The 72061-nt window shown below is 38.1% G+C and overlaps 3 protein-coding genes across 3 annotated transcripts; all 3 read right to left on the bottom strand.

Annotated features, from left to right (window-relative positions):
• Window positions 1–3529: 3529 nt before the first annotated feature.
• LOC149401764 (uncharacterized) lies at window positions 3530–5607 on the bottom strand. Its single transcript, XM_089613754.1, has 5 exons — window positions 5373–5607; window positions 4340–4399; window positions 4202–4246; window positions 3957–4054; window positions 3530–3838 (listed from the first exon to the last, which is right to left on the bottom strand). The coding sequence occupies exons 2-5, from the start codon at window positions 4391–4393 to the stop codon at window positions 3760–3762; spliced, it is 276 nt and encodes a 91-aa protein (XP_089469880.1). The 5' UTR covers window positions 4394–4399; window positions 5373–5607; the 3' UTR covers window positions 3530–3759.
• Window positions 5608–24235: 18628 nt separating this feature from the next.
• Window positions 24236–28281, bottom strand: LOC149401765 (S-adenosyl-L-methionine-dependent methyltransferases superfamily protein). The gene is made up of 6 exons (XM_089612160.1): window positions 27295–28281; window positions 25747–25957; window positions 25367–25664; window positions 24892–25284; window positions 24737–24817; window positions 24236–24673 (listed from the first exon to the last, which is right to left on the bottom strand). The coding sequence occupies exons 1-6, from the start codon at window positions 28012–28014 to the stop codon at window positions 24421–24423; spliced, it is 1956 nt and encodes a 651-aa protein (XP_089468286.1). The 5' UTR covers window positions 28015–28281; the 3' UTR covers window positions 24236–24420.
• A 30406-nt stretch (window positions 28282–58687) lies between these two features.
• Window positions 58688–59514, bottom strand: LOC149401766 (uncharacterized). Its single transcript, XM_089610882.1, has 2 exons — window positions 59160–59514; window positions 58688–58977 (listed from the first exon to the last, which is right to left on the bottom strand). Exons 1-2 carry the CDS (start codon window positions 59512–59514, stop codon window positions 58688–58690), a joined length of 645 nt encoding a protein of 214 aa, XP_089467008.1.
• Window positions 59515–72061: the final 12547 nt, after the last annotated feature.

Raw genomic sequence — 72061 nt, forward strand, 5'->3', positions numbered from 1 at the left:
TGTGATGTCTGGTCTTGTAATTGTCAAGTACAATAATCGTCCAATAAGCCTTCGATAACCTGTTGCATCATCTAGCAAAACACCATCAGATAAAGTGAGATGTATTTTAGGATCCATGGGAGTCTTATTGGGTTTAGAATCCAAGAAGCCTTCATCTTCTAAGATTTGTAAAGCATAACGTCTTTGACACAACATAATTCCTTTTGAGGATCTAGCGATTTCTAAACCAAGGAAATACTCGAGATCACCCAAGTTTTTCAACCTGAAAGCAGCACTCAGATAACTAATGACATCAGATATAACACCCTTGTTAGGACCCGAGATGATAATATCATCCACATATAACAAAAGGACAATAAAAGAAGAACCACTCCCACGAGTGAATATAGAATAATCTGCTTTAGACTGTACAAAACCAATCTTCAAAACAGCGTCTGTAAATTTGATATTCCATTGTCTAGAGGCTTGTTTAAGGCCATATATAGACTTGTGTAACTTACAGACCAATTTTCCCTGACCCCTTGATTGCTGATGTGGAGGTATGTATCCCATGGGCATATCCATGTAAACTTCCTCAAGGAGGTCGCCATTCAGAAATGCATTGCTTATGTTTAGCTGAGACAAAAACCAATGCTGTGAAGAGGCAATAGATAACAGAAATTTTACTGATATTTATTTAGCTACAGGGGAAAAGGTATCTATGAAATCAACTCCCCGTCGTTGAGTATAACCCATGGCGACTAAGCGCGCTTTATGTTGTGCCAAAGTCCCATCAGAATTCATCTTGTTGGTGTAGACCCACCTACACCCAATAGAAGTTTTATCTGCAGGCAGAGAAACAACAGACCATGTATTGCTGGCATGCATGGCTTCTATTTCGTCTGCCATAGCCTGTCTCCATGCTGCTGATTTGACAGCAATATGATAGTACAAAGGGGCTGAATGCACTGAAACTGAAAGCATAAGATTCTTAAAAGGCAAATACAAATTCTCATAATTAAGTACTTTGTCAATTGTGTGCATAGAGTTATAACGTAGACATGTAGTTAATAAGCTGCAGTGATAGTCCTGAAGATAAGCTGGTGGGACATGTTTCCTTGAAGATTTCATGGGAACAATATTAGTAGGTTGAGCAGATTCATGCTCAAAGGCTGAGAATGGTTATTATGAGTCCCAACATCTGTGTGCATCTGTTCTTGATCATGAATGAGGGATCAAATAGGAACACTTGGAGAGATATCATTATGTAAAAGAACAGGCAAACACATATCTTCAAAAGGATCATGTGAGCATAAGTATCACTTATATTATGAAAAGGAAAAACATTTTCATAAAAAAATGACATCTCGAGAAATCAGAATTTTCATGGAATCGATATCAAGCAGTTTATAACCTTTCATGCCTGGTGGATATCCAAGCATGACACATTTTCGTGCTCTCGGTTCAAACTTGGTTCGGTGTCCCTATAGAGTGGAAGCAAAACACAAAGAACCAAACACACGCAAATGATTGTACTCAACTGCTTTGCCATATAAAAGCTCATAAGGAGTCCGATTGGACAAATTCGGAGTCGGAGTCCGATTGATGAGATAAGAAGCAGTGAGAATACAATCAGTCCAATACCGTATGGGAATCTTGGATTGAAATAATAAAGATCTAGCAACATTAAGCAAATGTTGATGTTTGCGCTCAGCCACAGAATTCTGTTGTGGAGTCTCTACACAAGAGTATTGGTGTAAAATGCCATTTTTTGAAAAATATTCATTGAAAGACAACTCCCTAGCATTATCTGAGCGAAAGAGCTTGATAGTAGAAGCAAACTGATTATGAACATAAGCACAAAATCTTGGAATAATATAATGAACATCAGACTTGCATTTCATTAAGAAAATCCAACAAAACCTACTTTTGTCATCAACAAGAGTTAAAAAGAATCTATGACCTTGATAGGAGGGAGTCTTAAATGGACCCCACACGTCACAGTGAATAAGGTCAAAAGTAGATTCTGAGAACTTATTTGCAGAAACAAAAGGCAAGCGATGTTGTTTAGCCAAAGGACAAATGCAACATGGCTGAGAGTTATTATTATCAGAAACAGGAAGATTCAAACGAAGTTTTAACAAATCTAAACGCTTGTGAGATAAATGGCCTAGCCTTTGGTGCCAAGTTTCAACAGACACCTTATTCACATAGGCGGTGGGTTTGGTGATGCCCTTCTCATTGAGAATGTAAAGATCATTGCACACCCTACCCTTGCCAATCATCTTCAGGTGATTGATATCCTGTATGATAAAGGAATGAGGATAAAAAGAAATAATCATATTTGATTCCTTAGTGAGAGCATAAACAGATATGAGATTGAATTTGAAACTAGGCACATATAAAACGTTGTAAAGAACAAGATCAGAACTTAGTTTAACATCACCAATAAAAAGCACAGGAATAACAATGCTATTTGACAAAGTAACTGCAGAATTCTGTAAAGATCTGAATCTAAGGAACAAAGATTTCTTAGCACAAATATGCCTAGTGGCTCCGGAATCAAGAATTCAAGAACCTAAAATGGAATTATCTTGAGTTTGTATAGAGTTAGCCAAACCATTCAAACCTGCTTGGAATGATGTCATGTTGACGTCATTGTTGGTCTGAGCTGCTGTGGTCAGTTGATTTGAGAGGTGGCTGATGAGTTGGTGGATTTGATCGGCTGAAAGAGTTGAAGAAGCTTGATTTGAGACAGATCCTTCAATCACTCCTCCAGATCCTGAAGCTTCCACGACATTAGCTTGAGTCTTGGCTTTGAACTTATATCCTGGGGGATATCCGTGAATTTTGTAGCATTTATCCACGGTATGCCCCAACATCTTGCAGTGAGTGCAAAGAAGACGATCTTTGGGCTTGAATTTCTTCGGATTGTCACGAGCTGCCATTAAGTGTCCAAAAAAATAAAATTAACATGCAATTATCGCATAAGCAATAAAGCAACTTGATTTGTTTGCATTGAAGTTAAGAGTGCCTGAGACACGCCCCAATATTCGTCTATCAAGTTCACAGACGCCGGGTTTGTTTGAGAGGTCTGGCTGGAAAGGCTCATCAAAGAGAGCATATCGAAGAGAAATTGAGAGTGGTAGGAAAGTGTCTGCAGCTAAGTACCCAAATTTAATCTCAAATATGTTTGTTTATGAAGCAGAGCAGTCAGAACTTTGCACGACTTCTTTCAATCAAACCACGCCTTTGTTGCTACAGTGAAAAGAAATGATAACATTGATTTGAATTGAATATAAAGCCAGCGTACTATCTTGATGCAAAACAGTAACCGGCATTTGGTCTATATTTTGCAAGCAAAGTGTTGGGAGATAATAAGTTATTAAGCTCATAACTGTAATTCCTTCACATATTGATAAATAACTAAACAAGAAGTCATCACTAAACAATATCAATAACAGGCCTACAGTGTTTGTGGGAAATCTGGAACTGTCTTGGTAGGTTTGCATTTGCTGTCTTATTATTATATTGGTGGCTCTCATCCATATCGCTGTTATTTTTAATCATTGCCATACTTTCAGTTCGAACAGTTACAGGGGTAAAGAGGTCAAACTTGCAAGCCATTCCAATGCATGAATTGTTATCTCTGAAGGGTAAAAAAAACCATTGTCCCGAGTGGCTTTGAAACAGTCACTTCAGTCAAGTGCTTTGAAACATAACTAAGAAACTCGGAATCCCAGCTAGAACTCAAGAAACGGCACACATAAAAAGATAATATTAAGAGGCGCTGCTGAATTTCCGACCAGACAAACTCTCCGACTCGTGGAGTATGTGATTTATGAGCCCTCGAGCCGCACTGTAAATAAGAATATTTAAACAAACACAAGCACCTAATTATCTCGGTCCCGATCTTTGCCAAAACGCTCTCTCTGTAATGAATGAATGAGAGAGTGAGAGAGAGAACAAAAACTTACTCGTCTTTGCACTTTTGAATTTTCTCCGGGTCGGTCTCGTGCATATGCTTCTTGAATTGGTCTCTTAACATCCCGACAACTAGTTCAGTATTGTTTTGCTGCAACGAAACATAAGAACGCCCGATTTAAACAGCAAAAAATAGTTTGTCATAAGGAAACAAACACATTGCGTAGATGTAGAGCATGATGTAAGAAAAAAATGATAAAAAGACCAACGGAAGTTTAAAACAAAAGAGAAGCATTACCTTGTGACCGACATATTTGGCTCTTCTAAGACACTCGCGGTAGAGCTACACGCATGAAAAAAAAAGAGAGCAGAAATTTGAATTACAGATATGTCCGAATCAGAGAGAAATACGCAGAGACCAGAGAAATGACTCAACTCTAATCACATTGTTAGCGATTTCTGGAGGCAGTGCAGTGTTCAGGGACGGCATTGTTTTCTGTCGAAACCCACAAATTATTATTAGATTAACCATGATTCTTGATTATTTCCGGCTCTAGATTGCTAAACCAACATAACAAGGCGAGTCAATGATCCAAATAAAACATAGCCGAATTCATGTACCCACTTCCAAAGTCAAAGAATTTCAAAGGAACAAGATTCAGTGTCAAAGTCATCACATATAGAGATCAGGGAAAAGAAAATACAAAATTGCAAATATAAGTTGGTTTCGTTAATCTAGTCCTCTGGGAAATTTTCTCGAACACCTGGAGTGCGTGCAGGGTCAAAGAATTCCGAAACTTACAATCGAGCAGTATTGTAGAGAAGATTGATAATAAAACAAATCTGACACAAAGACGACCCAAAACGGAGGATATATAGTACCTTCGGAGTCGGTAACTGTCGGCCGGCGACTGATTTAGTTTAAAAGGATTAAGGTGATACGAAGAGAGATCGGGTTGGTTCTTTTCTTTCATTCAATAAATGAGATTCGATTTTTGGTTTATATAAAAGCGAAAAACGTGTGCTTTGTGGGTTTAATAAGTTCGAAGTAATTACATGAATACCCATCCAACTATCACTCGATTCTCAGATTTTTGGTTTAATACTCACGGCCAATTCAAACAAAATGAACCACACAAACTTGACCAAAGTCAACAATTCACACGGCCAAAGGCTCAATATTCAAAACCCAGACTCAATGACAAGTAAACAACCTCAGAATCACGTCACAAAAATCAATAGCAAACCCACACCAAGCTCAAACACACGGCCGGGCAACAACATCATCATAAACAATCAACCCATAACAGTCAGGACAACCACACGAATGAGAAGCAATCACCGAAACAGAGCTCAGCTCAAGCTTGAGAAATCATCACTGAATCAAGCCAGGACAACCCAACAGAAACCCCCAAATTTCCAAAGTTCAAACCCTAGAAATCGAACCCTAGAGGTAGAAATTCTCTTACCTCAGGTGAAATTGGTGAGGTTCACGTCTTCTCTGGCCTTCTCTCCCTCTTTTCCCGGCGATCTGCTCTCGGCCGGTGCCCTCGGCGTGCTCGTGGCGGCGCTCGCTCCTTCTCGGCCGCGAGCGCGAGGTGGTGCTCGGTCCCTCTTCTTTCTTCCTTCTCAGTCTCGCTCGTTCTTCTTTCTCTTTTCTCCCGTTTGTTTCTTAGTTGGCCGAGTGATATCACCTTGGCAAGCTAGAAAAAAACATCTTATTCACAATCCAAACTCTTTTCCTTGTTTTCTTTCAAATGGGTCCCTTAAAAATTGTTACAACCACGTCCTTTCATATAATTATTTAATTAAATCCATAACCAAACGGATTATAATTATATGATTTGAACCGAGAATTTTCTCGTTCATTCTCTATTAATTAAAATATATTTAAATTTTTTCGGAATTAATTCTCGTTTTTGAGAATTTATTTCTTAAACTAATTTCCGGAATATTTTTTCGGAATTAATTTACTAATCGAGATAAACTCGATAATTCCTTTATTTATTCCGAGATTTCCATAACCTTAATATATTTAAAATTAATTCGATAAATCCATTGAAATATAATTCACTCGAGAATTTAGTTGTAACAACTGAAACTCGTTATTATCTCCAAATTTCCTAAAACGAGTGACGCAGAAACTTGTCCTTACAATCCCGACCCCCTTAAGTTAGTTTCGTCCTCGAAACTTAAAGTAGAGCAGGGTACTCCTTCTGCATCACACTATCGAGCTTCCAGATAATTTTCCATCTTCAGAAAACAAGAGAGGATATACCTTCTTCTAAACGTGTTATCGCTTGATGAATAGCAAACTGATTATGGTCTTAGAGTCCACACACATATCGTATCTAAACTACACTAGTGACTTGACATAGTCACTTCCTAATGGTTAGATATAACTAACAAGGAATTCATTTCCTCAACTACCAAGTTTAGAAACTTGACCAAGACGCAACAAACAAGTATGTATAGCTTCCACATACATGAATGCATAACTAGAGAGTAAAGGATAGAAATCTAACCGGTTCTTCCAAACGATGACTCCTTTACTTCATCTCCATAGATGCTGAAGATGCGAGCTTTGGCCTTAGGTTGATTCTTCATATAAGCGATTTTATCTGCTGGAACGTGACAATCCCGTGCAAAAAGACCTTCCAAGCCACACAGGTAGCAACTTGAGGTTCCTATGCGGCACTCGCCTAGGTGCTTCCTGCCAAACTTGTTGCACGTAGGGAAATCATCAACCCTTGGCCTCTTATACCTATTCTCGCTTTGATTTCCTCTGTAACATTCTTCATTTCTCTGCTCCACAAACCTAGGAAGTCAACAAATTTTCAGACAATCTTTTCCGGGTAAGTGTGGAGACTTAAGTCAACTACATATCAAGGTAATAACCATGTTTACGTGCATTATTGCTTGTTAGTAAACAAGAATAGGAAAATCTTTAAAAATGAATAATCTCAAAGATTAAGGCTTCGGCCGCTTTTCCTAAAAACTTAGCTCGGGTTCGCCCGCTGCTGAATTTTCGACCAGACAAACTCTCCGACTCGTGGAGTATGTGATTTATGAGCCCTCGAGCCGCACTGTAAATAAGAATATTTAAACAAATACAAGCACCTAATTATCTCAGTCCCGATCTTTGCCAAAACGCTCTCTCTGTAATGAATGAATGAGATAGTGAGAGAGAGAACAAAAACTTACTTGTCTTTGCACTTTTGAATTTTCTCCGGGTCGGTCTCGTGCATATGCTTCTTGAATTGGTCTCTTAACATCCCGACAACTAGTTCAGTATTGTTTTGCTGCAACGAAACATAAGAACGCCCGATTTAAACAGCAAAAAATAGTTTGTCATAAGGAAACAAACACATTGCGTAGATGTAGAGCATGATGTAAGAAAAAAATGATAAAAAGACCAACGGAAGTTTAAAACAAAAGAGAAGCATTACCTTGTGACCGACATATTTGGCTCTTCTAAGACACTCGCGGTAGAGCTACACGCATGAAAAAAAGAGCAGGAATTTGAATTATAGATATGTCCGAATCAGAGAGAAATACGCAGAGACCAGAGAAATGACTAAACTCTAATCACATTGTTAGCGATTTCAGGAGGCAATGCAGTGTTCAGGGACGGCATTGTTTTCTGTTGAAACCCACAAATTATTATTAGATTAACCATGATTCACTACTACAAATATGGGCATCAGGTGCGGCAAAAGTCGCACTTGATGCCCAACACGTCGCACCCGATAGTACTATCGGGTGCGACTTCAGGTGCGACTAAGTCACACCTAAAAGTCCGAAGCTAATACTATTGGGTGCGACATGTCGCACCCAATAGTATATACTATTACGTGCGACATTATTAGGTGCGACTTATCGCACCTGAAGTCGGACCTATTTTTCCGTGGGAACTTAAGAATAAGGCGGGAATTTGACTTCTGGGTGCGACATGTCGCACCCAATGCTCTTCCCGCCAACTTATTGGGTGCGATTAGTCGCACCCAATACTCTTCCCGGCATAGTATTGGGTGCGGCGAGTCGCACCCAATACCCTTCCCACCTTAACTATTGGGTGCGACTAGTCGCACCCGATGCCCAATTTATTTTGAAAAAAAAAAAAAAATTTACAAATAAATAGAATTATAATTAGAATTAAAAATTAATATTTCATATTAAAATATTTTTAATATACAAACAACTAATACGAGTTTGTTCGCTAATATAAAAATATACAAGTCCAACTATTTTCGTTGTTGCCTATAAAACTTATCGATAGAGGAATTTCCTCTTCCAAATAAGTTGCCTCCGCGGCCACTACTGCTTCCTCCTCGGCCACTGCCGCTACCGCTAGGACAATCTCGATGAAACTCCGTAGAACCTGGCGTCACATTATCAGCCATTGCCGCTGATGTCGGCCTAGGCTGAGGATGTGGGCTTGTGGGGGAAGCCTGAGTATGCATCTGTGTAAACGAGAGCAGCTGTCGCTGCATCTCTTCCATCTGGATTAGTTGTGCCGCCATTTGAGCTTGTTGTGCTACCAGCTGAGCTTGCAACTCGGTATACAATACTGGATCGACACATGACTGAGATGACGAACCAGACGAGCTTCCGTCTTGAGCTCGAGCCACACTCAAAGCCCCAACTGGGGTCGTGGGTCCTATCCCGACATCCCAATCACGGCGTGGCCCGAGAACGTCATGCATCGCATACTCCTCTGCGTGTTCGAGGCTCACCTCTTCGCCTTGCTCCTCCGCTTGTCGCAAAATATCTGCCACTTGGGCGTTGATTCGCGCCTTTACAAAAAAACCAAATAAAACTATTATATAATTATTATTATTAAGTAATTAAATAAAGTAACTTACAAATTGTTGATTCGCGAAGGGCGTTGTCTAGTTGCCGTTAATATCTTGATGGTTTTTCTCCCACGTCGCTAATGCGGAGGGTAATGTCCCATCCTCCTTCCTCTGCAAGTTTAATTTAATCATCAAAATAAGACTAATGTGTCTAATGCTAATAAAAATTAAGCAACTTACGCCCTTCTGTCGATGAGCGAAAAAAGGTATCGACCCTTGTCTGGCCTTTGTCTGCTTCTTCTTCGCATTTTGTCTGTTGCGGTCAGCCTTTGCCTGCGAGACATAAATTCATTTAATTCGATTTGATGAGAAAAAAAATCATGTTCAACTCATACCTTATGGGCCGGTATGTTGAACACCTCTATTGCCTTCAACCAAGCCTCGTGCGTATAGCCCTTTGGTGTTTCTTCTCTGGCGAGCTCTATTTTCCCGCAAAACTTGTTGAAGAATCTAGATGATAAATTTGACTTTTGATTGCGTCGCAACCGCTTCATTTCGCGAATGATAGTAGACTCTATCTCGTTGCGAATGCAATCAGCTGGCACTCTCTCGCTAGTTGCAGGATCCTCGTACACAAAACGGTACTCGTTATGGATTGCGGTCATAACGGCCGTCACATGCTGAGACTCGACTTCATTCCAGTCGTTTGCGTGTGCTTGAAACGTCGCCTTGATCAAGTTTCCAAGACGGTTCGAGAAGGTGCCGATCATGGGATTTAGATCCCTGATGTCCTGGTAGAACATCATGTGTCGCCGATCGTAGCGAACTACATTCGCACCAGGAGTCCCTACCCTCGCTCTCGCTGACACGAGACCCTTCGTTGGTCCATGTGTGTTCTTCGATCCGGAGGATCCCGGCGTCTGTGGTGGATCTTCGCCTCCACCTGCTCCAGTCGACATCCTATAAGAAGAAAACAAGATTAGAAAACAAAGAAACGTGGACGACACCACGATTTTTTTTATTAAAATACCCTCACATATGGCGGAGGAAAACCGTGGTTACATATCAGGCCTAGCTCTGTTTTTAACAAAATATTTTAACGTCCCAAGGTATCTCTCAAAGGGGTACATCCACCGCATATGAACCGGGCCGCCATACAACGCTTCCTCTGTTAGATGAATCGCCACGTGAACCATGATCGTGAAAAAAGCAGGTGGAAATATCATCTCAAGCTTACATAGTATCTCGACAATGGAATTTTGCGCTTTTTCGAGATCTTCCACTCTCAACGTTATAGAAATACTCAACTTGAAAAAGTTGCAAAGTTCGGAGATCGTATCCTGTATTGCCTTGGGCAGAAAAGGGCGAATACCAACAGCCAACAACCTCTGCAAGATCACGTGGCAATTGTGCGACTTCAAACTTGTGAGCTTCCCGTTAGCAGTCACGTTTTTCTTCAAATTACCAGTGAGGCCATCTGGAAATTTGACAGATTGGAGAAACTCGGTAAACCGCTGCCTCTGCTCAAGGGTCAAAGTGTACGCTGCTTGCGGTTTGTACCACCCAGCCCCTTGTTCTCGCAAGTGCAAACTGGTTTTGATTTTAAGTCCATTATATCAAACATCGCCTTCTCGGTGTCATAGTTTTTCTTTTCTAAGCTAAGCATGGTCCCAAGAAGATTCTCGCACACGTTCTTCTCTACGTGCATGACATCCAAGTTGTGCTTCAACTCCAACTCTGACCAGTAAGGCAACTCGTAAAAGATGCTTTTCTTCGCCCAATTCAGCTTACTCTCGGCTCGCTTTCGTTTTCGGCCCACGGAGCAAGCGTGTTTGCCAATTTTCGTGCAAGAAACACTAGCCAACTGAGCTAGTATGTCTTGCGGAGTCAACTTGTCGGGTTTGCTGTGTCTCTCGTGGCGATTTGTGTTGTGATCGCTACTTTTCCTCAATCAGTGACGCGTGGACAAAAATCGACGATGGTTGTAGTACACGATTATGTTTTTTACTTTCAGAGACGGCGTGTCAAGGTTGCACGTGGGGCAAGCGAGATACCATTGGCCACTCCATCCCGATAAATACGATCGAGCCGGAAAGTCGTTTATCGTCCAGAGTAGCGCAGCACGCAACCAAAACACTTCATCGTTGGCTCCATCTCGAATGTTGAATCCCATCTCCCACAATTCTTTCAGCTCTTCAACTAGTGGTTGCAAGAACACGTCCATGTTTTTTCCTGGTGAGCTCGGCCCGGGAATCAGAAGCGTCAGCATAAGGTACTCTTTCTTCATGCACAACCAAGGCGGCTGTTGGTGGATCGAGCGCGCATCGGACACGAACGATCGCTCCGACGCGCCTCTTTTGAGATGATTCCACTATATAACCATATTAATGCGGAAAAATAATTAATTACGCTGATCATAAGCTAATTAAATTATGGTTATAATTTACAAGATCTAGTTATGTTTAATTAATTTAATTCACGAGAGCATATAAGTCAAGCAACCGATATAGAGCGAAAAACGAATACTTACAGTTTTTGGCTCACGTACTGAAAGCTTTCACAATCCGTCTTCGTCTTGAGCGTCTTGATGAAGGACTCGAGGATGACACCTTAGTCTTCCGAAACGTAATCTCCGAGGCGAATAAGAAAGATGAGTGGGCACAGTCTTTATCTCACTAGATCACGAAACTAGGTGTCTCGAGATCTTTATCTTATTTTACTAAGAATGGAAACGAATTTCCGAGGGGAGGGAGAGGCTGTTTTGCACGGCTAAGGTAGCCTAGAGTGCACGAAATTATTAGGTCAAAAACCTTAATTTTTGCATTCTCATGAACCCCTACTTATAGTCGTAAAAAGGAGATATTCATGGAATCTTCCAGAATATTTTATTTCATTTTATTGTGTTCACACTAGAGGATTTAATCTAGGCCCTTGGATCTCAGCAAGTGAATCCTACTTTTTCTCTCATCCATCAGATCAATATCTATGGGATATTTAAATAGAGAATAATTTATTTAGTGAGATAATAAAGGAGAATATATTATTCTCCTAAATTTTCTCCTAAATATTCTCCTAAATATTCTCCTAAATACTCTCCTTTAAATAAGGAGAAAATATAGGAAAATATCTTATATTATTCTCTCTCCTTTATTTAAACAACTAAAGAGAAAATATTGGTAAATACCAATATTATAAAAATCGGTTTTTAGGCACACGGCCAAGGGGATTTGCGCAAACCCTAGTGCCAAAACCCTAAATCCGACTTTCATATTTTGTGCAAGGCCCAATTGCTTAAAACCCAATTAATTATTTATTTATTTGGTCCAACAATAAACAAATAATTAATAATTGTTTATTTACTTGATCAAACAATAAATAAACAATTTTACCATAAATATTTATTTAATTCTGCGAATACCCGTTTTCCATAATTAATGCTATCAATCACAATTACAGCAAGTGAGATTAATAATGATAAACATTATTATAAGAAAGTTCTTATCCGCCTTTATCAGAGCCGAATCGGGGACTATGGACCTAGTAATAGGAGCTTAACAAATCCGACGAAAAAGACGAAATAGTCATTTATCTTTTGTCCATCGATTCGTCTAATCTTGGTCAAATACTCCACCTTGTAAGCCAAGACTGAACTCTCCTTTAAACTAGAATTATATTTACTCATCGTGACGAGTGTCCACTGATATAGTCAGTTCGTGATCAAGATCCTCCAGGTTCAACCCGTGTCAAGAGAAGTCAATTTATCCGTTATACTTCTCTTGATACATATCAGCCCTAAGCATTGTTGCTTCCCCAGCGAAAGATTCTTTCGAACGTTACTTACTTCGAAAGTGCTAGCAATCTATCGGTTCTGGAATCAACCCTTAGGTGAGTGAACATTAACCTTCTTTCAGGAAGGCTGGATTCCGTATCTGTAAATCACTTCCCACTCGAATTATGCTATGAGAAAACTCCCAAGACATAAGCTGTGATTAGCATGAATAGCCTTTTAGCGAATGAGTCAAAGAGCCCAGTAACATAACCCAGTGTCCATGATCACTTCAGGATTTAGATCAAGTCTCACTGTGACCATCATAGTGGCCTCGGTTAGTGTGTCGTAACGGTCCTTAAACGACACATCTACACCAAGACTTGTCCAAGTCGTACACTTACCACAAGTGTAGAATGCTCCCACATAGTGATGAGCCTTCACCTATGTGTTCCACATATATGACTTTAGATATAGCTTTCCAGGCGTATATCAGTCATCGACCATGTTTTAGCACACCGCCCGAACTCAGGTGCCCAGCACGTGACTCAGTTTAATACGGAGGCTATGGAAGATAGTTGTTATTGATTCTAATTATTTAGAACTCAACCCACTAATCATATAATGCTAATAAAGTAATCTTATTATCGAATTTAGTAATCATTTATTCATTATCTTCAAGTGGGCAATATTCCTAACAATCTCCCACTTTGACCAGAGAAGATAAGTTTCCTTCAGCCAATTTAATTCTTTGCCATCATTATAGACGGTTTAGACTTTGACCCAGGATTGAGATTCCCATCATATGGATTCCCACTTTTATCTATACTCTATCATTTATGTCGATCTGACATATGTCCCATTTTCATATCATTCTAGTTCATGCATTTTTGCAAGTGATCTTTGACTTACCATTTAAGATCAAGTCAAATTGTTCATAGTAAATAAATTTACTTTAGAACAAATTAACACTTCGCATACCTTTAGATTATACACCAGACTTTATATCTAAAGATAACAAGTCTCCCTATTTAGGTGTACATCCCTTTGGTGCCAAACAGGTTGCACCATTGCATGGTTTGATCTCATCACCACTTACTATAGTGTGATTTATTGAACGTGCTTAAATAAGAACTCTATTGACCTATTTCCATTACTTGGTTATTTATAGTTCATCCTTGTTTGTCGTGTTCATATTCAATATATACACAGGACTTTAAGGATCTACTATATTTAAATAACTAAGTATCTCACTATTTCCAGAGATTACAGTGTTTACAACACATGTAGTTATTCTCGGAAATACGACATTGTCTAAGGTCTAATTATTAGTCCTTTTAAAGACAATGTCAATAGCCTCAACATTGAGCTCATACCTTATATCAATAAGTATGTTTGAGACATAATGGAACGAGCATGTCGTTTCTAAATTTAATTTTAGAAACAGTTAGCTCAGTCAATTTACTTGTGTCATAATGAGGTCTAGAACTAAAATAGTAATGAATTTATTCATGACACTTGTTTAGGAGCTATACTTATCGATCATTCTCAAAATATAGATTATAACAAACATCCATGTACAATCATGACTAGTTTGTTAAGTACTTAGGATCTACCTTTCATATTTCGAAAAGTTTAGTAGTATAACTACTTCGATCCATGTCTTTATGTTATTGGAACTTCATCCTCAAAGGACAGTTCATCTTCAATTTTGAAGATCCCTAATGAAGTGGTTTGTGGTATCAGAAAGAAGAGTATCATTCATGATAATGTCTCTCCTTAAGGGCTCAATCCCTTACCTTATAGCTTATAAAGCTTAAACCATTTCATTAATCCTTTTATAGACCTCTCTATTCCTTTAAGCTAATAGCTTAACAGGTAGATCTATTAAATATGGGCTAATAACTTTCAGACAAGTTAGTATGATCGAGAGTGATATCTCAAGATCATGTCTTTCCATTTAAGGAAAGTTTATTGTTGATGAGAGTGACAAGGATCCATTCTAGGATGCTACTGGGTTATTGATTTTAACGACAAGATAATTCAAAATTATCCTTCCTTTTAATTCATTGATTTATGTGGCAAGATAATCATTGATTACCCTTCCACTTTAATTATTGAACAATAGCATATACATTCCGGTTAAGGATGCCATCTTCAATGATGGATTTAATCCTATGAAGGATGTTTGCTATTTATTGAACAACAAGTAGCTGGATTTCATTAAAGAAAGCTCCCACTCTTTTATTGAACAATAGTGACTAGAATCCAATTAAGGATGCTCCCACTCAATAATATTGGTTATTTAGTGGCTAGGTTCCATTTATGGATGCTCCCACTAAGTCAATGAATAAGAGTAGCTAGGTTCCAGCTAAGGATGCTCCTACTCGATTATTGAATTTTAGACCGGCTAGGTTCCAATTAAGGATGCTCCCACTCAATCAATGAATCTAGAGTGACTAGGTTCCATTCAAGGATGCTCCCACTCAATCAATACGAATATTAGTGACTAGGTTCCAATTAAGGAAGCTCCCACTAACTTAATTCATCATCAACACTAACTCTTAGTTGTGTCTCATTTATTATTTATTATTCGCACAAGTCATTGTCGAATAATGGTAATAATTATTTAGACGCTTTCAAAGCTCTAAATAGTTCTTAAACAATAAAACATATTCATCATAAGAATTTAATGAAGCAATAAAAGCTAATAAATTCTAACAGAGATAATAACTCAGAAAATATTTATATTTATTGTGCTTAACATATAGCATATGAACGGAAAAACGTGACCTTCATATTCTATATCTTTTTCATAAGGACATAAGCATTCATGCATATTCAAATATCATAAAAGCAATCAAGGCATTCAATTATAGAAGGAAATATTTAAAGACACAACCATGTGTTCATAAATAATGTAATAAAACATAAAGAAAGAAAGATTCATCCTTTCTGGAATAGCCATAAAGGCTACAATCCAGAAAACCTCGGATTATTAAATGACACATCCCATGTTCAAAAAATAAATCCAAAAATGAAAGTAATAAAACTAGCGGGAAATTAGATCTTCAAACGGAGCATGAGCTTCTCTACAATTCGGGCTTGAATCCGACATTGCTCAGCAAGCTCGTCTACACATGTGTGCTCCATCAGATCTGCTCTGCAACAAGCAAAGAAGTATGCTCATGAATAATTATCCTCAAAACATTTTTAGGATATCTTTAATCATGAATTTTAAGGTACAATACCAGTATTCTTCTTGTTTTTCTCAAGCTCAGCCAAGTACAAAGGACAATGCCTCTTCCAATGGCCTTCAGTGTTGCAGTGGTTGCATTTACCAATGCTTTCTCGCTTCTTTTCTTTTCCTTTTCCACTTCTCTTGAAGTTCTTCCTTTCCTTCTTAGCGGGACCTTTCCCCTTTGAAGTATTCGGACGTGCCTTAGATGACTCAGCACCAGAAGTCAACTTCTTCTTGGTTTTAGGCGAAGAACTCTTGTCAGCATAGAGAGCTGACCCTTTGTTCTTCCCATGTCGAGTGATAGACTCGAAAGTCTGTAGTTCATTCAACAGCTGAGACAGTCCATACGTCAACTTGTTCATGATGTAGTTGGACGTAAACTGTATGAAGTCACTCGAAAGGGAATTCAGGATTATTCCCACCTGAGTAACCTCATCCATCTGTGCCCCATGGAGTTCAGCTTCGGTGAAGTAGTTAGTCATCTTCATGACATGATCCCTCACCGGAGTTCCCGCAGTCATCCTAGTGCTAGTGCACTTACGGGTGAGCTCAATGCGGGCTTGCTCGCTTTGCATCCCAAACATTTGTTGCAACGAGTCAAGGATCTCCATAGCGGTCTCCTTCCCTTCCATCTTAGTTCGCAACGCATCAGATATGCTTGCGAGCATGTAGGCCACCGCCTTGTTATTGGCAGTAGTCCACTTGTCATAGTCCTCCCTCAAGTTCTTGGAGGCACCATGAGCAGGAAGAGGAGGTCTGTCTTCAGTGAGGATAAAGCGAATGCTTTCACTCACAAGCACAATGTTGAGATTCGACTTCCACTTAGGGAAGTTATCTCCAGTCAGGACGTCTTTCGACAACAGGGCCATAATAGGGTTCGACATGATTACTAAAAACATAAAAAGCACATTTACTAGCAATATGAAAAGAAACAACTATCAATATAATTTAGGAAATAAAAACTATAATGCAAACATGCACGGGATTAAATACTAAACAAAAGAACCCAGTTTTTATATTCCAAGGTAATTCGACTAATAGCCACAGTCCGTTTCACTCTGGTGACGTAACGGAGTGCACCTAGTGAAAATGAGAACCATCTCAGATTAGTGAGCAATCATAGTACATGCACCTTCATAACTATGCTCACTAACTACCAATTTTATAGGAATCTTTGGCCACATGAGCAACCACAGGTTGGTTCATGCATGAGTCAACCCAACATTTCAGTGAAAGAAATCTAGCTCATACGCACTAGCGTAACTAGTACACGCAAAGATCAACCCTCCCACCTATCGTCAGAGACATAACCTTGGTATTGGAATCAGAAAAGCCCTTCCGAATGGAACTGACCACCATGTTTAGAAAACCGCCGGTCACGAGGGGATCTTTCATCCTCACGGTGTTGTGTCAATGTTGGAGACCTACGACTCAATATACTTTCAGTATTTTAATTTTCCTAGCATTAACTTTAATCTAGGTGATCCACTCGAGTTAACTAAGTCATATTAAAAACTCGAGTGTTTCTAAGCTACCCTTAAAAACAGATGTTTCGATATAGCTTAGTGATTAGGAATTCGTGACATCTAGTCTTGATTATCCTAAAAGTATTCCATCACGGAAAAGCTCCCAGTAGAGAAGGTGAGACACTAGGTCTTCTTAAGTACCTCTCAGCTTAGCCTCTTATCGGCTTGGTGACAGAGCTCTCCGATCCGTTCAACTCATTCATTAATTAACTATCCTAATCCAATTAGACAATTTTAATGAATGAAAGCCCATGACAACCATTAACATACGATACATGATCTAAGTTATAGCATACAAGCATGACATAGTAATTAAATAAACAAGCAAGAGCATGCAAGAATGGTTTGATTCGGATTGATCGTTTCCTATTTGATTCTATAAAGTAAATCAAGATGAGCCCAATCATATTGGCCCATGGATTCAATTGGGCCCATTCTTATGTCCCTTAGAAAAATAAATCAATATCAAATTATTTAATTTTTCTAATTTTTTTATCGAAAAAATTAATTAAGTAAGGGCACATTCCAATGTCCCATTTAAAATAAATCGATATCATAATCATTTATTTTGTAATGTTTTAAATAAAAAATCATTAGGGCTCAGCCCATACAATTATTTATATAAAAAATTTAAAAAACTTAATTTTTTTTTAATGAGTGGGCCCGTGGGCCCACTGAGGCCCAGGTCAAGATTAGACTTGAGGCTGCACCGGACCGCCGCCGCCACGAGGGCGCGGCCCGGCACGAAGAGGACGGTCGAGACTTGTCACAAAATTTTGTGACAAGTTTTCTTGTGGCGTAGTCGTGGAGGCTTTCTTCGTCCGTCATGCTTCTTCGTTTTGTATCCGTCTCTCGCTGATCGTCGTGATCAAGAACGTCGCACCATCGGATTACAACAATAATAATAATTACATAAAACCTATACCCTTTGAATTTCGGGTTTACAAAAAATCTAGAAAAGCGAGAATCAAATATTCTACGATCAAACCACGAATCACAATTCACATATCATATATTGAATTGCATGAAATTCACATCCACATATAATTTCATTCAAACCATATTTAAATTAATTACAAGAACGAATCGATTAATTAATCATAACATCTAGCTCTGATACCAGTTGTTGGTGGATCGAGCGCGCATCGGACACGAACGATCGCTCCGACACGCCTCTTTTGAGATGATTTCACCATATAACCATATTAATGCGGAAAAATAATTAACTACGCTGATCATAAGCTAATTAAATTATGGTTATAATTAACAAGATCTAGTTATGTTTAATTAATTTAATTCACGAGAGCATATAAGTCAAGCAACCGATATAGAGCGAAAAACGAATACTTACAGTTTTTGGCTCACGTACTGAAAGCTTTCACAATCCGTCTTCGTCTTGAACGTCTTGATGAAGGACTCGAGGATGACACCTTAGTCTTCCGAAACGTAATCTCCGAGGCGAATAAGAAAGATGAGTGGGCACAGTCTTTATCTCACTAGATCACGAAACTAGGTGTCTCGAGATCTTTCTCTTATTTTACTAAGAATGGAAACGAATTTCCGAGGGGAGGGAGAGGCTGTTTTGCACGGCTAAGGTAGCCTAGAGTGCACGAAATTATTAGGTCAAAAACCTTAATTTTTGCATTCTCATGAACCCCTATTTATAGTAGTAAAAAGGAGATATTCATGGAATCTTCCAGAATATTTTATTTCATTTTATTGTGTTCACACTAGAGGATTTAATCTAGGCCCTTGGATCTCAACAAGTGAATCCTACTTTTTCTCTCATCCATCAGATCAATATCTATGGGATATTTAAATAGAGAATAATTTATTTAGTGAGATAATAAAGGAGAATATATTATTCTCCTAAATTTTCTCCTAAATATTCTCCTAAATATTCTCCTAAATACTCTCCTTTAAATAAGGAGAAAATATAGGAAACTATCTTATATTATTCTCTCTCCTTTATTTAAACAACTAAAGAGAAAATATTGGTAAATACCAATATTATAAAAATCGGTTTTTAGGCACACGGCCAAGGGGATTTGCGCAAACCCTAGTGCCAAAACCCTAAATCCGACTTTCATATTTTGTGCAAGGCCCAATTGCTTAAAACCCAATTAATTATTTATTTACTTGGTCCAACAATAAACAAATAATTAATAATTGTTTATTTACTTGATCAAACAATAAATAAACAATTCTACCATAAATATTTATTTAATTCTGCGAATACCCGTTTTCCATAATTAATGCTGTCAATCACAATTACAACAAGTGAGATTAATAATGATAAACATTATTATAAGAAAGTTCTTATCCGCCTTTATCAGAGCCGAATCGGGGACTATGGACCTAGTAATAGGAGCTTAACAAATCCGACGAAAAAGACGAAATAGTCCTTTCTCTTTTGTCCATCGATTCGTCTAATCTTGGTCAAATACTCCACCTTGTAAGCCAAGACTGAACTCTCCTTTATACTAGAATTATATTTACTCATCGTGACGAGTGTCCACTGATATAGTCAGTTCGTGATCAAGATCCTCCAGGTTCAACCCGTGTCAAGAGAAGTCAATTTATCCGTTATACTTCTCTTGATACATATCAGCCCTAAGCATTGTTGCTTCCCCAGCGAAAGATTCTTTCGAACGTTACTTACTTCGAAAGTGCTAGCAATCTATCGGTTCTGGAATCAACCCTTAGGTGAGTGAACATTAACCTTCTTTCAGGAAGGCTGGATTCCGTATCTGTAAATCACTTCCCACTCGAATTATGCTATGAGAAAACTCCCAAGACATAAGCTGTGATTAGCATGAATAGCCTTTTAGCGAATGAGTCAAAGAGCCCAGTAACATAACCCAGTGTCCATGATCACTTCAGGATTTAGATCAAGTCTCACTGTGACCATCATAGTGGCCTCGGTTAGTGTGTCGTAACGGTCCTTAAACGACACATCTACACCAAGACCTGTCCAAGTCGTACACTTACCACAAGTGTAGAATGCTCCCACATAGTGATGAGCCTTCACCTATGTGTTCCACATATATGACTTTAGATATAGCTTTCCAGGCGTATATCAGTCATCGACCATGTTTTAGCACACCGCCCGAACTCAGGTGCCCAGCACGTGACTCAGTTTAATACGGAGGCTATGGAAGATAGTTGTTATTGATTCTAATTATTTAGAACTCAACACACTAATCATATAATGCTAATAAAGTAATCTTATTATCGAATTTAGTAATCATTTATTCATTATCTTCAAGTGGGCAATATTCCTAACAGCGGCAAGTTGTACGCAGTCAGTACCACATGCCACATGCTGTACGCTAGACTCATTTCTCCAAACGGGTTGAACCCAACAGAAGCTAATCCAAGCCGCACGTTCCGAGGCTCTTCGGCAAATTCTGGGTATCTCTCGTCCAGGTTCTTCCACGTCGTACCGTCCGCAGGATGTCGCAGAACGCCTTCTTCTCTGACGCGATCTCTTTTGTGCCACTGCATCTGAAGGTACGTGTGTCGAGAGGCGTACAACCGCATCAATTGATCTTTCAGGGGAAAATATCGTAATATCTTTTGCGGTATCTGTTTCCCAGACGACTTCCATCTGCTCTCGTTGCAAACTGGGCACACTTCAACTTTCTCGAGATCTTTTCGAAACAAGACGCAGTCGTTTGTGCACACGTCGATCATCTCGTACCCCATGCCGAAGCGCTTCAGTTTCGCCTTTGCCTCGTAGTGCTTTTCCGGAATTCGATTACCAGTTGGATGAGACTTCCTCAAGAGCTGCAAGAGTTCTATGAACGACTTGTTCGTCCAATGGTTCGTGACTTTGATGTGCATCAACGAAACCAAGAATGACAAAGACGAAAACTCTTTGCATCCAGGGTACAATTCCGCTTCCAACTCGGCAAATAAGTCTTCCACTTGCTCCTCCGCACGCACCTCGCTCGGAGTCGGATCCGCAAAGTCATCGAAATCCTCGTGGTCCATGATATCATGCAGAGCGTCGTGCAATCCTCATACTCCTCTCTGATCAGTTCCAATGGGGTCTTCACCATGAGTAAGGACAAGGCGCTCGCCGTGATGATTCCATTCTGTGTAGCCTGGGGTAAACCCATTGTCCAGGAGGTGATGCCTTACGACCCCGATGGCGTGCCATCTCACGTTGTTGCAAGACTTGCAAGGACAACGATATTGGCCATTTTCGTTCAGTTGTCTGCTTGCAAGGCGGATAAACTCGTTAACCCCTATTTTATACTGCAAGCTCAACCTCTCGTTCTCGGTAACCCAATCTCTACTTGGATTAGACATTGATTTCGTTGAACGAGAAAGACAACGAGAATTATTAATTAGCATTGAAAGTCCGATCTTACTAAAGGACCGAGAGCGAATTTAGAAGGAATGAGAGAGAGACTGTGAAAGGTATCTTATTTTTTTAAAATGGATTGTAGAAATTGTGGGAAAGATGCACCTCAAAATCCTGGAAACAATCCTGGAAAATGGATTGTTTTTTAAAATGGACTGTTTCTAGTGGATTTCGATTCTAATTGGTTCAAAACTCTACCGAAATTTTGGCAGATGTTCCCCTATAATATTGTTAAACCAAAAACCTGCAAAGTACTTTAAAAACATTTAAAATCCATCCACAAACTATCATATTAATTAACTAAGTCCTAAACCGAGCCTCCGTGGCTCGGTCACAATATTTTATCAATGAAAACTATAAAACAATCACTTAGTAATTAATTAATTACAATATCATAAACAACTAATCTAATAAAATAGTTTAAACAATTAACAAATTTCAATCTTAATTAAACTATTTCTTAAAAAAAAATCTTAATTAAACTAACATTTAAAATTTAAAATTAGTTACATAACCAATTTCATAATTAAGTACAAAGTGTTAACAATTAAACTATAAATTAATTAGTTAACTAAACTAACAACTTATTAACCAATTTGATTTCCATTACAATTTCAATTTCAAATAATATTTAATCTAAACTTTTACAATTACAATTAATTTCAACTAAACATTAACCTAAGCATATTACTAAACTAATTATAAACACTATATATATTAACAATTATAATTACATTAATTAATACATGTTACTAAACTAATTATAAATACTATATATATTAACAACTATAATTACATTAATTAATACATGTTAACAATCAAAATCAAACTAAACATACTAACAATTTATTTGATTTGAAACGTAAATACTAAACTACTAAACATACTAAACACATATATAGAATTTGAAACTAAACATACTAAATTACTAATTAAAACTAATTAATAATTATTAACACTAATTATATATGCTAATTAAAACATACTAAACCATTAAATTTTTTTTCTTCATATATATATATATATATATATATAATACTAATTATTAATGTATATATACACAAAAAAATATTATACCTTAGGCGGAGGAGATCGGAGCGGCGCGGAGGAGCGAAGACGGAGGAGAGGACCGGCGCGGAGGAGCGGCTGCGGAGGATCGGCGCGGAGGAGAGGACCGGCGTGGAGGAGCGGCTGCGGAGGAAAGGACCTAAGAAGGAGGAGAAGACCGGTCTGAGAAGAGCGGCGCGCGGACTTGGACGTCGGAGAAGGCGCGCGGACTTGGACGTCGGAGAAGGCTCGGAGAAGAGAGAGAGGGAGGGAGAGTCGCAGAGGGAGGGAGAGTCACAGAGGGAGGGAGAGTCGGAGAGGCTGTGAAGTGAATGAAGAAGGCGAAGCTGAGTTTATAAACTAACCCTAGTAATCAGGTGCGACTTGTCGCACCTGTTACTCAAATAGGTGCGACTAGTCGCACCTAAAAAAGTTAATCGGTGCACCTGAAAGTAAAAAAAAAAATCTAAAAATTAATTCCACGTCAGACAAATGGAAAAAATGAGGGGGAGAAGTTGAGCCCCGAATTTTTTTTAGACTTTCAGGTGCGACTAGTCGCACCTGAAAGTTTTCAAAACTATTGGGTGCGACTAGTCGCACCGTATACCACTTAAAATCAGCGAAATTTTTTTCATTTTTGGAGCCCTTTGGGTGCGACAAGTCGCACCTGATGCCCAATTAGGTGCGACAAGTCGCACTTAATGCCCTTCCGCACCATAAAGGCTTATTTGTAGTAGTGATTTTTGATTATTTCCGGACCTAGATTGCTAAACCAACATAACAAGGCGAGTCAATGATCCAAATAAAACATAGCCGAATTCAAGTACCCATTTCCAACGTCAAAGAATTTCAAAGGAACAAGATTCAGTGTCAAAGTTATCACATAGAGTTGGGAGCTACACCATGATTCGGTGCCGTTGAAGCAGAATTGCCTCTGAATTTCGACGAGATCGCCTTTGGCGAATACTCTCCTCCGTACTATACTCTCTCCCTCATAAATTTGGAGGAAAAAGTATTTTTGGAAACTAATTTAATCTTGGCTATTCGGTTAATATAATTTAAACTTTGACTATTATTTTAAAGGACCTTCTATTAAGTGGCTAATATGTTACAAATCTCATTTTTTTTTAATTGAATTTTGATGTAAATACTCTATTGATAAAGAGAAACGAAGCAGATTATTTTCATTCATTTAAGTACAAAATAAAGTGGAAATAAGGGGAAAATTAATACGTAAGAAAATAGAGAATCCATTCAAAGTTTCAAATTAGGAAGGGAAGGATACTTGAAAGATAAGGGAATAATTAATAAAAATATGTAAAATATTTTAGTCTAGTTTAGTGGTAATTCTGTGAGACTGTGAATCCTCTCTCAATTTTAAGTGCCTTTATTTTATATGTATTAGATGTAATCTTGGCTTACAAGAAATGTAAATAATAGCTAAAAAAATTGGACTCACATAGACGCATAATGTTAGGTGTTGAAAAACAAAGTAAACTTTAGGCCTCTCATTCTCAATCAGTCCAATTATTTTGCAATGCCAAAGTAAAGTTTAAAAGCCAATAAAGCATGTCAATCTCAGATTTAAAAAAAAAAAAAAAAGACGAGCGATTTTTCATTATATTGGATGTGCTCCTTTAATCTGTAGATATGAATCAAATTGTTACTAGTAGACATAAGAAGGAGAAGAATAAGAAATAAGAGGAGGGCAAAATAAAGTGATGATCGAAAGAAGAAGAAAGAGAAAACATGGGTAAAAATCTATGTGTCTATGAGGTGTTATTGGTTTGAGGGTGGTTAGAGGAGGGTGGTTTGGGAGCTGTCCAGTAGTGTTTGTTGGCCAACAAAATCTTGTGTCTCTCCAAAGGCCCATCTTCATGATCCACAATCCTTGTCCCGTATTGCATTGCCTCCAACATTTTCTTGACCTTCACTACCATGTCCACGTCATCCCTCACAATCACACTGCCTTCTGGCCTCAATACCCTGTCCATTTCCAACAGAATATCTCCCACTTCACACCTGTCCATCACAAAACACTTGTTAGATCATTAGCATAAAAAAAAAAGACTTGTTAGATCTTACTTGTCGCTGGTGTAGATGGTGAATATCGAATCGGCGTGAATGAAGTCATATGTTCTTGGATAAGTAGACATAGCCTCACACCTATCCCAAAGAAAAAATTAATTAATCAAGAACATGATTCAGAATAATTTGATGGCCAATTATTCAAAAGTTACCAATCGTGATATGTTCCGATCAAGCCGCGCTCGAAGATGACTCCGAGGGTGTTGGGGCGGGCGTGGACGGGTTGGACGTTCATGACCCAAACGGGGTCGTGGACCAGAGCTGCCGCGAAGCCGCCGAGATAGGCGTTCATGTCCAGCAAGTTTCTGTACCTCCCTCTCTCCGCCAGCTGTGCGTCGAACCTCTTGTAGTACGCGACCCTCTTCTTCCATGCCGCCGTGTCTGCTCGGAAACTCTCCTCCGTGACTCCCAAGACCGTCCCGGCCGCGATCCTCGGCGGTACCGACTTCAGTCTCTCCGGCCACTTGGCCACCTCTCCGCCGGCCACTTCCCTCAGCCCCGTCACCTCCGGGAGTGGGGTCAGACAGTCCTCCATTTTTGTGTACCTTTTTAAACAAGAAACAAAGCCAACATGACACTTTTGGTTTGTTTAACTTGACCAACAAGACACCTAGGTAGTATTATTACCATGCTGTGTCTGGGTCTTGGCTGTCACAGAATTTGGGGGTCTTGAAAACTCTTTTGGTCTTGTGGCAGTGGATGTGGTTTGTGGGCTTTTGCCAGATGGCGAGATCGCCTTTTTTCTTGATGAGCTTCCAGCAGAGGCTTGTGGCGACGTTCTCGATCCCGGTCTGCTCTTCGGAGAGGTCCTCTTTGCTTCTGTCCCACCCACTCCAGTGCTTCTCCCAGTTTATCGGCGGGCCCGACAGAATCCAGTACCCACCGGGCCTCAGTACTCTGTCCACTTCAATCAAGTACAGCCCATCTACAATAATCCCAACTTCATAAGCCCAAGGATTTTTCTTTCTTTGTTTTTTTTTTTTTGTAACATCACATCTAATTTGTACCGTATTGGGCCCAGGGGATGAGGCAGCGAGAGCAGTGAGCCATGTCGAACGCTCGAGAAGGGTAAGGGAGTCTCATGGAGGCGAGGACTCCGATCATGGCCGGGATTCCTCTTTCGAGTGCGAATTGGACCTGAGCTTCATGAGTGTCTCTTGGTGCAAATGACATTGTTAGGACATCCCTTGACAATAGGTAACCACCCCAACTTGCCACCTGAATACATTGAACTCGATTGTTTTAAAATAATTAAATCAATAACATTCCAAATTAAGCACTGTATTATCAGTGACAGCGGTCTTTGAACACTGACATGAACAATCTCTGATAGTTTGTGACACAACCCAAAAATCTGAACAAATTATTGTTGCAGATTTATGAGCCGCTCCAAGTGTATGAGTCCAAAAGAGCTAGCTACTACAGTCCCACATTTTCAACGGCTAGTTACCAAAATAAAAAATGTTTGACAGAAGAAAAAAAACCCAAAAAATTAAAATTGTGAGTTTTTTTGGAGCCTGAAAGTGACGAAGTTGGTGCTCCAAAAAAAGTATAAAATTGATATATTTGGATATCTGAATTGACGCTTACCCATAATAATAGACCCTACACACACCTTAAATTTTACCTCCCGCCACCTTTTTTTTTTCATTCTTAAATAAACCATTTCCTTGTACAATCAATAGTGTGAACATGGTTGAGTGCCTACAATGATCTTTACCGTATATATATATATATACGGTAAAGAATTTTTTTTAAGGATCTGGGGAATGAAATCGTAATAAATGTGAACTTGAAAGTGTGACAAAGCATATGCCCAATTTGCTTCTTTTCCCTCTTAGTAAGAAACAAGTAATCTGGCAAAAACAGCCATTAGACCTCAAAAGCAGAGAGGATAAGGTAATTAATGAAGGATCCAATTTAGTAAATATCACATTTTAAAAAGGATAACAAATAAAAGGAATTGTTTGTCGCATATTTTATGGTTTATAATTATACCACATTTATCCCTCGTATCTTTAAACTAATCTACAAATTCCCACAAATTAATAATAACAAAATCATAATCATACCCAAATGTGAAACCCTCGAGTCTAAACCGAGAGCGTTAATACAAACATATTTTAAAATGTTTCTTCATCCCGGTTACCATTTTGCCTCTCTCCCAACATAAAAACTCCGGTAGCTTTAAAATAAATTCAAACCAAGTAAATAATTAGAAAGAATATATATAACAAACAAACAATCAAGATTTCAACTTTAACGTATAACTCTATACCCAAGAAAAGTATTTTTAAATAAAAACTTTTTACTTAACCCGGAACGTATAAAAAATCCGGTATAATTAAAGTAAAATAAATTCCCATCAAACAAAACGATTAGGGAAAAAAAAAAAACCCAAACAAATACGCATGCATTTCTTGAACCGGTTTAACTAAAGCGGACCGGAACTAAAAAAAAAGAAAGAATAAAGAAAAATCAAAGATTCGAACTTGAACTTAATTACAACAAAAGGCAAGGAAACAAAAAAGATCAAGATTTTCCTTTTTACTTACCCCACAACCGGTATCTAAGGCGGTTCTAATTCCGCCGCCGCGAAGGTCGATAAGCTCTCCGATATCATCGATATACGCATCTGCACCGTTGGGGAACATAGTCCCGCCACCAGGGAACCGAAACCGACCCGACTCGTAATGAACCCAATTCTGCACCTTCTTCTCCACAGTCAGTTCCTTGTGAGGCACGTTTGCGTACCACGCCCACTCTCGGCTCTCCGGCCACCGCATCGGAACCCTATACCCGTTCGGCGCCGGAACTCTGCACCTCAACGCCTCGCCGGAGCCCTCAGGACAGTGCCTTTCCCGGTACACCAGCCTGTCCCTGTCGAACCGGAGCGACCGTTTCACGTCCTGGCACGGCGTGTACTCCGACATGCTCGACGGGCACGGAGGCGCGTGGAACTCACGCGCCACGGATGCGTTCGGCGCGTGGGTGAGGAGAGTGGATTCCGCGTCGTGGGAGGAGCGGAAATCGAGGGGATTGGAGTTCACGCGCTGCGTGATGCAGTCTTGGACGCGCGTGGTGGTGGGTTTTGTGGCCGGAGGGATTGTGCCGTTGGAGTTCCCGGTGGAGCCGAAGAGGAAGAAGAGGGAGAAGAGTACGCAGCAAGCTACGACGAAGTAGAGATATTCTTTCTTCAGCGATGGGATTCTGTTGAGGAGCCTCGTTAAGTTCCACGAGACTCCTCTGATCTTCACTCTGTTTCCGGCGACCATTCTTGTTTGCTTTTTTTCTGAATGGGTTTCTTGATTTTTTCTGTGAAAAGAAGAGCAGAGAAGAGAAAGAAACGTAACAAGAAGTGGTTACGGTGAAAGAAAGAAGTGAATGATGATGAAGGATATGAGTCTATGTGATGAGAGTGTGTATGGGTGTTTGATATATATAGTGTAGTTTAGTTCTGAGTTCTGACTGGTGTAGTTGACGCAAGACGAATGTGGTTTCGATGTTGATTTTGATGATTGTTTGATGGTAAAAATGAATAAAGATCAATTAAATTAAAATAATGCGTATTGAGTTTGAGGTCAAATGCGCGTGTGACTCACGTTATTTCTTTTGTCTGATTTTTTTTTTTTTTTTTTTTTTTTTTTTTTTTTTTTTACCAAAGCATTTATAATACTCATATTTCTTTCCGAGTTTACTTTAATTTTGTCTGCTTTGCTTTGTAGTTTTGTAATTTTGTTGTATATTTAAGGAAGGAAAACATCATTATAATTGTTAATGTTTATTTATTTATTTATTTTTCCTGAATATTAACCCTTAGAACTTACGTGATCGATTTAGAACCAGATTTTACGATCACGTATGATGATTGGTGATTCTTTGGTTTATCGCTATTTCCTCGTCGAAGAGTGAGTCTTCTCTGACATTATGATCGTGCATGATGAACTTAAGTTTGTCTCTAAAATTTAGAGAGAGAAAATAAAGTGAGAAAAAATGCAAAGTCTTACGAAGTTAAGAGAATTTACCACAAACTCGGATGGAATAAAATATTTATAGGAGTGCAACCTGCTTGAGATACTAAAAAAGGCTTAATAGGTAATTTACCTGGATGTAAAGATGATGGTCGGCAAAGGAAGAGGCACCCAACGAGAGGGAGACTCTATAAGATATGAGGTCGAGCGTACGGAAATCGAGCAAGCGTGGAGCTTCTAAAGTTGATAGGGCCTTGCTGCGTCGCCGAGTTGGTCGAGCATTGTTGAGAAAATAGACAAGAATTGCTAACCAAGGGGCCTCGCCGAGAAAGTGGGTGAGAAAATCTTGTCGAGGACGATTAAATAAAAGGCTGGCCAAAGAATCCTCGTCGAGAGGGCCTTTCCAAGCGTGACAGACGGGGGGCATAGCCTAGCTAAGACGCTCACCGTGTGCGATGGCTGGAGAGACTATGCTGAGCGTGTCCATACAAATCTCTTGTGCCGAGTGGACTTGAAGGGCCGAGTGTTGAACATTGTTCCTTTGTTGGTAGGGTTTTTCCTTGGACTAATGGCTTGGATTTATTAGGATTTGAACTCCAAATCCGACTTAATCACAGAAAACGAAAAATCACACAAATACGAAGAACAAAGACACGCATATTTATAATGGTTTACATTCAATGCGAAAGTTGCATCCAAATACCCAAATATGAGAGAAAATGTGTTTACAATCTCTCTTACGTTCTACATCACAAATCGACGTTATGTCTTTAGTCGTCATAGATGATCAATTAAGCTTCACACCTCAACATGATTTATGTAAGGCCGGTGTCTTTGTGGATCGTTTTTTTATACGTTGTCATTTTCTCATTGTGAAAAAAAAAACAACGCTACAACAATAATTCAACTTGTTTTAGTGAAATTTAGTCTTGGTATGAAGCGATAATTCACTAACATTAAAAAAACAAATAGATATTATCATAATTGTTAATAAAAATATTTTTAATCGAGGCTTCATTCTCTTTCTTATCCTTAATCAATTTCAATCGTCATTCCTTTTATATAAATATTGTTTAATAAAAAATACGATAAACCTCTAGCTGACAAATTAAATAGAAAGATTTGCAATCGAGTGGTATAAAATTACCACTAGACCAAATTATGAATCACCAATTTGGGTTGTCATTCTGAATGTAGATTGTGTAATATGTTAATATTTACTTTTATTGTGCTTATTTTGGTATATTAACACACAAAATATCAACAAAAATATTTATCAAGGGTACATATTAACATTTACAAAATGTAAAAGATAATTAACAATAATATATAATTAAGGACCTGATTGTTATAAAATTGAAAATAAAAATAGTATTTAACTAAAACTCAAAGGATATATGAATGCAATTTATCTAGAAGTGAATTCGATTTTCTCTTTAATAAATATGACATTTGACTGTTTGTGAGGATTATATATTTGAACGTTTCGTTTATATCGGAATATTGATATGATATTATTTCGATAGTCAGATCAAGTTGCCGACTTAAGAAAAGTATATATATGGAAACGTGCATAGTTTATACCTCTTTTCGATCCTGTTCACCGGAAGGGACGTGATTTTTGTGGGACTCTATATTTTTGTACATGCCAAATATGCATACTTACTGAAAATTAATGGCGTATTTGTATTGTATCACATATATTATACCATAGTCCATACTCCATAGATAACATATAACCTCCTTAGTTTTCATGCTCTTAATAGAATATTTAAACAATCGAATTATAATTATGTCTTTGGTATTAACTTCAGACAGAGTATGTGATTCGTAGAACATTACACGCGTATAATTTTTTTTTTGGGTATCAGAACACGCGTATAAATTTATTACATTTACCTTTCAAGGAAAACTAGAACTCTATGCCAGCAAATCGCCACGAATTTTTTTCACAATATTTCCACTTTTTATGTTAATTTTTTTCTTGTCACACCCTTAATTACGCAAGAACCTCGTTATATATGCATGCACTTTAGTGGATTAGCTGTAATATATTTATCCATGTCACTTTTTTTTTTGGGTGAAAGCTATATCATTGTCGTTATAAACAAAATGCTTTGATAGATGATACACAAATTTATTAAATAAACGAAAAGGAGGTTATTAGACTGTAACTTCCAGAAAATGAAAGCTTTACTTTAATTGCGAACAATATGTTATACATGTGCATTTCTGAAAGATACGTCTCTCATGTAACTGATTCCGATCTTGCTGTGGCATAAAATGTAACAAATTTGGCAAACCACACTCAAGGATATGAAGTTCTCTCAATTTTGTTTACCTATACAATAACTCCTAAAATTCATATATATATATATATATATATATATATATATATATTTTAATTACAGGTAGCCATCAATGATTGTAGTATAGTATTTATAAGAAATTTATAACCAACCGGACCATATTGTAGAAATTTCGTTTTACCCAACATGTCAAAACATTTAACTAAATAGCCATTTTCCCTGATGTAGTAAATTTAAAGTGTGTAACATTCTCGAATATTCCATTTCCTCAAATAGACAGCGGTTTATAAAAAAAATTATGTTATTGTTTATAAATATTAATCGTATTTGTTTGCATGATAATAGATAGTTATTGAACAAGTATTTTCTACCATATATCTTTCTCTCTCTCTCTCTCTCTCTCTCTCTCTCTCTCTCTCTCTCTCTATATATATATATATGTGTGTGTGTGTGTCAGTGTGTGTGTGTGTGTGTGTGTGTGTGTGATTGTTATATAGAAATTGTGTTGTATAGTTTCTATTCTATGATGCTGAGACGATTTTGTACAAAGGCAAAATATGTTATAATATGTGCGGAAGTTTGTTATATATTAGTGAGAATTTCAAATCATTGGGTAAGTCTCTCTCTCTCTCCCTCTCTCTCTCTCTCTATTACGAATCTCAATCACCATAACCAGAACGCTAATAATTTTTTTTATCACTGTCTTTTTTTTTTTAAACAATTCCACCGATTATTTAAACACCGATTATGTATTTGAAATGTTCTAGTCTTTCGTTAGAACTAAAAATAAATTTAAGTTATGGTGTAAATTGTCCAAAACAAAAACTCTATAGGGCAAATGTAGAAAAGAAGTAAATTAATGACCAAAATGTAACTATTGAGCAAGTACAATGACCATGTGTGCAAGTAAAGTTTATTCATTTTTATTTTTTTTTAAGTGATAATCATTTGAAGTAGATTTAAATTAATCCCACATAATACATGGATTGAACTAAAATAATTATCATAGAATTATTGGCGATGAGGAAAATATATTAATAATATTCGATAAAAAAAAAGTGATTGTCTTCACTAAAAGAGAAAACTATATATGTGTAGAAGATCTCCTTTTTATATAGATTGAGTGGAATAAACATTTAATATAGCTATAAAGTCAAGTTTGTGAATATACGATAGCCTGATTATAACCTTGGGTAGCCTGAAATTTGACTGTATTTCCGAAACTTTTATGAAACTAAGGCTATTGCTTATTAAAAAATCGGAATTCTTATATAAATCACAGAAATCTTCATTTCTCATTCCCAATATCTCTCTCACTCTCTCAAACAATATATATATATATATATATATATATATATATATATTTTTAGAAAATTGTGTTCTCGGCTAAGTTCATTCTTTATTGGAGAAATTGACGATAAAAATACCCAAAGATTTCGAGTTGTTGCAATTTAATACTTAACTTTTAAAACTTACTGGAAAAATACTCAAATGCACATCTTTGTATCACTGTTACTACTTTTGACGTTAAAAAAAGATGGAAAACATGTGGACGGACCAAATCGCTTCAGAAGATCATTTTAAATGGTTTTGCATTTAATAAAATCATTTGTATTTAATAAAATTATCTGTATAAAAACTCTCAGAAAAGGTTTTGTTTCGTTTGAAAACCATTGAAAATCATTTTAAACCATAAATCCCCAAAATCGACCAGGCTCCATTTTTGCTGTCTCTCGTCCGATCCATCTTCGTCGCCGGTGAGGTTTCGACTTGCGAATGGCAGAGAAACGCGCTTCTTCATCGCAACACTCTTATTCGTCACACACGAAGCACGAACGCAGTCCGCGAGATTCGACGACGATGAGAGACTCTCCAAGTGAGGGTTGATTTTTCACGGTCTCGGGGCAAGGGTTGGTTTTTCTTGGTCTGCCTCGTTCTTTAGGACTGCGATCTGCAAGGTAATAAAATCAAGACAAGGGTTATAATACGACATGTTAGTAATTGATAAACTATGCTTTACATGACTTGTACCTGTACAACAGCTTGATTCATACATGTTGTCCTTGTATGGTCTGGCTGTTTGAACTTGGTACAATGATTGACTTGCCCTTTTCGTGACTGTTTTGTAGCATGTGTAGGATAAGGCCCAAAACCAAATGCAGCCTCATCGTTACTTTGGTTTCTTTTTTTCTTCGGCCTTACGAGAAGTACTTGGTGACATGATAGGATTTAATCCAGCATCTGACCACTTATCCGGGCTAGTCATCGGCTCAATCAATCCACTATATGCAGCAGCGTAGGCCTCTTTTTTATACCAATCATCTATATAATCCATGGTATCATGTCTACCAATCATCTATCCATGGTATCATGTCCAGAAATCCAAATACACGACAGAGCATGAGGACATGTTATTCCACTCAACTCATAACCTCGACATGTACACACTCTTCTCAGTAAATCACAACAAAACATTCAGAACCGAGAAATGTCACCTGGAATTCTCCATTAACAGTTGGGGTAGCTTGACTATACTTGGCTACTCGCTTGTGCTGCTCAATGACATCTATTATACGGTGACCGACAACAAATTTCCATTTGTGCACATCTTCTCTTCTTTTGGCAAATCGACACACGAACTAGTACCTAACATCAAACAGATTCAAGACTTAAAAAAGTGGACAGATTCAAGACTTAAAAAGTGGACAGATTCTTCAATTCATTACATAATTTTCTCGAGCAATGTAACAAAAGGCTTGTCTCTGGCAGGCATAATTGCAGCGTTGAAGCTTTCACATAGGTTATTGAGAAGCATATCACACTTCATAGTGCACTTGAAATGTGATTTACTCCACTGTTTAGGATCCTTTTTAGCAGCCACTCATATGCTTTCTCATTCTTTGCTTTTAAGTCGTTCATTCTTTTCGTAAACTCGGGACGTGTAGTTGCTTTGGCACACCCCCACAAGAGCTGTTTCAACATCAAAGTAGAATAGTCTTTTTTGAAATTAGCATGAAGATGTCGCACACAGAATCGGCTCTCAGCACTTGGAAACACATCTGCCAATGCCTTCTCTAATCCTTTTTGCCGCTCACTCATCATTGTAAATCGAGACGTGTTCTCTACATCAAGATCTTCAAGCAGCAGGCTCAAAAACCACCTCCAAGTTGTTGTATTCTCTTTCTCAACCACAGGAATGCAACAGAAAATTGAGAGTTGTTCGCGTCAATGGCTACGGCCGCCAATAACATTCCTTTTCAATACCCCTTCAAGAAACAATTATCGAAGCCGAGCAAAGGTTGACACCCCTTGTTGAAGCCATTCTTTACAAGCCTTATAGCAAATGTACACTCTTTCAAAGATTCTTTGTTTATTGATAAGAGATGTTTTCAGAATAGCTGTAGTACCAGGATTAGTTGAGAAAAATTGCTTGCAATAATCTTATAGGACGACATATTGATCTTTCACCGAACTCTCTAGATTCTCTCTTGCTGCCTTCCTAGCCCGATAGAACACTGTACTCGTCACGTTGCTGTATTTCGTCGATACAACCATTTCCCTGAAGCTTTGATACTCCAAGTGTGGATTTATCCGAAATTGCTCAAGGAAATTTTGCCTAACCACGCACTATTCACACGCTTGTTGTCGAACACAATTCCACAGTCGTGTTGATCTACGAGAGTATTAACCCTTACCGTCTTTTGGTCTGAATTCTGAACTTGTGCATAGAGAAGCCACTTACAACCTAACTCTTTGCATTTTGCTCTCACTCTGTGTATTGGTAATTGGCGAGATACTGAAAATCTCTATTCTCTCTAATGAACACCTCTCTCAAAACACTATGAAGATGATCAATAGAGGGAAATATCATACCGAGTTTCAGTTGAACGTCTTCACGTGATGATTGAGGATTGAACTCTCTCTTACTCTTCCTCGTTGATTGCTCCTCCTCGTCGCTACACAAACTGTCGAGGTCACTCTCACACCTTATTCCGTCTGACTCTTCATCACCACCAGCTCCATCGTTGCAGATTTCGTTGACCACAGCCCACCACTTGCTTGGTTCGGACGGTTGAGTCGGTGCAGTCGCGTTGGCTTCATCCTCTTCGTGATATTCTTTCTCAACCAGTTCGAAATCACCGCCTTGACCATCGCGTCGATCAGTATCCATTCTCGAACAATTTGCGATGCAAATTTAGAGCCTGGTCAATTTTGGGGATTTAGGGTTTAAAAATTACAATGAATTAAAATGGTTTTAAAATAAAATAAAACCTTTTATTTAACAAATACAAATAAAATGCTTTTAAATGGTTACAAAATGATTTTAAATGGTTATCAAATTCAAAACCATTTAAAATGATCTTCTGAAATGATTTGGTGCGTCCACGTGTTTTCCATCTTTTTTTAACGTCAAAAGTAGCAACGGTGATACAAAGATGTGCCTTTAGGTATTTTCCCGTAAGTTTTAAAGGTTGAGTATTAAATTGCAACAACTAATTTTTTTTTGATATTTTTGTCGTCAATTTCTCTTCTTTGGTGTATTTTTAATTTTATATATCGAATTCAAGTTGCGTCCTTGGGTAAGTTTGAGATATTTGTAAGACTTAGAGAGGTATTAATAATACTGATGTGTGTCCAGTCCGAACGAAATTACTAACATTAGTAAACTTTTTAGATATAATGTAATCTTTAAATCTCATTATTCACATTCAGTCATGTGTCAACTCTCATATATAATGTAATCTTTTTTTATATTGGAAACAAATAACAAAAAGATGGAAATTTAAATCTGCTCATTTAATGTAAGCAAAAAAAAAAGTAAAAATAAAAACATAAATGAAACTTGGGAAACACTTCGGGGATCCGAAAATATTCTTAAGATAATTTTTTTGATACACTGAACACTCAAAGTCTATATTTTTGGTGTGATGGCATGACAGATTTCTCTTTATTCTATAGAGTATTGCATGTGAAATATGAAACAAATATAGAGTCCATCTTTTCTTCCTAATATATACATGTATGACCCACTAACGTGAATCTTTCACTCTCACATGCAGAATGGAAAGTATGGTTTCCGTTTGTTATTTAGTGTTAACGCAGCTTATATATATATATATATATATATATATATATATATATATATATATATATATATATATATATATATATATATTGGTTAAATATATAGTTTTATTTACCTATCTGATTTGCTATTTAGAACTTTTAATAAATTTTTGAAAAATGGTCATTAGTCATCATTTACATGTTAAAAAATTTTATGTGTAAAAAAAAAGTGTAAATAAATAAATACATCAAATTTGTGATTATTTGTCTAATATTTGCTGAAAATTGGTTAAACAGTAATTTCGAAAGTCTAAGTGAGTTAATTTTCTATTTTTTTTTTTGTTTAAATAATCATCAGTTCTATAATTTATAGTTAATTATTATCATTATAAAATCTAGAATATATTATGTAAGTTAATAATTTTTTTTTTTATAATCTACATCACATTCTAGAGCCCAGTTAACTCGTATTTTCACATTTTTAACAGAGACTATATAATTGAATCAATACATATGGTGAAAACTCATGCCGTACTGCCAAATATTTTCTCACATATAAACTGCGGTGATTTGTTTTTTATTTTTTAGTTTTGAAGGAAAAAAACTGTGACTTTTGTGGTTTATTTAATTAGTGAGTCTATTTATGTACCAAAGCAGTCACAGGGTAATATTAAAACATTATAAAGAAAAAAATAGTTTATTATTTGTTGTATTCCCTATCAATACTAATATGTCAGATTGAACTAGAAATGAACGTGAGAGGAACATAACTATTATATTTTCAATAATGTCTCTTGATATTATATTTTGAATAATGTCTCTTGATACTGAGTCATATAAATTTATTTTCACTTCGATAAATACAATGCAAGAGCATTATTAATCTCAAACTCAAGAATATTCGTTACATTTCAAGATTTGACGAATGGCAAACTTATTAAGATTTAAACTAAACCACGTGTTGAAATTTGGTAGCATAATCACATTATTTTTGCGTTTTTGACTAAGTAGAAACAAAAGGTGACGTTAATACTTTTAGGTGAAAAATCAGTGAATATTAGAAAGAAGTTAGTGATAAAGCCAACAAAGAACCTTTTGCCACTGCGTTCAGATTTAGTTCACTTCATTATTTAGTTGTGTATATGCAAAAATTGGGTTTTACTTTCACTTTTAGTTTGTTGATTTGACTAAATTCCAATTTGAGAACCGACACAAGAGAGTCGTTAGTTTTTATTTTGTTTTCATGCTTGACTATATAAAAAACTCAATACCTTCTACTTGGCCAAAAAGACTGACCAAATGTCCTTAATTAATGGTAAAACATAATCCAATTAAAGATAAGACATCGATCAGCTAGCTATTATATATTTTTTCCCAAAGAGAATACTACATATATATATATATATATATATATATATATATATATATATATATATATATATATATATATATATATCACCAGTAGACGAAGCGAGGAATTTCCGTTTGGGGGCTGATAATTACACTATAGTGTTTGAAAAAAAAGCATAATTTGCATCTCTTAAATTTTAGTTAAATGTTATCTTCATACGTTTTGTTTTTTTTTTTTTTGTTTTGTTTTGTTTTTTTAATAAATTGATCAAAGTCATACCGTCAAATCTCTGTTTATTGTTAACTTGATCATTCTTTTTAAGTAATATTTAAATATTCTCTCTTAATCCATTTTGATTGATTTTTTTGAGTTAATTTATGAGATTTGTAAACAACTAGCTTCTTCATAGAGGTGAGCTTAAAATAGTAGCCTAACTATCCACTTATTTAGGTAAATAGTCCATTTTTTTTATCATTCCAGAATTGCACTTCAACTAATACAACTAACCTCTCCGTCATCTCATTCGCGTCACTTTCATTTCATCGGAGCTTCAATTCGGAGAGAACTTCGATTCGGAGAGAGCTTCGATTTGCAGAGCTTCGATTCGCCGAGCTGTTTCTTCGATTCGGATTTGATTGCGCGGCGTTTGTTCTTCAATAATATTTCATTCCTTCGTTCATCAGAGGTCTACACTAATAACAATTCGAGTTTGATTTTCAACTAATACAACTAACCTCTCCGTCATCTCATTCGCGTCACTTTCATTTCATCGGAGCTTCGATTCGGAGAGAGCTTCGATTTGCAGAGCTTCGATTCACCGAGCTGTTTCTTCGATTCGGATTTGATTCCGCGGCGTTTGTTCTTCAATAATCTTTCATTCCTTCGTTCATTAGAGGTCTATACTAATAACAATTCGAGTTTGATTTTCAATTTGCAGAGTTTTCTAGGTTCATCGATTCGCTATTTGAGAATTTAGGTTTTCTTGATTAATAGAAATTTTTTTGGTATTTTTTGTTAATTCCAATTGTTTTCCAGTTATTCATCATCGAATTTGAATCATGGAATCGTATGGCAATTCAGAGATAGGTATTTTGCATTTTCGAATGGTAAATTATGTTTACTATCAAATGCATTTGATTAATGTCTATTTACTCTCATAGTGCTAATTAATAGTCAATTTTTTAGTTAATTTTGTGAATGATAAATACTATAGTTAATATCATTTACCAGATTATGAGTGTTCATTGATGATTAATACTCATAGTTAATATTATTGACCGTGTGTTTTAATATCCTTATTATAATCATGTTTCTGTTTATTTTCTTGTAGCTGACTTTTCCAAAGCTCTTACAATCATTGATGATGTTGATTTTAGTAAGTTTCCATCATCATTTGATTTTGAAGAGGGGTATTTTTTCATGTCGAAGGAGAATACAATCAAGTTCATGCAAATGTTGTCAATTTGCCAAAACTTTGAGTTCAAAGTTGCTAGGTCTTCTACGACTAGCTACAATCTGATTTGCTCCATTAGTTCTTGCAAGTGGATGATGAACGTACGCTGTCTCGTATAAAGATATGGGCTTTTGGATTATCCGCAAATATTCAAACGTGAACACTATTGACCATCGGTTAAATATGGCGTGTAATGATCACCGACAAGCATCATCCTCTCTGATTAGTCAATGCATAAAACCAAATTTGGAGAAAGTATGTGCTGATCACATTACCCCAAAAGATATTATTTCAACAACAAGGGTGGATTATAAAGTTGAGATTTCGTATTACAAGGCAGCGAAATCCCGTCATATGGCCCTTAAAGAGATTAGAGGCTGTCCGAAGGAGGCTTACTCTTTGCTTCCTTAAATTGGGGATATGATGAAGTCAAAGAATCCATGTACCATTTTCTATTTTCCAATATTAGGGATATGTATTTCATTGTTAATAACAGTAAATCTAGCAGTTAATAATATTGAGTACTAATCCATTATAGTTAATCAGATTAACTTATGGATTTACTGTTGGTACATTTAGATTATCATGTCAATTCCAGTTGTGAATTCATGTACTTTTTCATAGCATTCAGAGCATCAATCTCGGGTTGGACCCATCATCTCGGTTGAAAGAACAAATCTAAACACTAAGTTTGGAGGGAGTTTGCTTATTGCTTCGGTAATGGACGGGGACAACCATATCTTCCCGATTGGATACGGCATAGTTGATTCAGAAAACGACTTTTCGTGGGAATGGTTCTTTCTCAAGCTGAAAAAGGTCATAGGCGTGCGTGAATCGGGTCGTATTTGGATAGGTATAAATCGATCGTGAAGGCTATTTCTAGAGTATTTCCAGAAGCTAAAATTGCAGCGTGCATGCAACACCTCTTGAGCAACTTAAAGGTTTATTTTCTTCACCGTGCAATTGAACCCTTTTTCATAAGGTGTGCAAAGGCGTTTACGGTATTCGAGTATGAGAAATATTTGAGTCCATTGAACAAAATTGATCCTCGCATCAAGAAATATTTAGAGGATGCAGATCCAAAGAGATGGTCTCGTTCGCTCTTCCCGGGCAAGCGTTACAACTTGATGACAACCAACATCTCAGAATCTATGAATTCCATATTGAAAGAAGCAAGGGGTTGGCATGTATCAGAATTGATTATTGAGCTCCGAAATATACTCCAAAAATGATTTTATGAGAGCACTGGTTTTGGACATTCTATGACCACATCACTGACTTTTAAATATTTTGAGATTTTGTTGACGAATGAGGACAGTGCTCGCTCTACGTCGGTGAGTTAATCCGCCATGCCTTTGCCTTTGTTTTATTTACACTCGCATTTAAGATCATTCAGAGTAAATTTTATTTACTACAACAGTAAATATTATTTACTATCAGAATAAATAATATTTACTACCAAAATTAAACTATTTTGCATGGTCAATATTATTTACATTCAGAGTAAATAATATTTACCGTTGTAGTAAATAATATTTGCTATATTTTATTTACCTTTTGATTGTTACATAATTTACTATGTTTATTACTTGCAGGTCACGCCCATAAACTTGCACGACCTTCAATGGTCGATAATGTAGTAAACGAAACTGTAAATTTGGTTAATAGAACTAGCAGATGCTTCTATTGGCAGTTGGAATAATCCTCTATCTTTTGTATCGCTATATTACAACAGAGATTATTTTTTGGCGCTTATGCTGGCAGCGTGTACTCAATAGAAGATTGGTCGCGATAGAATGTCCCACCAGAGTTTAAAGACTCAATTTCAGCTTCGAATTTGGACCAAAGGGTAGAAGGCAAAAAAAATAAAATAAAAAAAGAGGTACAAATCAACTTCGGAGGATTTGAAGAAGCTACACTGTGGAAAATGTGGCCGAAGTGGCCACAACAAGCGAACCTGTCTTATGGACTAAATTTTTACACGTAAAGCTTGTACATTAATTTCCAATTATGTCTAATTTTTGCACTTGTTGATTTGGCATTTCATAATCACTAGCCTTTTTCCATTGTATACTTTTGTGGATTTTTGTTTTACATTGGTTGTTATTTTTTGGAAATGGTTAATAAATTTCTATTGTCCAATGTTACAACGAAAATAGTAGCATTTCACAATAACTAAATAGTAAATAGGATTAACTATGTTAGTTAATTTAATTAACTGTAAATACTACTTGGTTAACAAACACAGATCCGCACTGTCAAAGTAAAATGAAAAAGCTCAAATACTAGTTTGATGTCTTTACAAGAATATATAATAACCAGAGTAAAACAAACCAAAAGTAAAATATTCTTCACAGCTCAACAAAAGTATCATAATAAGCAAAATAAAAGTTAAGACTATTTAAGGTTTTTTTTTTCTAATGATCCATATTGTTGATCATTTTACATCTTTTATTAGACTTGCAACGAATGAAGATTAAATGATGGATAATCTACATCATCATCCACAGTAGTCTCATTGTCTTTTTCTTTTTTGTTCTGCCGCGGATCCAAAAGTTGTTGTGTATGGCGTGATTGTTTTGCTGCTCGGTTTTAAAGCTTACTTCTTGTCCATTATTCCCGTGACATTCTCTTCATGGTGTTCGTTTAAGCTCATAGGCGTGGCTTTTACCTTTGTGCGTTTACTTGTCCTTCACGGTTGCTTATCCTCCATTGGCATCGAAATTTCTTGTTGCAAAAACAAATTGTTAGCATAATTGGTATTGAATATTTGACAAAACTGATCTTAAATTTTTATTTACCTGTTCATCGGTGTTCTTCCTCTTTGATCCAACCTCCACATCCTTTGTGCTTTCATTCGCACATTTCCCGTTGTTGCCTTCGTCATTAGTTTTCTATTAAGAATGTCATTTTCACAGTCGTTAAGTCATCATCCGATTTTAATTGAACAAATATGATACAGTTAATCAGATTAACCTTCAAAGTAAATCAGATTAACAAAAAAAATATGGTTACCTTTACACTTTCGGTCACTGCCACTTCATCAATAGTGATCACCACTATGTTTTCATCATCCTTGTTTGCAGTTTCACCACATGTGCTCTCTTTTTCAACAACCTCATGAATTGGTTTGGAAACTATCCCTTTGTTGGCATCGTCAATGCTTTCCTGTGTCAATTAATAGATATTAATAGTTAATCTCATTAACCTTCCAAGTAAATTAGATTAACAGAAGAAAAAAAAAACGATTACCTTTATGTTTTCGGTCGTTGTCACTTCGTCAATAGTGATCCCCACTACCATCATCTTTGGTTGTTGTTTCAACACATGTGCTCTCTTTTTCAACAACCTCAGAAATTGGATTGGAAATTGTCCCTTTGTTGGCATCGTCAACGCTTTCTGTGGGTATAGAAATCGATCTATCCCATTTATTAAAATTAATTAGAATCTTTTTAATTAATTACTTCGTTGAAATTCAATTCAGAAAGTTTTATGGGCCCATCTCGTAACTCAACCCATATAAATTGAACCTCAACCCAAAGGAGAATATTTGCCTTACAACCCAGCCCAACTCGCGTCAATGGGCTCCAGCTCGGAAGCCCAGCCCGTGTTACGAAGCTTCAGCCCGGGAGGAAGGTTCTCATCTCAGCCTGGACGACTCAGTCATCACTTAGCACGGATGAATCGGTCAGCCACTTCGACCTCATCCCAGGTCAATCCGGAAAAGAAGGTTGACTCAGGATTTCTCTTAATGCTGAGCCATGTTCGTGCGCCCTGAAACACTGAAGTTCAAACACGTGTCCTGGAGATCGACGCTGGAGATAAGACGAGCTCAACTATAAATATAGGATTGTATTTGATTTTCGGATCATCTTCTTCAGGCATACCATTCTCAACTTTATCATTCTATTCGAATCTTCTTGTATTTCATTGTTTACAAGTACATTTATTTGTATTTCACGCTGATTATCAATACAACATCTCATTTCGATTATATTCCATATTATTATAGTTATTTCTCAATTTATTACGACGAATTATCGTGATCCACCGAAATATATCCAACATCATATCTTATACATTTACGAAAATAATTGATTGTTATTTGGCCGAAATCGCCATCAACAATTTGGCGCCGTCTGTGGGAAAGCTAGAACGAAAATTCTAACTTCAAAATGTTGAGTTAAAACTCAATCTGAAAGTATGGCTAACGAAATTCAAACGGTTGAGTCCAGTTCTGAGGTCACCTCTGAAATCAAGGCCTTTCTTGAAACTCTGGTCGCTGAAACGACAAAGAATCGAGAGTTCCAGCGATCCACCCGGACTGCGCTGGACACTCTGACAGCTGATCAGGCCGCCCTTAAAGCCGCCTTCGAGGCTGACATGGCAGTGACTATGGCCACTAGGTCGTCTGCTCGGCCCCTTAGAACCTGTAATCGAACTACGTCACGGCTTGATCCCATTCTTTGGGTACGTAGGCAACCTTGATTTCAAGGCTCAGCCCCCATCAAAATTTTAAACACAAAGTTTACAACGCAGCAAACGATGAGTAACAGACTCTTGACACCGCATGGAATTCCCTCAAACGAATCATCAGCCGAGTCATAAACCTTTACAGGATCAAGGACGGACCCTTGACATCCTCGTAGCATCGAGGCTCTCAGTATGATTGGGTAACACTAAGATTAAACGATGTGATCCCATTGAATTACTGTAAATTAATATGGGACAAAAATAAAACACAACGTCTCCCATAGGCATCGAGGCCATCAAAGCATCTGAATACCTCATTAAAGGATCATTCACACGCTCTTGAAAACTATGATACAAAACAATACATTACAAAATAAATCAAGTATATGATCAAGATATATTTCAGTCCGGTAAAAATTGAGCAGCGGGCTGAAATATGGGCATCATACTTCATAAATTCAGTGCGGACAGACGAAGCATAATCAGGACTTTGATTTTCATAACGCATCGTCAGGAAAAGGGTTCAGCTCGGAAAAATGACTTCGAACTGACGCAATTCTCTTCAATACAAGATTCAGCAAGCCCCTATTGAGGAAACCATTATCGGATTAGGATTGATTAGCCAATTCATAATTTATCATATGACCAGACCACAAGAAATGAGCTAAAACACTTAGCAGTTCTCGTACTATTTATAACAGCAAAATTATTCATTGGATCAAGCAAACAAGCGTTGATCGAGTTGAATTCATACAATGAAACATTTCGCTCGACAGGATATTGAGCGAGCTGAAAGGTTCATAGAAAAACACATCTTCAGCGAACTGAAGTACTATACGAATTTGAAGGAATTCCTCAGATATAATGAACTAATCTGGACTATTCCTATTGAACCCCATAAAACAAAGCATACTATCATTCAACTCGGAATTGAGAAACTGTCCAATCTGGCATGATGATAGTTAGAGTAAAAGACTTAGCAAAATTTTGAGAAAGCATAAACATGCATAAAGTCAAATTAAAACTCCGACCCCGGAGTCAAACAAAAGTACAGCTCGATGAAATGACCACGTGGCCGAAATCATCAGAGCTAATAATTATTACAAGAAAAATAATAATAGTCTTGCCCAAAAACAAATGGGCCCATAATTATTAAAAAAAACAATAAATTTGTTATTCCTGAGAAATTCTCGGTTTAATTCAAGTTTAGAGATTTAAAGTGTACTTAATATTTCCATGAATTAAGTATACTTTGGGGGACTAATTGTGGGTATAGAAATCGATCTATCTCATTTATTAAAATCAATTAGAATCTTTTTAATTAATTACTTCGTTGAAATTCAATTCAGAAAGTTTTATGGGCCCAGCTTGTAACTCAGCTCGTATAAATTGAACCTCAACCTAAAGGAGAATATTTGCCTTATAGCCCAGCCCGTCTCGCGTCAATGGGCTCCTGCTCGGAAGCCTAGCCCGTGTTACGAAGCTTCAGCCCGGGAGGAAGGTTCTCATCTCAGCCTGGACGATTCAGTCATCACTCAGCACAGATGAATCGGTCAGCCACTTCGACCTCATCCCAAGTCAATCCGGAAATGAAGGTTAACTCTGGATTTCTCTTAATGACGAGCCATGTTCGTGCGCCCTGAAACACTGAAGTTCAAACACGTGTCCTGGAGATGGACGCTGGAGATAAGACGAGCTCAACTATAAATATAGGATTGTACTTGATTTTCGGATCATCTTCTTCAGGCATACAATTCTCAACTTTATCATTCTATTCGAATCTTCTTGTATTTCATTGTTTATAAGTACATTTATTTTTATTTCACGCTGATTATCAATACAACATCTCATTTCGATTATATTCCATATTATTATAGTTATTTCACAATTTATTACGACGAATTCTCGTGACCCACCGAAATATATCCAACATCATATCTTATACATTTACGAAAATAATTGATTGTTATTTGGCCGTAATCGCTATCAACAACCTCAGAGATTGGATTGACAGGTGTCCCTTTGTTGCCTTCGCTCTCTTTTTCATGTGTCAATTAAACAAAGATTAACAGTCAATCATATTAACCTTCATAACCTTCACAGTTTATACTATTTATAGTAAATATTTATAGTTATCATTACATTTTCTGTTTACGCGGCTCTGTCTTTAGCAATCTCCAATATAATTTGGTCCTGGCTATCATGTATATAATCAGGTTCGAAGTTGTTAACATGATCCGTGTTGTGGCCTCCTAAAGATTGGTCGCTTGCATCATTTTTTGTAAATGATGACATCACCTTAAGAATTTCATCAAGTTGCTTTTTAATGTTAGCAACTTCAACATCAAACTTTTTTTGCCATTTCTTGAGTTGCGTCTTCAACTTCGATTGCCCATTTTCGAGTTTTGCAACCTTGTTTAACAATGTCAAAATTAACATGATTAATATTAACTAGTAAATCTTATTAAATCACTACAATATGAAAAATTAATACGATTAAGAGTTAATCTACACGCCTTGTTCAACAATGTCATGAATGCAACATTGTCACATGCTTCATTTTGTGGAGATGTTGACGGTACCATTTCTCCAACACTTTTGTTTGACGAGTCCTTGCGTACGCTTGAAGAAGGTACATCGTCCAACATGGCACGTTGAGAAAGAAATGGAACCATATATGGTGCATTCCTTTCCATTTCGGTTACAACAATGTCGTCAACAACGAGCTGTCAACAAATAACTAAAAAAATAGGTTTTTCAAATTGATATTGTAACATCAAATAAAATTAACTGTTATGGTAATAAATATTTACCTCACTATTTTCAAATACATCATCTACAAGCGCTTTGGTGTTGAATATGTCGTGGTACAAAAATTGTCAGCGAAGGACACGTGGAGTTGCCATTGGATCACGACAGGTTCCATACTTATTTTGTTCAAGCGTTGGCATGATTTCATATGCCCATGCAACTATAGCGTGCGAGAATCCATGCACAGCATATCCCGTGGTGATATTATGAAGTGAATCCCCGTTATTTGTGATCGACTCCAACAGCTTCTCGTAGCTCATTCTGCCCTAAGGATAGTTGTCGAATGTATCAGAGTTATTAGCTATATCAAGGTGCCTCATGTTGATGCTACTCTTTTCTTGCTTCAGCAACAAGATTGTCTCCAAGAATACCAATTTTGCCAACATCACTTTCTCCTCGTTTGTTGCATTCTTGGCTCCTAATAAGAAGCTGACCAATTCAAGGTTAGCCATCTTTTTCATCTTCTTGAAAAATTTATTGGCAAACTTTCCTCTAGGAGTATACTTTCTTGAGCCGTTGTGTTTTTTGAGTTCGTCGCTAGTGAATTCTCGACAATTCAGTCCAATCATTAGAGGAAATTCCACTATTCCGAATTTGGCGACTTTGTTGTTGATTTTGAACCAAGACTCGCTCTTAACCACCTTGCTGTCAAGCTTCTTAATGTTGTCAATGGTGCCCACAAGAAGAGTAGTAGTCTTTACTTATGTACATTTGATGTAATAAAGTCTCACGAAGACTCTTGCTTGTAACTGCTGAATCATTAATAAAAGTTGAAACGTTCATTCATTCTTACTTGTCTGTTTGAAGCTTTATGATAAACTATAGTCTTTAGTCCTTAAACAAACCTAACAACATATGGACAGACAGATGTAGATTTGTATGAACAAACTCTTCATGGTTTGCTTAAAACAATATATTCGCAATCTAAGGATCAAAGGACTATTGATCCCAGTACGATTGTTAGGAGAATCTACGATGTCTGGTTATGAGACATTGAGAGTTGGAGACTCTATAGTTCTTCTAGGTATGTTCTGAAGGTACTGAATTGACCAGTGCACTTCTAGAGACAGAATAAGAATAGACCATTTGACCTCTTATGTGTCTAAATCACTACGTATGAATTGCATCATGTTTACCTCAATCCTAAAATGAGAAATGTCATTTCATAGCTTACGTATTCTCATTTGAGAAAGTCAGAGTTTGGATTCACTATGTGATTCTGAACATGACCTATTGGTGAAGTACTAAGTTATGAAGATGTCATGAGTAACTTTGTGAAGATCTCATAGATATGAAATTCATGTACAAGATTGCTGAAATGCAATGTATATCACCTCATGCTTTGTTCCTTGGAATAAGAATAAATGAACTGGCTAGTGTCCAAATTGAGTCATGACTCTTTTGGATGAATCAACGTGACTTGTTAGCTCATCATCAATACATTGTTTCTAACTTATTCACAAGCGACAAAGGAGTTGATGAAATAACAGCTAAAAGGGTAAAATGGTAATTTTGTAAATCCCGACTAGCTGATGATATTCATGAAGAGTAAACATAGATAATATTCAGTGGATCCACTCATCACAATAAAGTTGAATTCTTGAGTAGAAAATAAATTCATTTGAACCGAGAGATTCTCAGTGTCAACTCTTTAGTGGAGTCAGTTGATATTAAGCTAAGCTTGGAAAAGGTTTGTGAACTTTTGAGTCCAAGTATGTTAGCTTAAGCTTTGTTCATTTGGATCCATGAGGTCACTACACGTCACATCGAGTAGGATTAGTTAAACTAGAAGCTAAGTCAAAACAAGAACTAGACAAGTTTTACGAAAATTGTCTAAAGGGTGTTTTTGTCCTTTTGGACATAGGACGAAATAAATGTCAATAATGCTTTTGACATTGTCATATGATGAAAAATGAAATATATCACTCGGCCATAATGAGATTTTTGGGCATTGAGGATTAATTTCATTTCATGGAATTTTACTTGAAAATTCTTAATGGGCTTTTCTTATGTTGTCATGTACAAGTGAAGAAACATCTAGAAGCTCCTTCTAGAAGCATTTCACACGTCCAACCCAAGGAGGAAAAGATAGATTATTTTGTGCATTGATGTATGAAGATACTTGCCAAAAGAAAAAGAGGAAACAAATTTCCTATACAAGGAAGTATGATGGGCGGCCAACTAAGGAGAAAACAAAAGAGGAAACAAATCAAAGGGCTTCTAGAAGCTCTTCGTGGCCGTGTGACATAAGAGGAAGAGGGGCAATATTTCTCATGAATATGTGATATTCTACAGAAGAGGAAACTACCTTTTTGAAGGTAATCCTTCTCCTATAAATAGAGCCCTCATTCTCATTGTTTCCCATCCCACAATTTTAGAGATTGAGAGCTTCTCCCTCTAGCTTGTGGCCGCCCACTTCTCTCTCTCTAACAATTTTCGTTTTTGTTTTGGCACCTAGGTCCACATTTGACCTAGCGTTTGTTTTAGCTCTTCGACTCTAAGACTTGTTCTCGAGTCACTGTGTTTAAAAGTGCTCACACACTTATTCCTTCTTACCTCGAGTGATTTATGTGATAGAAACTTTCGTGGTTACTCGAGTTCCCGAAGAACGAAGAAAGACGAGCTGTGTGGGGCGACGAGCGATTCAACCTCCACCACTTCATAAAAGTTAGTAAACCTGTAATCGCTTTTAGTAGTTTTAATAATAACATGTGCTTGCTCTTTGTCTAGGTTGGTAAAATCGTTTTACTTTTTTATTTTCCGCCGCTTGCTAGAAGCATTAAATCTTTTCTTAACCCTAGATCAATTCCAACACTTAACATTGTAAACATCATTGATACATTGCCGAATCATCAATTGGTGTACTATCCTTGATGAATACGTATAGTACTTTTTGTTAGCTTCCTTGGAGAATTCACGAACTGTCATTAAATGATCAAATACGCTGTCCCCAAACACCTCTAGTTGCTGATCGTTTAGTGCTTCGAAGATATAACCGGTATCTTCCAACTTCGTATGGTTGAAAATTTTTGTGCTTGGATCCCACCATTTTCATCCAACACATATTCCAATCCCTGCATATATAAAAAACAACATTCACATATTAACACATAAAAAAGAGACAGTAAATCACATAGTTAACAATTTTAATCAGACAGTAAATCAAAGATTAACACGTTAACAATTTTGATCATCGCATCAAAATTGATAGTCAATCAGTAAAAACAACATTCACATATTAACACATAACAAGAGACATCAAATCACAGAGTTAACGGTTTTGATGAGACAGTAAATCAAAGATTAACACATATTAACACGTTTACAGTCTTGATCATCGCATCAAAATTGATAGTAAATAAGATTAAGTTAAAATTAACACTTAGTCAATCAGTTCATCCTAAATTCAAATTCAAAGTTAATTCACGTTAATAGTTAATTCAAACAATAAATAGGATTAACACAAAATACCATTCCGATTTACAATTGTTCAATTAGTAAATAGGATTTACTAAACATTTTCGATATGTCAGAGGGCGGAGACGATTCTACAAAATATACTCCAAGGTTAATCAGACGGTAAATAGTATTAGCTACATATTTCCCGAGAAAAAGAGGCCGGAGACGACTTCTACGATTTTGATAATTGGATTATAGGGTATATCTAACACTAAATGATATTAACTCAATGTTTTCGCCGTATCGGAGGGCGGCAACAATTTTTAAAGTTCCGACACTGTATTACAGGGTTAATCGAATAGTTAATAGGAATATCTTACCATTTTCGTCGTATCGGAGGTCGGAGACGATTTCTAGGGCTTCGGAAGTGGTTGAATCAGAGAATCGCTGGCCGAAGAGGCTGCCGAAGAGATTTTTGTTAGGGTTTCGTTTCGAGAAGGTTTGAATCGTATTTTGAATATCTGATGGTTGGAGAATTGTGTGCGGGATTTAACCAGGGGCAATATATGAATATGTTATTGTTTATAAGTGGATTTGGCAAGTTACCAAATTTAATTGATAGCTGGACTAAAATTTTAAAGGAGGTGCCCAATTTGAGTTAGATGGTTAGCTCGTCCTTAATTTATCAAAATTAGCATAATAAAAATATACATTATCACAGTTGTTCTTAATTTATTTATAAATAACATGTTTGTTGATTTTGATTCGTTAATATTTACCTAAACGAGTATATAAAAATTAGATATAATCATTATATTTTATTTTTATAAAAGTTGCCAAAGATAACGGGTATGAAACACAATACAAACACAACACAATTTAACCTATAAAAAAAAAAAAAAAAAAAAAAAATAGGTCAGAGGCAGTAGTTGTATATATCACCATGATGTACCAAAGTCTATTACTATACACATATTACTTACTAAAAATGAATACACAAGCCAATACTCAAATAAAGGGGATACAAATGATAAAATGATCACGGGGCCTGATATGAGAAAACTCATACACACTTGGACCAAATAGAAAAAAAATAGTAAGAAAATTAGATGTATTGTAAAAAATTTATATCCCTTACTGGACCCACCAGTTTATTGTTTATTATTGCATCTCTAGCATTTACCACAATAGAAAATAAAATAACAAAAAAAAAAAGTATTTGCATCCCATGCGAGAGAGAGAGAGAGAGAGAGAGAGAGAGAGAGAGAGAGAGAGAGAGAGAGACAGAGAGAGAGAGAGAGAGTATGTGCGTGTCAACGAAATTAAACTGAGAAAAGAATAGCTATTTGGAAGTGTAATAGGGTTGATTACATTTTTGTTCAATTAACTTAAACTAGGACGTTTAAATGGGAAGGGGAAAAAAGCATAACGAAGAAGCACAAATAAACCCATCTCAGAATCAGTACCATGACCATTTTTCTGAATGCCTATACTCTTTACAAAAGCAATAATAAAAAAATACTTTTCTTTAATTGGGGGTTTTATAATATGCGCCAATATCGAGATGGAAAAATGAAGATCAAATCAAATATCAAAAGGTTTTTCCGTGATCCAGTTTATAATATCTCTAACACACTTAATAATATAATTATATAGGGCATAATTAATTGCTAAAACCCGTGCTTCATTATATCACCGATGTAAGAGTTCATTAACGACTCATCAAATGTAAGTAGTTGTGTATGTACATACCATATTTAAGCAAATTTTGTAAGTTTAATTCTACAAAACGAACCAAATCAAATAAGTATAGCTTAAATATTTCTCTATGTGACGCCGCACAGATCACACGACCATGTCCCGATTGATGTCCTCGGTTTTTAAACCAATGATTGGTCACATCGCTCGATGCTCCAGTTCTCTGCAAATCTGGTTTGTTCTTCAAGTCCTTTTGGCCGGAAGTTTCAAGGCAAGGCTGTTGCAACTGCGCTTTCATCTCCAGACCATTCATAACGGATTGCTCACCATCAGTGTCTTCGTCATGAAGGTGAGAGTAATCGCAGACAACCTCGCCGCCACCAGTCAAATCATCTCTGGCGATCAACTCCTACTCTACATTCTTGGTGGATTGTGTTGAACACAACTCTTTTGTGGGAAACACGAATACTTTTATTAAGACCACTCAAGAAGAATTTACAAGACTAAGTGTTTAGACACTCACACTACAAGACACCTTTTGTGGATACTCTTTAGGAGACTACTACTCTTTTTGAATTTTTGGATGCTAGACTTCGTGGGGGTAGATGGGTAGTTATAGTAGAGGCCAAACAATGTAGACCACACATTTTTCATCTTCTAGATAATTCCTAAAATGTCTAGATATCTAAAACATTCTACACAATTCTAACACTTCTACACTTATCTAAGAAACTTCTAGATGATGGACTTATTCTCCAAGTGGGCTTATTAGTCTTCTTGACAATTGGGCTTTCACAATTGTTGGGCTTTAGAAATTCTATTGGGCTAGTGTTGATCCTTTAACACTCCCCCTCAATACTAGCCCTCATTTGCCGTACCATGTTGAGCTGGCTTCGAAAGTTCTCGCATTTTCCAGTACTTAGCCCTTTTCTGAACAAGTCTGCCACTTGGTCATCCGTCTTGATCTCGTGCATCTCGATCTCTTCCTTCAGAAATTTTTCTCTGATGAAATGGTAGTGCACCTCCACATGCTTTGTTCTAGCATGAAACACCGGATTTTCTGCAAGGCGAACCGCAGATTGGTTGTCGCAGTGAAGTGGGACCGCATAGTCAACTTTCTGGTGCAAATCCTCCATTAAGAGTATTAGCCACGTACTCTCTTGAGCTGCTGCGGCCGCAACTCTGTGCTCTCTTCTGTTGTGGACAATGACACAGTGGGTTGGCATTTGCTGCACCAAGAAATTGTTCTCGATCCGAGTCTAAACACATACCCAGTGGTTGATCTTCGGGTATCGTGGTCTCCTGAATAGTCAGCATCGCAATATCTGACTAGCTTGCAATCTTCGCCTCTTTTGTACAAAAGACCGTAGTCACTTGTATCCTTTACATATCTTAGGATCCGTCGAGCCGCATCCAAGTGAGGCTTCTTCGGACTTTGCATGTACCGACTCACTACCCCAAATGCATAAGAAATGTCATGCCGAGTTAAAGTTAAGTAGATAAGACTACCTACTAGTTGTCGATACATCGTTCCGTCGTCCAACTCTCTACCTTCATTTGCACAAATTTTGGAATTTGGCTCCATCGGTGACGAGACTGGCTTGTACTCCAACATGCCGAACTTCTGAAGTATATCTCTTGTGTACTTTTGTTGGCAGAGAAACAAGCCTTCGTTTGTACGATCAACTTCTAGCCCCAAGAAGTGTTTAAGCTCTCCTAGCTCTTTCATTTGGAAGCGAATTAATAGATTTTCTCTCTTCTGTTGGATTTCTCGTATGTCGTCCCCAGTGATGATCAAGTCGTCTACATAGACCAACACAATCGCCAATTTTCCTTTTCTCTCTTTGGTAAACAAGCTTGAGTCCGCATGTGCAACTGAATAACCACTTCGAGTGAGAAATTCAGCAATCTTTCCATACCAGGCTCTTAGTGCTTGCTTCAACCCATAAAGAGCGTTCCCTAGCTTGCACACATAATTAGGATTAGTTGCATCCTCGAATCCCTTTGGTTGGTTCATGTAGATCTCTTGGCCCAACTCTCCGTGCAAGAACGCATTCTTCACATCCATCTACCACACTTTATAATCTTTACTTTTCGCGAGTGCTAGTAGGACCCGTACAGTAGTGATCCTCGCCATTGGATTAAACGTTTCATCATAGTCTAGTCCATATTGTTGAGAGAATCCTCGAGCTACTAGGCGAGCCTTGTATCTCTCAATTGATCCATCAGTGCGACGCTTAATTTTGTAAACCCACTTGCAGGAAATAGGTTTGATATATCTTGGCCTTGGCACTAGCTCCCAAGTCTGGCTTTGATCCAAGGCTGTGATTTCTTCTTCCATCGCCTTCTGCCAAGCTAAATTTTGTGAAGCTTCTTCATATGTCTCTAGCCCTTTGACACCTTTTTCTAGAATTGCTGCATTGGCGTACTTGGGATTTGGTTTCTGGATTCTTCCCGTCCGTCTGAGTTGGGGAAGCGGCATTTGTGGGAGCATTCTGCACTTTTGGTAAGTGTACAACCCGACTTTGGTTGTAGATGTGTCGTTTAAGTACCGTTACGATGCACTAGCTAGAGTCACTTATGATGGTCACAGTGAGACTTGATCTAAATCCTGAAGTGATCATGACTTCTAGTTCATATCGCCGGGTTCTTTGACTCATTTCGTTAAAGGCTACTGAGACGCTGATTAAACTTATATCTTGGGAATTCATAATATGATCTGAGAAGAAAATGGTTGACAGATACAAAATCCACTTTTCCTGAAAGAAGGTTAATGTTCACTTACCTAAGGGTTGATTCTAGAATCGATAGATTGCTAGCACTTTCGAAGTGAGTAATGTTGGCAAAATCTTTCGCTGGGGAAGCAACGGTGCTTAGGGTATATATGTATCAAGAAATGTATAAAGAAATAATTGACCTTTCTCGATACGGGTTGAATATGGAGGATCTTGATCACGAACTGACTAGATCAGTGGACACTCGTCACGATGAGTAAATATAATTCTAGTATAAAGGAGGGTTCAGTCTTGGCTTACATGGTGGAGTATTTGACCAAGATTAGACGAATCGATGGAAAAAGAGAAAAGATTTTTTCGTCTTTTTCATCGGATTTGTAAAGCTTCTATTACTAGATCCATAGTCCCCGATTTGGCTTCAATAAAGCTGAATAAGAACTCTCTGGTAATAATGAATATCATTATTACAATCTTACAACTGTAAATTGCGGCATTCATTCAGAAATTTATCTATTTTTCGAATTAAATATTTATTGTGGAATTAATTATTTATTGTTGGATCAAGTAAATAATTAATTGAATTTTAAGGTGGGTCTTATGGACACTGTAAAATTCAAAATTTCTTGGCCCAGTACCTGTCAACATGGGCACCTACTTTGCGTAGAAAATACGCAATATTCTCTCTTTAATTAGTTGATAGATTTGTGGAAAAGAAATCAGGTAACTAATTAAATAAGAGAGAGAATAATAATGGTTGAGATATTCTATTTCCATTAAATAAGGAAATAAGATATTTTTTGATGCTGATTTCGGGATCGTCAACAATCACAAATATTTATACAATATATTTGTTTTATTTAATAATAGGTCTCAGAAGACTTCGTATAAGAAACAGAAATGAAATCCCAATTTAATTAAAGAGAAATATTAATACGAAATATAGAAGGAATAAGCTTCATTAATAATAAACGTTTACTGTTGGGCGAAGTGTCGAGGTCAAGAGGGCGAACTCAACAAAGAGTACAGAATTCGAATATAGATATTAAAGATTGAATCGAAGCTTGTACGTGCGTGAAAATGAATACAACACTCTTTATTTATAGGTAAAGAAGGGATCATCTCTTGGACACGTATTAATTAGCTCGTCCTCGCGACGTCGGAGGTTGGTCAATTCTCAGATCCTGTCTTCTCGGTGAGGTTTCAGCTTGACCACGACTTCGCCACTTGACTGGTTCAATGCGGGCGATCTGTTCTCTTCGGCGACCTGGGCTTGGGCTTCTTGCTCAGAGCTGGGCTGAATCATTTATTAGGCTTTGGCCGAACCAAGGCCCAATAAATAATAAATATGTTTTAAAAAATTTTATACCCTCACAATTAGCCCCCAAATATTTCCAAAATATTCCAAATATTTTGAAAATATTTACCGCGGAGAATTCAAACTACCTCAAATTTAAGGAGGGAAATTAAATATTTTTTTGACACGTGGCATCACGTGGAGACGCGTTTCTTAACACGTGGTGTGACATGATTGTATTTCAGAAGTCGGAGTCAAAGATTCGCGAGCGTCTGTTGATATCTTTGAGGATATCAAGAGAATATTTTCGATTCGATCTGATTTTATTCGAAATCATTAGATATTTGCGGAATTCGGTTAAACACAAAAAGTGTATAATTAAGCGCGCCAAAGAGTCACTTCCTTTCATTTATATTCTCGTCATTTGCTAATAAAAAGGTAACTTTTTTTTTCTCATCTACTTCGAACTCGAGTTCTCTCTCTAAGTTCTTTGAATTTGTTTAGACTTCAGCTATTTTTCGCTCTCAGTTCGACTAGCGAACACACACAAGTTCATACCTGTAAACACTTCGTCTTTTAAAACTTTAGGATTAGATGTCGGAGTCAGGAGTTCGTCCGTCGTGGTCTCAACCCTTAGGAAACGAAGACATCCTTTTACCTTCGGCCGTAACCTCTATTGATTTAAGGGGGATTCGTGATGAATACAAAAAATCTTAGGAAATCAAAACCCTTCTTCCCCCTCCCGGAGCCACTGCTGACACCATCGTAGATGGCTTCTGTTGTATATACGATATTTGGTTAGAGAAGTGCGGGCTAAGATTTCCTATTCATCCTCTTTTGTTCGACTTCGTCGAGGCACTCGGGTTGACCCTACCTCAGATGTGTCTGAACTTCGTCAGAATGGTGCTGGGTCTAATACTTATGGCCCACGAACAAAATGTCGAACTCACATTGATGGATTTAGTCCGTCTTTGTGTTGTCAAGGCGAACTCGAAACACGATCCGAAGTGTTTCTATCTTTCGAAGGCCGCAAGCAAGGGAGTGATCTCGGGCCTTCCTTCGAAAGACAAATACTAGAGAAGGCGATATTTTTACTTCACTGTCAATGAGCCTGGATCCCGTCGGAAGGGACGAAGAGAAGCCCAACCTTGAAGCCCCCGCGGCCGTAATGGCTCGTGCCGCGGGCGTAATGGCTCGTACTGACAAGGGCAAGGCGGCTGCTGAAGGAAGCAGGGCCTCCTCGAAGTCGAGTTCTGGGGGCCGAGCTGACTCCGCCCCGTCTGCATCCCGGAAGAAGAAGAATATCGTCAACTTCCACTACGCGCAGGATCACATGCTGTGCATGTGACGATATTTATTCTTCGGCGGGGTTCCTCCGTCAGCTGAAATGCCCAGACATGGGCCACCCTAAGGTACCCGAGCTCACCGAGGCGGAATGGTAAAGGATGATGGCTTCGGCCATCACCGAGGTAAGTATCTTTTTCGTATATTATTGTTAAGTAATCGATCTATTTTACTTGGTGAAATTTTAAGCTTTTGAATTATCTAGTAGCCGAGCTGATAAGAATTTCATTGTGTTTCAGCTTTCTACCCAGCGGAACCGGGGTGTGTTTCGTTATGAGAAACGCATCCATGATGCTAAGGCCGAGCGGGATCAACTGGCCGAGGTTCAGCAAGGGACGGAGTCCCTCAAGGAGATGAACGACAAGTTTGTCATCTTTCAAGACGACCTCTTCGCCAAGGACGCTCTCTTGGAGGGGTAGAACTATAAGATTGAACGCCTCGTCGGCAAAGTTAAATTCTTATCCATTTACCTCGATGATAAAGAGAAGAAGATTAAGGGGTGAACAGCTCGTTCTGATGGCCTCCAAAGCGAGAAGGAGAAGCTGGCGGTCGATCTGGCGGCTCGGGACAAAGAGCTGAAAGATGCTCTGGAGGAGCTCGCCCGGACGAAGAGGGCGGCAAAGGCGGATCAGGACTGGGCTGTTCACGCGGCGAAGAAGGCAACTTCGCTGAAATATCGGGAGCAGATACTTAATTATCGGGTGCAAATGGAGAAGACGGACGAGGCTGTCCTTGTCTTGAAAAATCTCGAACAGTGTCAGGGCAACAAGGAACTGATCTCGGAGGCCATGAAGGGCGAGATCTCAGACTGGGTTGGCGAAATGAAAGACACCGAGGATGATATCGCCCAGTATGAGGCCGATTACGCGGTCATCGCCGTTCCCGAGGTTGAGGACATCCCCTTCACTCTGTATTCGGACCGATCTCCTGCCGACGCCCTCGTGACCGAAGTAGAGGCCACAGTCATCGATGAGCATGGTTTGATGCTCGATCGTACTGACGAGGTTCTCAACTCGATCCCGGAGGGGAACGAAGACGTGGCGGCATTCACTCATACTCCGGAGCGGCATTCAAGCCTGAGCCCTTCTTCGTTCGCCAGCAAGGAGTCCATCATTTTTTTTTGTTTTGCTTCGAAGTTATTATTATTATTTGTCTTTAGGGCCCGTTTGTTTTTGGGCGAAGTTTTTATTTCTTTTGAGATAATTATAGGGGGCATCGGTACCCCTATTTTATTTGGATTATTATTATTATTTTATGCAATTAATTTCTAAATTTTTGCAAAGTCTTTTAGCTCGCCCAATTCTTCTATGAATGCATGAATGTTTATATATCTTGTCTAAGTCACTTAGGTCGTCCAACCGGTCTGAGAATTTTCACTTAGTATTATTTTGTTGAAATTTTAAATAATTGAGACTTGCAAAATCAGTTAAGTCTTTTAGATCACCGAGGACTGATCCAAAATGTTTCACTTAAGATTTTATGCCGAAGTCGTATGAGCATTTTTAACGAATTCGCTAAATCTTTTAGATCGTCGGGGATCTAAACTGTTTCCCTTAGGCCGATGTCTTATAATGGCTTAATTGTTTGTTCAAAATCTGTAAAGTCTTTCGGATCACCGGTGATCAGAAATGTTTCCTTTAAGATTTAAAGCCGAAGTAAACAAATGAATTTTTTCAAGATTTTGCTAAGTCTTTTAGATCGTAAGAGATCTAAAAAGTTTCCCTTAAGACTATTGGGCGAGGTGGAACTTGTCTGAATGCGGCCTCTAATTCAGGTGTTTTAAAGAAATGACGCTGTGAGATGTCGAATCTTACCACAGGCGTCGTGAGGTATTTGCACTGCTGGCTTAGTCCGAGGTCGGGACTGTTGGCCGAGGTGCGAGCTCCGGAGCTCCGATTATTTATTTATTTATTTCCTTTTGCCGTTTTACTCGTCAAAAGGAGGGTTAGAATTTATAAGAGGTTGGGGAAGCCTTTATAAAGAAAGGCTGCCCACGTACCCTTATGTAGGGATCAAGTCTGACGTAGTTCAATTCTTACTGGGTTAGCAGTAGTGCTTTTTTAAGTTTATCATGTTCCATGATCTCAAAACGGGGACTCCATTGAGCGTTTCGAGTTCATAGACCCCAGGGTTTGCTACTTTGGTGACCCTACAGGGGTCTTCCCAGTTTGCACCAAGTTTTTTGGCGTTTGCCTCGGCAGTGTTTTGGAATATTTTTCGGAGAACTAGGTCTTCTACCTCGAACTTTCTTGGATTGACGTTCTTGTTATAGAACCCAGCAATAGACTGTTTGTATTGGGATAGTCGTGTTAACGCTAGCTCCCGTTTTTCATCTATGAAATCCAATGCGTCACATAGTGACTACTCATTCTTTAGTTAATCTTCATGGGCGTGCATCACTCTAAGAGTCTGCACTTGGTGTTTGATTGGGATGACTGACTCGACTCCATGTGTTAGGAAAAATGGGTTTCCCCGGTCGGCCTCTATGGGCTAGTCCTATGGGCCTAGAGCACGCCTGGTAGCTCCTTCGCCCATCGTCCCTTCTTAGCCGTCAGTCTTTTCTTGATGGAGTTCACGATGGTCTTGTTTGCTACTTCAGCATGTCCGTTTCCCTGAGGATACTGTGGTGTTGACATCCTCAGTTCAACATTGTTGTTGTAGCAAAATTTCCTTAGTCCTTTAGATATAAATTGTGAGCCGTTGTCCGCCACGATTTCGTGAGGCGTCCCATGCCGACAAATTATGTTTTGCCAGATGAGGGCATCCACGTCAACGTCTTTTACTAAGACGAAGGCGCATGCTTCCACCCATTTGGAAAAATAATCTGTCAAGATTAAGAAGAATCTTAGTTCGCCTAGGGCGACTTGCATTGGTCCCACAATGTCCATAGACCACTTCATGAATGGGTATGGAGCCGAAATGGAGGACAGCTCTTCTGCGGGTCATTTTATGTTAGGGGCGTGTCGTTGGTACCGGTCACAATGACACGAATGTGCCTCGAATCAGCTATCATTGTGGGCCAGAAATAGGCATGTCGTTTTATTTTTATAGCGAGTGCTATTCCACCCGCATGGTTTCCGCATTCCCCCTCGTGTACATCTTCAAGGATTCGTTTAGACTCGGCCAATCCGACGCATCCGAGGTATGGTCTTGCGAAGCTTCTTTTTGAACAAACTTCCGCTTATAATGTAAAATCTTGCACTTCGTAGTACGAGCTTGCGTTTCGCAATTTTTTCAATCGGGGTTGTACCAGTGGTGATGTAATGCATGATTTCATCTCTCCAATCTCCCCTTCTATAGTTATTACTGCCGCGACTGTAGTAGCTATAAAAGGTTGCTTGATTGTCTCGATTGGTATAATTCTTTTCAAGCTGGATCCGAAGTGGATCCCAATGCGGTTAAAGCGTCTGCAGAGGTATTTTCACCCCGGGGGATTCGTGTCAGAGTGAATTGCTTGAACTGCGCCGTGAGGTCTTTTACGACCTTCAGATAGGCTTCCATTCGCTCGTCTCGCGTTTCGTACTCACCAGAATATTGATTAGCTACAAGAGTGAATCGCAGAAAGCTTGGACTTGCTTTACCCCGATAGCTGTGACTAATCGTATCCCAGCTATTAACGCTTCGTATTCGGCTTCATTGTTAGATGCGCGACGAAGTCGAGTCTAAATGATTTTTCGATTATTTTGCCGTGAGGGGATGGGTGGATTCATACCCCCTACCCCTTGTTTTGATGACGCCCTGTCTACTTTTAGTACCCAAGCGCCGTCAATTTCTGCATCGGCGGGATTTTCTCTGGGGAGTTCGACTAGGAAATCTACCAAAAACTTGTGATTTGGCGCATGTCCTAATTTGATGCTCGATGTCGTATTCGCTTAGTTCCATGACCCATTTGGTCAGTCTCCCCGACTGGTTAGGACTATGTAGGAAGCTCCTAAGTGGTTGGGTCATCATTACTATTATGGTATGAGATTGGAAGTATGGTCGGAGTTTCCGTGCAGCGAAAACGACTACCAATGCCAATTTTTCCATAATAGGGTATCGTGTTTCTGCATCGACTAACGACTTACTTACATAAAATATTGGTCGTTGATCCCCTTGCTCTTCCCTGACGAGCACTCCGCTAATTGCCGCTTGGGACACGGCGACGTATAGGTAGAGTGGTTCTCCCTTAACAGGTTTTGCGAGGATATGGGGTGTCGACAAGTATGTTTTTAACTCTTTAAATGCTTCTTCGCATTTTTCATCCCATTCTAGCTTTTTATTTCCTTTAAGGAGTCGATAGAATAGAAGGCTTTTGTCCGTAGATCGAGAGATGAAGCGATTGAGAGCGGAGATCCGGCCTGTCAATCTTTGCTCCTCGCGCCTGTTGCGAGGTGATGGCATTTCTCTTAGGGCATGCAATTGATCTGGATTTGCCTCGATTCCTTGATGGGTCACCAAGTACCCGAGGAACTTACCGGATGAGACTCTGAATGAACATTTCGTTGGGTTTAGCTTCATTTGATACTTGTTGAGTACTTTGAAACATTCTTCCAAATGTTCGATGTGGTCGTTTTCTCTTAGGGGATTGTTTTTTCAAAGTTGACCTTTTGGACTAAGTGGTTGGTTGCATACTTAGACTCAATCCCTAGTAATCCTGTCTTGAGGCTCTGCGAAAGGATGTGAGTGATCAAACCAATTTAAAAGGTGGCTAGTCAAAATTGGTGTATTGACATCTTGGCTAAGCATTAATGATGTGTCATTTACTTATAAAAGGAGATTTTTTACGGCCTTCTCTTGAGGGAGTAGATTGTCATTTCGTTTATAACACCTTTGGATTTTATCAAATCTTAAAAATCCTAAACTAAAGACTAATCATAAACTTGTTAAAACTCTTATAGGCATAATGTCTCTCAACCCTCTCTCAACCATCCTTTCCTCGAATAAACTCGAAGGGGAAAATTACGTCGACTGGAAACGTAACCTCGACATAGTCCTTACCGTCGACAAGCACAAATGGGTACTCACCACCCCTATCCTCAAACGAATGATGATTCGACACAAGAGGAAAAAGACACCCCGGCGGCCTGGCTCCGATCCGATGAGATTGCGAGGGGCTATATTTTGGCATCTATGAACAATGTGTTGCAACAACAACATCGTGACATCGAGACTGCCGCCGATATGCTCTACAATCTCCATGAGATGTTTGGTGGGCAATGACTTCAAGCAAGGCAACAAACGGTCTGACAGTTTATGAACTATCGCATGAAGGCTGGAACTCCCGTTAGAGATCATATGATGCTGATCATTAGTTATCTATACGAAATGGAGATCATTTGATCTAAGATTGATAGGGAGACTAAAATAGACATGATCTTGGAAACTCTCCCCGAGTCTTTTGATTCCTTCAAGCAGAACTACTCCATGAACAAGCTAGAGTACACTGTTACCGAGCTTATGAAGGAGCTTCACACTGCTGAGGGACTCACTAAGAAAAAGAGGACACAAGGAGAGGTACATGCTACTGCCTCCACCTCTGGATCTAAGAAGAGACCTCGCAAGGCTGAGAAGAAGAACCAACCTAAGGTTCAAAAGAAGAAGAAGACGCCAAAGGCTCCTAAGGTGGACAAGTCTAAACGACAAGTGCCACCACTGCAATGAGCCTGGTCATTGGCGTAGGAACTGTCCTGCCTAACTCAAAACTAAGGAAAAATGTATTGTACTTGTTACCGAAGCTTGCTTAGTAGCTGATAATGTATCATCATGGATTATTGACTCCACTGCTCCTAACCATATTTGCTGCTCCTTGACTGGTTTTAGGAAATGCAAAATCTTAGAGGAAGGCGACTTCTGCTTCAAGCGGGGTGATGGGAGCATGGTGTCTGCGAAGGCTGTAGGATCCATGATGCTGTCTTTTGAAGACCGCACTTTAAATTTGAATAATGTTTATTATGTTCCTTCCTTTGGGAAAAACTTAATATATGTTGCTCAACTTTTCGAGCAAGATTATTATTTAAAGTTTATAAAGAATGGAATTCGTATTTCTTTTTTCAAATTCTTTTGTCACTAATGCATGTATGAAGAATGTTCTTTTTTACATTTATCCCACTCAACCTTCTCTTTTAGACACTGAAATAGATATAGATCTAGTTAGGGAGCCAAAGAGGATCAAACTTCGTGATTCCTCCGATCTAACAAACTCAACATATCTTTGGCACTTAAGACTTGGTCATATTAGTCTAGACAGGATTAAGAGACTTTTAAGGGATGGTTCTCTCCAAGCCTCTGCAATAGGTTCACTACCTACTTGTGAATCTTGCATAGAAGGAAAAATGACTAAGTGGCCTTTCTCCGATAAGGGTCGAAGAGCCACTGAGTTGTTGGAACTAGTACATTCTGATGTATGTGGTCCGCTCAGTACACAGGCATGGGGAGGATACAAATACTTCGTTACCTTCACCGATGATTACTCAAGATATGGTTTTGTCTATTTGCTCAAACACAAATCCGAGACCCTTAACGTATTTAAGGTCTTTAGGGCTTTAGTGGAAAAGCAAACTGGCAAACAGATCAAAACTCTTCGATCTGATCGAGGAGGTGAGTATATGTCTGGAGAGTTCGATGAATTTCTTAAAGAAGAAGGTATCGCTTCTCAGCTTACCGCACCTGGCAAACCTCAACAAAATGGAGTGTTAGAGAGAAGAAACCGAACTCTTATGGATATGGTTAGATCAATGATGAGTTACTCATCACTCCCTCTTTCCTTATGGGGATATGCCTTCGAAACAACCGCATATATTCTGAACCAAGTTCCATCTAAAATGGTTCCTGGTACCCCTTATGAACGATGGATTGGCCGTAAAGTAAACCTAGGCCGCATCAAAATTTAGGGTTGCCCTGCAAACGTGCTGAGGCAAAAGACTAGCAAGTTGGCTAGTAGGTCAGAATTGTGTCTATTCATTGGATATCCAAAGGAAACCAAAGGTTTCACATTCTAGTCCTGAGGATGACAAGACTTTCGTTAGCATGAATGCTCGTTTCCTTGAAGAAGAATTTATGAAAGATGTAAAACCTAGAAGAAAAATTGTGCTTGAAGAAAAGTTTGGTGAGGAAGCTTCTACCTCATTTGTAAGAACTGTTCTTACCCCAACTGAAACACAACCTAACTCATCAGAATCTCGTCAAGTAGTACTTCGACGTAGTGGGAGGGCTACTCAAAAGCCTGACAGGAACATGTCTTATGGAGACTCTCTCGTAGCCGTCTCTGACATGAATGATCCTGTTTCCTATAGCCAAGCGATGGCTTGTTCTGAATCAAACCTTTGGCTTGACGCCATGAAAGTTGAAATGCACTCGATGTATATCAACAAAGTCTGGAAACTTGTAGACCTTCCTGAAGGGATTAACCCGTAGGGTGTAAGTGGATATACAAGAAGAAAAGGGGTCCTGATGGGAACGTCGAGACGTTCAAAGCTAAGGGTTATACCCAAAAGGAAGGGATTGACTATGAAGAAACCTTCTTGCCAGTCGCGATGCTTAAATCCATCCGCATACTTCTATCCATAGCTGCAGCTCTCGACTATGAGATCTGGCAAATGGATGGAAAGACTGCCTTCCTGAATGGCAATCTTGACGAGCGCATTTATATGGCTCAACCAGACGGTTTCGTGGAAGAAGGTCAAGAGACCAAGGAGTTGCTTAAGTCCATTTAGGGATTGAAGCAAGCATCTAGGTCATGGAATATTAGATTCGATGAAACTGTGAAGAGCTTCGGTTTTGAGCAGTCAATAGATGAGCCGTGTGTTTACAAGTTAAAACACAAAGGCAAGGTTGTGTTTCTGGTACTATATGTCGATGATATATTACTCATAGGTAATGATGTGGATAAGTTATATGAGGTTAAGGTCTGGCTGGCAAAACAATTCGATATGAAGGATATAGGAGAAGCCGCGTACATTATGGGGATCCAAATCTTTCGAGATCGAAAGAACCGGACTCTATCTCTCTCTCAAGCATCTTATATTGATAAGGTGATGGATCGCTTTTCGATGCAAGACTCCAAGAAGGGCCAAACACCCTTTACGTATTGAGTCTAACTCTCTAAGGACCAGTCTCCCAAGACTGCACATGAGATTGAGGACATGAGAAAAATTCATTATGCCTCAGCCGTATGAAGTCTCATGTATGTTATGCTTTGCAGTAGACCAGATATGTGCTTCGCAGTTAGCGTAGTTAGCCGTTTTCAATCCAACCCTGGACCCGAGCACTGGATTGCTGTTAAGCATGTTCTTAAGTATCTTTGAAGAACTAGGAACTTGATGCTTACATATTCAGGTATTGACCTGACTATGACGAGATATACTGACTCCGATTTTCAAGCGGATAAGGATTCCAGGAAATCCACTTTGGGATCTGTGTTCATCCTTAATGGTGGAGCTGTTGTGTGGATGAGTATTAAGCAATCTTGCATTGTTGACTCCACAATGGAAGCAGAATATGCGGCTGCTTGTGAAGCACCCAAAGAGGCATATGGCTTAGAAAATTCCTTAAGTATTTGGAAGTCATTCCAAACATCGACGAGCCCATGACCCTTTATTGTGATAATAGTGGGGCTGTCGCTAACTCAAAGGAACCTCGAAGCGATAAACGCTCTAAACATATTGAGAGGAAATACCATTTGATTCGAGAGATCATGAAGCGCGGAGACGTGGAGGTGAAGAAGATCTCAACGGTGGACAACCTGGCAGATCCATTCACCAAGGCCTAGCAAACAAGGTCTTCGACCAGCATCGGGAGGGATTATGCATGAAGGACTACTCATATCTTCTTTGAGTCTAGTGGGAGTTTGTTGTCAATGGTGCCCACAAGAAGAGTTGTAGTCTCTATTTATGTACATTTGATGTAATATAGTCTCACGAAGACTCTTGCTTGTAAATGCTAAATCATTAATAAAAGTTGAAACGTTCATTCATTCTTCCTTGTCTTTTTGAAGCTTTATGATAATCTATAGTCTTAAGTCCTTAAACAAATCTAACAACATATGAAGAGACAAATGTAGATTTGCATGAACAAACAATTCATGGTTTGCTTAAAACTCCATATTCACAATCTAAGGATCAAAGGACTATTGATCTCAGTACGATTGTTAGGAGAATCTATGATGTCTGGTTATGGGACATTGAGAGTTGGAGACTCTATAGTTCTTCTAGGTATCTTCTTGTTGTCAATGGTGCCCACAAGAAGAATAGTAGTCTTTACTTATGTATATTTGATGTAACAAAGTCTCATGAAGACTCTTGCTTGTAACTGCTGAATCATTAATAAAAGTTGAAATGTTCATGCATTCTTCCTTGTCTGTTTGAAGCTTTATGATAATCTATAGTCTTTATTCCTTAAACAAACCTAACAACATATGAAGAGACATGTAGATTTGCATGAACAAACTCTTCATGGTTTGCTTAAAACTGCATATTCACAATCTAAGGATCGAATGACTATTGATCTCAGTACAATTGTTAGGAGAATCTATGATGTCTGGTTATGGGACATTGAGAGTTGGAGACTTTATAGTTCTTCTAGGTATATTATGAAGGTACTGAATTGACCAGTGCACTTCTAGAGACAGAATAAGAACAAACCATTTAATTTCTTATGTCTCGAAGTCACTACGTATGAATTGCATCATGCTTACCTCAATCCCGAAATGAGACATGTCATTTCATAGCTTACGTATTCTCATTTGAGAAAGTCAGAGTTCGGATTCACTATGTGATTCTGAACAGGACCTATTGGTGAAATACTAAGTTATGAAGATGTGATGAGTAACTTTGTGAAGATCTCATAGATATGGAATTCATGTACAAGATTGCTGAAATGCAATGTATATCACCTCATGCTTTGTTCCTTGGAATGTGAATAAATGAACTGGCCAGTGTCCAAATTGAGTCATGACTTTATTGGATGAATCAATGTGACCTCTTAGCTCCTCGTCAATACATTGCATCTAACTTATTCACAAGCGACAAAGGAGTTGAGGAAAAAACAACTAGAAGGGTAAAATGGTCATTTTGTAAATCCCGACTAGCTGATGATATTCATGAAGGGTAAACATAGATAATATTCAGTGGATCTACTCATCACAATTAAGTTGAATTCTTGAGTAGAAAATAAATTCATTTGAACCGAGAGATTCTCTGTGTCAACTCTTTAGTGGAATCAGTTGACATTAAACTAAACTTGGAAAAGGTTTGTGAACTTTTGAGTCTAAGTATGTTAGCTCAAGCTTTGTTCATTTGGATCCATGAGGTCACTGTCAAAAATCATATCGAGTAAGATTAGTTAAACTAGAAGCTAAGTCAAAACAAGAACGAGACACGTTTTACGAAAATTGTGTAAAGGGTATTTTTGTCTTTTTGGACATAGGATAAAATGAATGTCAATAATTTTTTTTGACATTGTCATAGTATGACAAATAAACCACTCGGCCATAACATGTTATTTGGGCTTTGAGGATTAATTTCATTTCATGGAATTTTACATAAAAATTCTTAATGGGCCTTTCTTATGTTGTCATGAACAAATGAAGAAACATCTAGAAGCTCCTTCTAGATGCCCCTTGGCCGCCCAACATAGCTAGAAAAAGAGAGATTATTTTGTGCATTGATGTATAAAGATACTTGCTAAAAGAAAAAGAGGAAACAAATTTCCTCTACAAGGAAAGAGGAATTTCGGCCAAAGCAAGAGAGGAAGCAAAATAGGAAACAAATCCAAGGGCTTCTAGAAGCTCTCGTGGCCGTGTGAATGAGGAAGGAAGGAGCAAAATTTTGCTCATGAATATGTGATATCCTATAGAAGAGGAAACTACCTTGTTGAAGGAAATTCCTCTCATATAAATAGGGCCCTCATTCTCATTGTTTTCTTATTCCAAAGTTTAGAGATTGAGAGCTTCTCTCTCTAGCTTGGCCACCCCCCCCCCCCCCCCTCTCTCTCTCTCTCTCTAGTTCTTTTCGTTTTTGTTTTGGCACCTAGGTCTACATTTGACCTAGTGTTTTAACTCTTCGACTCTTAGACTTGTTCTTGAGTTGTCGTGTTTAAAAGTGCTCACACACTAATTCCTTCTAATCTCGAGTGATTTATGTGATAGAAACTTTCGTGGTTACTTGAGTTCCCGAAGAATGAAGAAAGACCTGCGTTGGGAGACGAATGTTTCAACCTTCCTAAGACTTCTCAACGTTCAAGCTTCACAAAAGTTAGTAAACGAGTATTGCTTTTAGATAGTTTTAAATATAAATATGTGCTTGCTCTTTGTCTAGGTTAGTAAAATCGTTTTACTAGTTTAAAAGAAAATTTTTATTTTCTACCGCTTGCTCGAAGCGTTAAATCTTTTCTTAACCCTAGATCAATTCCAACACTTCTGAATGTACTGAATTGACCAGTGCACTTCTAGAGACATAATAAGAACAAACTATTTAACCTCTTATGTCTCGAAGTCACTACGTATGAATTGCATCATGCTTATCTCAATCCTGAAATGAGACATGTCATTTCATAGCTTACGTATTCTCATTTGAGAAAGTCGGAGTTCGGATTCACTATGTGATTCTGAACAGGACCTATTGGTGAAGTACTAAGTTATGAATATGTCATGAGTAAATTTTTGAAGATCTCATAGATATGGAATTCATGTACGAGATTGCTGAAATACAATGTATATCACATCATGCTTTGTTCCTTGGAATGTGAATAAATGAACTGGCCAGTGTCCAAATTGAGTCATGACTCTTTTGGATGAATCAATGTGACTTGTTAGCTCCTCGTCAATACATTGTTTCTAACTTATTCATAAGCGACAAAGGAGTTGAGGAAATGACAGCTAGAAGGGTAAAATGGTAATTTTGTAAATCCAAACTAGCTGATGATATTCATGAAGGGTAAATATAGATAATATTCAGTGGATCTACTCATCACAATTAAGTTGAATTCTTGAGTAGAAAATAAATTCATTTGAACCGAGAGATTCTCAGTGTCAATTCTTTAGTGGAGTCAGTTGACATTAAGCTCTAAACGTGGAAAAAGTTTGTGAATTTTTTAGTCCAAGTATGTTAGCTCAAGCTTTGTTCATTTGGATCCATGAGGTCACTGTCACAAGTCATATCGAGTAGGATTAATTAAACTAGAAGCTAAGTCAAAACAAGAACGAGACAAGTTTTACGAAAATTGTCTAAAGGGTATTTTTGTCCATTAGGACATCACATGGTAAACTTGTCAATAAATAAGTTTTTTTTGACAAGTTCATATGATGAACAAGAAATAAAGTCACTCGGCCATGCCTTGAGGATTAATTTTCGGTTCATGGAATTTTACTTGAAAATTCCACACGAGATATTCTTATATTGTTTTGAACAAATAAAGAAGCATCTAGAAGCTTGTTCTAGATGCATAAATTTTGTGCATGACCATAGTGTGAAAGAGATTATTTTTGCCTTGAAGTATAAAGATACTTGCCAAAAGAAAAAGAGGAAACAAATTTCCTCTATGAGAAAATAAACCACACGGCCAAAGAGAGGGGAAAGAGAGCAAACAAAAGAGGAAATAAATCCTAGACAATTGTTGACTAGGATGGGCGAATTTTAGGAGAAATGGGCAACTAAGGATTGCTCATGAAGGCTTGAAAAAAAAGAGGAAACTACCTCTTTCCAATGCCAACCCTTCTCCTATAAATAGAGTCCTCATTCCTTTCATTTTCTCATCCCAACAATGTTAGAGATTGAGAGCTTCTCTGTCTAGATTGTCTAGCCCCCCCCCCCCCCCCCCCCCCCCCCCCCCCCCCCCTCGCTTCCCTTTTCGTTTTTGTTTGGCACCTGGGTCCACATTTGACCTAGTGTTTTAGCTATTTGACTCTTAGACCTTTTCTTTAGTCGTCGTGTTTAATAGTGCCTACACACTAATTCCTTCTTATCTCGAGTGATTTATGTGATAGAAACTTTTATGGTTACTCAAGTTCCCGAAGAACGAAGAAAGACGAGCTTGGTGGGGAGACGAGCGATTCAACCTTTCCAAAGGCTTCTCAACGATCAAGCTTCCATAAAGGTTAGTAAACGAGTAATGCTCTTTGATAGTTTTAATTTAAATATAAACATGTGCTTGCTCTTTGTCTAGGCTAGTAAAATCGTTTTACTTGTTTAAAAGAAAATTTTTATTTTCCGCCGCTTGCTCGAATCGTTAAATCTTTTCTTAACCCTAGATCAATTCCAACATCCATATTTGTAAATCACTTCCTCCCTAGACATAAGCTGTGATTAGCATGATAGTGGCCTTTTAGCGAATGAGTCAAAGAGTGCGGTAATATGATCCAGTGTCCATGATCACTTCAGGATTTTGATAAAGTGTCACTGTGACCATCATTTGTGACCTCGGTTAGTGTGTCGTAACGGTCGTTAAACGACACATCTACAATCAAGACATGTCCCGATCGTATACCTACCACAAGCGTAGAATGCTCCCACTAAGTGATCAACCTTCACTTATGTTTCACATATATGATTTCAAATTCAGCTACCTAGGCTTGAATCAGTCATCGACCAGTTTTAGTTCACCGCTCAAGCTCAGATGTTGTGCATGTGACTCAGTTCGATACGGAGACTATGAGTTGATGAATGTTTGATAAATCTTAATATATAAGAAATTACGTTTTCGATTCGAATAAATTATAAATGGTAAAACTTTATTTTATTAATAATTCAACGAGAATTTACAAAAGCATCTTCTCGTGGGCAAGAATTCCTTACAATCTCCTACTTTGACCTATAGAACATGTGGCATATATCTAAGATCCATCTCTTCTATGTGTTTCAATAACACACGTTCAGGTAGCCCCTTAGTCATCGGATCCACGATGCTATCAAGAGTCGAGATCTTCATTACAGCCACGTCTCCCCTCCAAACTATCTCCCTTATGAGGTGGTATTTTCGCTCTATATGCTTTCCTCTCTTATGGATGCGAGGTTCATTCGAGTTTGCAATCGCTTAAGTGTTATCACAGTGGAATTGTACACACTCGTTCATATCAGGAACTACCTCCAGTTCGGTTAAGAATTTCTTAAGCCAAACAACCTCTTTGGCTACCTCGGGTGCTCTAATATATTCAGCTTCCATCGTAGAGTCCGCGATACTAGATTGCTTAACGCTTCTCCAGACAATCGCCCCTCCATTGAGAGCGAACACTGACCCAGACGTTGACTTCAACATGTCACGGGCTGCTTGAAAATCAGAGTCAGTGTATCCCTGCACCACCAAGTCATTATTTGTGTACACAAGCATTATGTCCCTAGTTCTCTTAAGATATTTGAGGATATTCCTAACAGCTATCCAATGATCAAGACCAGGATTTGACTGGTATCTACTAACAACTCCCTCTGCATAGCATATGTCGAGTATAAGTACACAACATGGCATACATCAAACTCCCAACTGTTGAGGCATATGGGACTCGACTCATATCCTCCACTTCTTGAGGTATCTTAAGACACTGCTCTGTAGATAAGGCTAACCCTGAGCGCATCGGTAACAATGTGCCATGAGTATTTTTCATCGAGAAGCGGGCAAGTACCTTATCAATATAAGTGCCTTGAGACAGAGCTAGTAATTTGTTCTTCCTATCATGAATGATTTGGATTCAAAGAACAAAAGCTGTATTTCCCAAATCTTTCATTTGAAATTGCTTTGCCATCCATGCTTTTATGTCATACATGATCTCAATATCTCTTCCTATAAGAAGGATATTGTATACATAAAGAACTAAGAAAACCACTACCTTTCCCTTTGAGTACTTGTAAACACAAGGCTCATAAAGGTTTTGTTCGAAACCATAAGTCTTGATAACCTCACCAACCTTTGGTTCCAAGATCTAGATGCTTTCTTAAGTCCATAAATGGACTTCAATAACTTGCAAACCTTATGCTCTTGACCCTTTTGTATGAATCCGTCTGGTTGAGCCATATAGATTTCTTCTTCCAGATAGCCATTCAAGAATGCTGTGTTTACATGTATTTGTCAGATCTCATAATCATAATGAGCGGCAATAGCCATAAGAACTCTGATGGATTTAAACATGGCCACATGAGAGAAGGTTTCGTTGTAGTCGATTTCTTCTCTTTGGGTGAAACCCTTAGCCACAAGTCTAGCCTTATAGGTTTTGACTTGTCCATCAGCTCATTTCTTTCTCTTATAGATCCATTTACACCCAATTGGTCTAATTTGTTCGGGAATCCAGACTGAGTTTGAGTGCATAGACTCTATCTCTTGATTCATGGCTTCCAGCCATTTATCTTTAATGAAGTCGACCATTGCATCATTAAATGACATGGGGTTGTCGTCGCTCGCATCCAATGCAAAGACGTTTGCTTCAAAGCCAAGATATCGGTCAGGCTCTCTAGA

This window comes from Urtica dioica, chromosome 4 (assembly GCF_054948205.1).
Source record: "Urtica dioica subsp. dioica isolate 48M chromosome 4, U.dioica_male_clone48M_v1_H2, whole genome shotgun sequence".
NCBI classification, from domain to species: domain Eukaryota; kingdom Viridiplantae; phylum Streptophyta; class Magnoliopsida; order Rosales; family Urticaceae; genus Urtica; species Urtica dioica.

Bases quoted from the DNA above. Each gene is read 5' to 3' on its own strand.
- LOC149401765 (XM_089612160.1), bottom strand. From the start codon at position 28,014: ATGGTCGCCGGAAACAGAGTGAAGATCAGAGGAGTCTCGTGGAACTTA. The intron at 25,958-27,294 runs GTAAGTAAAAAG...CAATGTATTCAG, and splicing joins CCTTAGATACCGGTTGTGGG to GTGGCAAGTTGGGGTGGTTA. The intron at 25,285-25,366 runs GTAATAATACTA...TTGTTTAAAAAG, and splicing joins CAAGACCCAGACACAGCATG to GTACACAAAAATGGAGGACT.
- LOC149401764 (XM_089613754.1), bottom strand. From the start codon at position 4,393: ATGCCGTCCCTGAACACTGCACTGCCTCCAGAAATCGCTAACAATGTG. The intron at 4,247-4,339 runs GTTGAGTCATTT...TCATGCGTGTAG, and splicing joins TCGCTAACAATGTGATTAGA to CTCTACCGCGAGTGTCTTAG. The intron at 4,055-4,201 runs GTAATGCTTCTC...GTTTCGTTGCAG, and splicing joins CCAAATATGTCGGTCACAAG to CAAAACAATACTGAACTAGT.
- LOC149401766 (XM_089610882.1), bottom strand. From the start codon at position 59,514: ATGCAAGTCGCCCTAGGCGAACTAAGATTCTTCTTAATCTTGACAGAT. The intron at 58,978-59,159 runs GCGTGCTCTAGG...TGGATTTCATAG, and splicing joins ATGGGCGAAGGAGCTACCAG to ATGAAAAACGGGAGCTAGCG.